We start from the raw sequence: 72,089 nt of genomic DNA on the forward strand, positions 1-72,089 counted from the left end.
CAAATCTTGTTTCTTCTTTAATTTACTACCCCTAGCCTAGATTCTGTTTAGATTCTTCGCTAATTGGACACCCAAAACCTAAGTTTCTTTGTCCTGTCAATTCCTCTCAAATTTATTGTTTCTTTGCCTAAAAAGTATAAAAGCTTCCTGTGTTGGCCACTTCTTAGGTCCCATTTCTATGAGACCTCCATATGCATGAATTAAAATTTCTTTCTTTTTCTCCTGTTAATCTGTCTTGTGTCAATTTTATTATTACTCCAGCCAGGAGAACTCAAGAGGGGGAAATTTCCCCTTCCCTGGTAACATCAAGATTAAATTAAGGATGACTATGCTTGTAATTTCGTATATAATATATTGTAGAAGAGTAGATTGAATAATTTACTATTTATTTCCCATAATATTCCCCAAAATTATTTAAAGAGACACACAAAAATTACATGTGTTACAGGATAAGTCTGAAAAGTTGGGGGACTCATTAGAGTTCATCAAAGTTCCAGGAATAGGGCAGTGGGTGAGCTTTCTGGAAGAAGTTCAGACAAGGAAGATTTTCAGAGATTCTCACTTATGTAAATAGTTGGTGTCCCTCATTGGAAGACTATAGAAGATGGTATTTTGTGGTGCTGGATAGTGGGTATAACTTCAGTATGATTGAGTAATAGTTGAATTAGGGTCTTCATAAAATATTTGTAACATCCTAAGATATTGCCATTATGACTCTTCATGGACTTCAATATTCCTGGGACAGCAACTTCTTCCTTAAAGAACCAAAAGATTGGAAAAGACAGGTCTAATTTCTCTTCTGTCACCCTAAGACATTCCCTGAAGATATGCCCAAAATTGCATGATTGTGGAAACAGGCCTTTCTTTCTTACAGTTGACCAGATTCTAGATTAACTCAGGTTATCTAGTAACAGTATTCATAAATTAATATAGCTTTCAGCAGAGACGGAGATTATATTCCCTCCTCCCCCAAATTTCTAAGCCAGTTTTTCCTTTGTCCTCACAAGGAGGATATAGGGTCTAGGGGAGCCTGTACACACTGGTAAAGGTATACTAATTGTTTAATCCGGCAGCTCTTCCGATAGTCCAGTACCCAAGCCCGATTTATTGATGCCTGTGCTGTACTGCTTGTTAAATATTTTGAATATCACCTTTGCTATGACCCTGATGAGAAGTGAGGTTAACCAAACCGGAAATATATTAGAAGCAGGTCAGTGTATTGCTATGTTCCATAAATATCTCTTTGACATATAACATTATATATTTTCTTTTAAAGGTTAGGCCTGAGCTCACATTTGTTCAAGGAATAAATAAATTGGAGGCCATGCATCTCGTAGTAACACAGTCCTCATATAAAGCCTAGATGGTTTGAGATTTTAAGTATGTAGTACTGTTCCATTGCTATATGTACAGAGAGCAAAGTAATTGTCCTGGAGAAGGTTAACTTGTGGGTGTCCATAAACCTTGGTGAAGTTTTCGATAAATAATCTTTAAAAGGCTAGGCTGTTCATTCTGGGAGCCAGAGAAATAGTTTCCGAGGTAGTTTAGAGGAAAAAGTAGAAAATTCTTTCCTATTTATCATGTGGGCTATACCCACGAATCCTACTTCTATGTTCCCACTTTCTATTTATTATAAAATCAAATCATAATGGGGATAAATTAATATAGTAAAATGAAAGCAAAATGATATATTATTAAAATAAAATAAATGAGTTAATCTAAAAAAAGAATAAATGGGAAATTTAAAATATTTAAGTTAAAAAAGTAGTATATTAAAAAGGAACTTTAAGGCCCAGTGAAGATAAAAGTCAAAACAGTTGAAATAATAAAATAATAAAATTTCAGATAAAGGATATAGGTCAGATAACAAGATAAAAATTATAAAAGAAAATAAAGAATTAGAATAAAGTGAACAAATTTAAAACATGTGATTGAAAATCAAGAATAAGAAGACAGGACTAAAAGCTAAGAGTAAGAATAATTTTAAAAAACAACTTTAAAACAGTAAATTTAAATACTTTTATTAAATTGGGATTAACATGTACACACTGCTATATTTAAAATAAAATGCCTTTCCATGAAAAAAAAAAATAAGGCAATAAGAGCAGAGATTAAATAATAGGATCCCGTTAAACTTTCACCTGTCACTTAGCAGCTTACAAGTCCTTATAATGAATGGGCTTTTAAAAATTATTATTATTATTAGCAGGTCAGGAACTCTATAATTGCAAGAGCTGGAAAGCTAAAAGGTGTAACAAGCAGTAGGCAGCCAAGCCTCTTTTACCCTCCAGGAAAAACAAAAAACTGAAATAACAAGCCAAGAAATTTTACCAGATATGTATAATTATTTTAAATATGCAGATATTAAGGATGAGTTTGCTCTTCATATTTCTTCAATACTAACTGTAAAAGTTTAGGAAAGTTTATTAGATGCTTTTCCTTTGTTGAATGGTACAACTTTGCGAAACAAAAAAAAATGTGTATCATAAAAATAGTTCTTTTGTTAGCAGTATGACAGATAGTTTGAAGCACCTGATAGCAACTTGGCATCTAACTGTGTTCTTAATTCTTGCAAATTTAAGATAATTAATACCTTTGAGGTACCATATGTGCCTTTTGAAAAGAATGGTTTTTATTTTCACATTAGAAAGTCTAGAAAATAATTGTAGCATGCTCAAAAGTTTGGATCTTCTTATCTTCTAACCATCCGAAGAAATATTTTATTAAATCATACTTTATTCTTACTTTGTGTTTTTTATAGTGCAGATACGGAATTTATTAAGCTCTGGAATGCTCGCTAAAGAATTTTATCATGAACACGTGGCAGATTCTAATGTAGGATGGCTCAATTTTTAAAGGTAAGGGATAAACTTAACTGGTTAATATATTTGCTGGTATATTTGAGATACATCCCTTATTTGCCTCCCCCCAAAAAATAATCTGTGATTTTGTTTGGTTGTGACTCCATCGTTCACTGTTCTAGTTACAGGTATTCATTTCAGCACAACTGATGAATATCTTGTATATATAAATGCATATGATCATATACATTCTTTTATTAAAAAGTCAATATTTCTAGTATGTTGCTAGGAATGAATACTGAAATGAATAAACTGCTTGTGATCAGTCTATAGGTTTGCAGTATCAGAGAGGAAGCCCAGTCTGTCAGTAGCAAGGGAGTATAAAATAATGTTGCCCACCATCCAGTTCTACAAGGATCAAGTCATTAGCCACTGCAGTCGCCGACTGACAGTATACCCTGAAAGGAATCCAGGACAAAAAACAGGCCCCTTAGATAGAGATATCTCAGGAAAAAATTTTAATGAACCCAGATTCATGCATCTTCCTATACATACAAAAGCACTAGAATCATTAACTGAGATATCTCATCCTTGTGACTAGCAGTCACCTTTTACCAAGATGTATGCTTAACTGCACGAATTCCCTTGCCAAAAATCATATATTGAATATATATACTGGCTTCTTCCCTACCTCTTTGGAGCAGTCGCCTCAGAGCTACTGAGAGGCTGTTTCCTGGGCTATAGTCCTCAGTAAGGTCCCCGAATAAAACTTAAAATCCACAATTCTCCCAGTCCACAGGAGAACAGGCAGTTTAGACTTAAACGAAGAAAAGAGGAAACTATTATACTATTTACTTACAACACTCTCCCAGTTATAGAATTCTTTGTATAATGTTTTTGTTTGTGGAAGTTATTTGAGAAACAGAGTTGTGTTTTATTTTGGTGATTGATTGGGGTGATTGAGGAAAGAGAGGAGGGCAATTTGAAGAGTAATTGCCTTTTGCTGGGATGATTTAAAGTTATGTAATTATCTTGGATGTCTCTGTTTTACCTTTAAGGCAAACTACACAAAATAAAGGTAATGACAATAACTATAATTTATTGAACATATATTATGTGGGCTGCCTTGCTAGGTATTTTGCATACAATAAATTTGCAATGCATTCTCTGCATTTAACAAATGAAGAAACTGAGAGGAAATTGCTTAAGTAACTTTCCCAAGGCACATAGGAGACAGAATTCAGTTTAGTTCAGTTTGACCTGAAGCTCCTGCTGTTTCTACTGTTTCATGCTACCTCTCTCAAAATCTCATTTTAAGCAACTCTTAATCCATGCTGCTGAATAATAAAGAAAGTATGTCTTAGCAAACTGGCTTTTTAAAAAAGAAACATTTTTAAAAGAATGGTATAGGATAGTTAAAAGTAAATCCCACTACTCAGTCAATCTTATTTTTCTTAGCTCAAACAAAATTCTTCAGCAATTTGATTCTAATCACATGCAAAGCCAAGTACAAGTGGAGAGCCGCCCTTTGTCATTTAAACTCCCCAAACGGCCTGAGAAAAATGTCCAGTTTCACCTTCCCCTCACTAGGATGTATTTAGAACCCTGTCAGAAAACTCATCAGATAGTCTCTGAGTTTATTTTTAACTTGCATTCATTTGAGAACAAGATCAGAAAAGTTGTTATTTTCTGTCTGTCACAGACACAGATATAGCTATTAAGTCTCTATTTTCACTTGCCACTTTAAAAATCAGAACTAAAGTGGCTATAGATATGCGCCTCTCAAACAATACAGATGGATTGGGCTGATGATTCCATTTTTGGAAACACGAATAAAATATTACCTATTCATACTCACCCAATCTCCTATTTTTTGTTGCATTTCAATCTTGATCTTTTATTTTAAAGATTATGTTAAAATCTACTTCTTACTCTGTCAGTTTTGCAATGGCCTTTGATAAAAAGCAGTAAAATTCAGACCTAAGACATAAGAATTAAGTTCTTTAGTATCATGAAAAGAAAAATTCACCAACAATATGTTATTAAGATCTTACTAGCTTTATTCAGTGATTCATGAATCAGGCAGCATCCAGTCCAGGAAATAAAAAGGAGCTCCAAAGAGCTATACAAATCAAAGGTGTTTTATAGACGGAGGCACACAGGAATGAGGAAGCTCTACTGGGGAAATCTGATTTGATTGGCTAATACAAGGTTATTTCCCTTATTTGGTGTACAAAGGAACCTTGGAGCCTGGTTGTGTAATTTAAGTTGAGCAGACAGGTTCTGATTGGTCAATTTAAGTTACATTTAGAGTCAGCATGCTCAAGAAAAGGAAGCTCAGTTTTGGCTTGTCACTCCGTGGAGTGGGGCAGGGGGTGGCTTAGCATGAGTAACTCCATCTTGGGCCTAGCATAATTATTTAAAACTTAACAGTATAAGAGTAGACTTTGCATGGATAGTGACCCTATACAGTGCATTTGCTGTGAAGAGTTTTAGCTCTGTTTATCTGGGCTGTAAGAATTTCTTTCAGACAAAAATTTCTCAAATCTTATTGAATTTTCCAAATGGGCCAAATTTTAGATATCAGAATAAGTTTGATCACCTTCTTGGTAATTATATTTATTTGAATACAATTTGTAGAACTTAGTTATAAAAAAATTCCACCTAATGCACTTTTAATTGCTTCATGTAGTAGTTATTTTCATATAGAGAAAATGTGTTAATTTGTTAATCGTTTATTAAAGGTATATTTATTATGTACCTACTATGTGCATAGTATGCAACTAATCAGATAGGGATCCTGCCCCTCATGGATTTTAGAGTATTGTGGGTAAGATAAGATTGGTTTTTGCCTGTATCGACCTTTATAGCTATAATTAACTTATAGCAACACCAAATGTACATGTCATATAGTGATTTTTAATTCAACTAAAACAAATACTTTAACCACATGGTATAAATTTGGTGGAATGGAAAAAGTCACTTAACACGTGATTGAGCCTAGTTAGCTGCTCAGCAACTGAAATTTGTTCTCAACTTGACATCGGGCGGTCTACTTTTCACAAAGTACTGTCTTTGGGAATAAAATGTCTCTCTAGAGAAAGCTAGAGTAGTAACTCCAGACTTTCTGTATAGGAGTGGTTTAAGGAGAAGCACTCTGTCTCAAAGGGGAGGTAAGGTGCTTGTTTTGCCAGGGCAAGCACACGGCCTCTATTAGATTGTATATTACAGATTTTTTAAATTGATGTTTTAAAATATGTTTTTCTTTATGCTTAACATAATGGTGAGAAACTACCTATCGCCATTATTGTGGAAATAGAGACAAACCAAATGAGAATAAATAAAATATATTTATTCAGAGCTTCTTCAGCAAGAGAGTCAGTCACCATACCTTAGCTTTGCCAGAGACTCAAAGGCAGATAAGAAGTAGGAAAACTATAGTGAAAAAAGGAGAATGCTTCATTTATGCTGTGATTGGAGGCTGTTGGTATCAGGCAGCTGCATATGTGCTTTCCAGAAGTGGAGCATCCTATGTGATTGGTTTGGGGTACACATTTTGCTCTCTCTGGTTGGTCCTGAATTGAAAGAAGGCAAAATTAGGAAAGCTGGCCATCACTGACCAAGTCCTGATCTTTCTGAATTGACTGCTACAGAGGTTGTAGCTCACAGTTTTATTTTTATATATGGTCTAGCTGTTGTCTGTTTGTATATTCAATCTCTCATTATCAAATATTAGTATCATTCATTAGTTTAATACTTTTTTGAGTACCTACTATGTGCCAGGCAGTGTTCTAGGTGCCAGTGGCAAACAGTAAATAACACAGGACAAAACAAAAAATCCCTGCCCTGAGAGAAGTTACATTCAAGATAGGAAAGAGATAACATTCAAGATTGATTGCAGTTTTAAATAGAGCAGACAAAGGAGATCATACTGAAAAAGTTGGCATTGATAAAAGAAGTTGAGGGAAAAAGCATTCCTGGAGAAAAACATTCCAGGCAGAAGGAACAGTAAGAGATCCAGAGGCTGTGACATGTCTAGTGTATTATATGAATAACATGAAGGCCATATGGCTTGAATAGAACAAATAAAGGAGGAGAGTGGAAAGAAATACCATCAGAGAGGCAAATGGACCAGATCAAATAGGGCAGAGTAACCATCATAACAAATTTAGCTTCAGCTCAGAGAGAGATGGGAAGCCACTGAAAAGTTTTGAGTAGAAGTATGGTAAGAAATGTGTTTTAACAGGATCACTCTGACTGTTGTCTAGAATATAGACTTCAGGGGTACCAAAAGTCCTAGCTAAGGAGCTCAATTAGGAGGCTATTGCAATAATTGAGGGTGGCAGTGCCATTCTATGTCTTTTGATTGGAGAATTTAATCCATATACATTTAAAGTAATTATTGCTTTGTAAGGACTTATTATTTCCATTTTAGCAATCAATTCTTTTTTTTTTATTTTTTATTTTTTGGCTTAACCAGTCAAGATTTATTGGCCCTCAGAACCCATACAGTCTCAAGGAATGGTAGTTTCATGGTTGATGGATCCAGCTTCTCAGTCATATCTTCAAAGGCCCAATTTCTTTTCATCTTTCTGTTCAGCAATCCTCAACCTGAGTTCCATCTTAATACCTACTGTCCTAGTTGTAGCAGGATAAGTGCCTGACAAAGTCAGAGATAATCATCCTTGCTCAAGTCCAGTAGGAGAGAGCAATCAATTCTTAATGTTTTCAAATAATTTTATCACCCAGGTGTGCATCTCTAGGTACTAGAGCCTTGTTTTGCATACTCATGGTAAAGTCATCATGTTACTGTGTCCTTTGACTTTCTTGTAAATTGGCAGCTGGATCTGGAGACTGTATCAGACTTAGACTTTTATCACTTTTGCAAGTGAATAGATAGTGCATGGCAAGAATATAGGAGGCACAAAATGTCTGGTTGTCTTTCTTTTTGTAATGTTAGCAGTCATTGATACTTAATGCCTATATCTGTTCATTCATTGTGGCTTGAAAAATAGAAATAGTCTAATGTTATTCCTTATTCAACTTTTGGATACTTTTTTAAAGAGATAACTCCCGTCATTTGCTATTTGTTTACCCAGTGCTATAGTACCTAAAGGAAATGCTTGATTCTTTCCCTTTATTTACCAGTTTTTAAGCTAATGAGTTGTTTCCCTATCATCTTCTAAAAGTGACTGATTTTTAAAAAAAAAATCAGTATAACTCACGGATTTAAACATATTTTATGGGGTTCAACCCTTTGTAAGTATTATTATTACCAAAGTTTGTGTTATCCCCTCTTTGGCCAATGGGAGTCTTTTCAAGTGGGTTCCTATGTCCATCTGACCTATGCCTATTTGGTAGCTTCCTTACTGTCATTACAAGAATTTCCAGGCTTATTTTGTGTATATATTTTTTAGCCTAAACATGGAATCAGCCATTTCTCCAAGAAGCCCTGGTTTTGGGTAGTGGTAAATGATATTTCAAGACTACCATCTGGACAATAGGCTTGCTCGTTGTTACTGAGTTGGGATTGTACCTAGATCTTTTAGTCAACTAACCTAGAAGATTCTTTATTTAAAAATTATTTTCTTCTAGTTTTATTGAGATATAATTGACATACAGCACTGTATAAGTTTAGGGTGTACAGTATAATGATGTGACTTACATACATAATGAAATGATGACCACAATAAGTTTAGTGAACATCTGTTACCTCATATAGATACAATATTAAAGAAATTTTTAAAAATTTCCTTGTGATGAGAACTCTTACGATTTACTCTCTTAACAACTTTCATATATAACACACAGCAGTGTTCATTATATTTATCATGTTGTATGTTACATCCCTAGTACTTATTTATCTTATTACTGGAAGTCTGTACCTTTTGACTACCTTCATCGAATTCCCCCTCTCCCCAAGCCCCACCTCTGGTAACCACAAATCTGATCCCTTTTTCTATGAGTTGTTTGTTTTGTTTTTGAAGTATAATTGACTTACAGCACTATATTATTTCCTGGTACACAGCATAGTGATTTGATATTTCTATACTTTCAAAATGCTCACCACAGTTAAGTCTAGTTACTGTACAAAAATATTGCATAATTATTGACTATATTCCCCACATGGTACATTTCATACCTGTGACTCATTTATTTTGTAACTGAAAATTCGTGCCTCTTAATCTCCCTCACCTATTCCTCTCCTTTCCCCTCACTCCCTTTCTCTCTGGCAACCACCTGTTTGTTCTCTGTATCTATGACTCTGTTTCTATTTACTTATGTCTGTTCATTTGTTTTTTAGATTCCACATATAAGTGCATACAGAATTTGTCTTTCTGTGTGTGACTTATTTCACTTATCATAATACTCTCTAGGTCCATCTCAGTCGTTGCAAATGGCAAGATTACATTCCTTTTTATTGTTGAGTAATATCCCATTGCATATATATACCACATCTTCTTTATCCACTCATATATTGATGGACACTTGGGTTGCTTCCATAGCTTGGCTGTTGTAAATTATGCTACTATGAACATTAGGGTGCATATGTCTTTTCAGATTAGTGTTTTCGTTTTCTTTGGATATATATCCAGGAGTGGAATTGGTGGATCATGTGGTAGTTCTATTTTTAAGTTTTTGAAGACTCTCCATACTGTTTTCCATAGTGGTGGCACCAATTTACATTCCCACCAACAGTGCACAAGGGTTACCTTTTCTTCGCATCCTCACCAACACTTGTTACTTGTTGTCTTTTTCATAATAGCCATTCTGACAAGTGTGAGGTGATATCTTATTGGGGTTTTAGTTTGCATTTCCCTGATGATTAGTGATGTTGAGCATCTTTTCACATGTATGTTGGCCATCTGTATATCTTCTTTGGAAAAATGTCTATTCAGGTCCTCTGCCCTTATTTTAATTGAGTTGTTGTATTTTTGATGTTGAGTTGTATGAGTTCTTTATGTATTTTGAATGTAAACCCCTAGGTGAATATATCGTAGGCAAGTATCTTCTCCCATTCAGTAGGTGGCCTTTTCATTTTGTTGAAGTTTCCTTCCTTGTGCAAAGGCATTTTAGTTTGATGTAATCGCATTTGTTTATTTTTTATCTTGTTTCCCTTGCCTGAGGAGACATATCCAAAAAAATATTGCTAAGACCTATGACAAAGAGGATACTGCCTAGAAATTTTATGGTTTCAGGTCTTACATTTAAGTCTTTAATCCACTTTGAATTAATTATTGTATATGGTGTGAGAAAGTAGTCCCATTTGATTCTTTTGCATGTAGCTGTCCAGTTCTCCCAACACCATTTATTGAAGGGGCTGTCTTTTCCCCATTGTATATTCTTGCCTCCTTTGTTGTAGATTAATTGCGCATATAAGCGTGGGCTCATTTCTGGACTCTGTATCCTGTTTCATTGACCTACATGTCTGTTTTTGTACCCATACCATACAGTTTTGATGACTGTAGCTTTCTAGTACAGTTTGAAGTCAGGGAGCATGATACTTTCAGTTTTGTACTTCTTTCTTGATATTGTTTTGGCTATGTGTGGTCTTCTGTGTTTCCATAAAAACTTTAGAATTATTTATTGTACTTCTATGAAAAATGTCATTGGTATTTTGATAAGGATTGTATTGAATCTATAGATTGCCTTAAGTTATAGGTCATTTTAACAATATTAATTCTTCCAATCCATGAACACGGTATATCTGTCCATTTATTTGTGTCATCTTCAGTTTCTTTTATCAGTGTCTTGTAGTTTCTGAGTATAGGTCTTTTGCCTCCTTGGTTAGATTTATTCCCAGGTATTTTATTCTTTTTGATGTGATTGCAAATGGGATTGTTTTCTTTATTTCTCTTTCTGATAGTGTGTTCTTTGTGTAGAGAAACATCATAGATTTTTTTTAACATCTTTATTGGAGTATAATTGCTTTACAATGGTGTGTTAGTCTCTGCTTCATGACAAAGTGAATCAGCCACACACATACATACATCCCCACATCTCCTCCCTTCTGCATCTGCCTCCCACCCTCCCCATCCCACCCCTCTGGGCAGTCACAAAGCACCGAGCTGATCTCCCTGCACCACGTGGCTGCTTCCCACCAGCCATCTACCCTACACCCAGTAGTATATATAAGTCCATGCCACCCCCTCACTTTGTCCCAGGCCATCCCCCTCCCCATGTCCTCAAGTCCATTCTGTACCCCTGTGTCTTGATTCCTGTGCTGCCCCTACATTCTTCATAACCTCTTTTTTTTTTTTTTTTAGATTCCATATATATGTGTTAGCATACGGTATTTGTTTTTCTTTCTGACTTACTTCACTCTGTATGACAGACTCTAGGTCCATCCACCTCACTACAAATAGCTCAATTTCGTTTCTTTTTATGGCTGAGTAATATTCCATTGTATATATGTGCCACATCTTCTTTATCCATTCATCCAATGATGGACACTTAGGTTGCTTCCATGTCCTGGCTATTGTAAATAGAGCTGCAATGAACACTGTGGTACATAACTCTTTGAATTATGGTTTTCTCAGGGTATATGCCCAGTAGTGGGATTGCTGGGCCGTAACACCATAGATTTCTGTATATTAATTTTGTATCCTGCAACTTTACTGAATTAATAGATGATTTCCAATAGTTTTTTGGTGGTGTCTTTAGGATTTTCTGTGTATAGTATCTGCTACTAGTGACAGTTTTACTTCTTCTTTTCCAGCTTGGATTTCTTTCATTTCTTTTTCTTGTCTGATTACTATGGCTAGGACTTCTGGTACTATGTTGAATAAAAGTGGTGAGAGTGAGCATCCTTATCTTGTTCCTGATCTTAGAGAAAATGCTTTTAGCTTTTCACTGTTAAGTATGATGTTGGCTGTGAGCTTGTCATATATGGCCTTTATTATGTTAAGGTATGTTCTCTCTATATGCACTTTGTTGAGAGTTTGTATCATAAATGGGTGTTGAATTTTGTCAGAATCTTTTTCTGCATCTATTGAGATGATCTTGTGATTTTTCTTCTTCAATTTGTTAATATGGTGTATGATGTTGATTGATTTGTAGATATTGAAACATCCTTGCATCCCTGGGATAAATTCCACTTGTTCATGCTGTATGATCCTTTTAATATCTTGTTGAGTTCAGTTTGCTAATTTTTTTTTGAGAATTTTTGCATCTATATTCTTCAGTGATATTGGCCTATAATTTTCTTTATTTGTCATCTTTGTCTGGTTTTGGTGTTAGTGTGATGCTGGCCTTATAGAATGAGTTCAGAAGTGTTCCTTCCTCTGCAATTTTTTGGGATAGTTTGAGAAGGATAGGTATTAACTCTTCTTTAAATGTTTAGTAGAATTTACCTGTGAAGCCATCCAGTTCTGGACTTTTGTTTGTTGGTAGCTTTTTGATTACTGATTCAAGTTCATTACTGATAATTAGTCTGTTCATATTTTCTATTTCTTCCTGATTCAGTCTTGGAAGATTGTACATTTCTAGGAATTTGTCCATTTCTTCTAGGTTGTCCACTTTATTGGTGCATAATTGTTCATAGTATTCTCTTATGATTCTTTGTATTTCTGTGGTGTTGGTTGTAACTTCTATTTCAGTTTGTTTATTTGGGCCCTCAATCTTTTTTTCTTGATGAGTCTGGCTAAAGGTTTATCAATTTTGTTTATCTTTTCAAAGAACCAGCTCTTAGTTTCATTGATCTTTCCTATTTTTTTTTAGTCTCTATATCTGTGCCCACTCACCAGTGGGCAGAGCCAGGTACTGGGGTCTCTTTCTGTGGTGCCCATGGGTCCTGAATCTAGTGTCAGCCTGCTGGTGGGCAGCCTCAGTATGTCCTGGGCCTGATGCCATCCCTGGTTGGTAAAGCCAGATTCCAAGGGTAGTACCAACTCACTGGTAGATGGAGCTGTGTCCCGAGGTCTCTGACTGTAGTGCCCTGGGGATCTGGGGTTGGTGTCGGCCCACAGATGGGTGGGGCTGGGGAACAAGAGGTCCTGGTGCTGGTGCTCACCCCCTTGCAGGTGAGGCTGGGTACTAGGGCTAGTGCTGGCCTGTTGGTGAGTAGGGCTACGTCCTGGGCCCTCTGCTGCACTGAGCCAGGCCCTGGGGTAACTGGGGGCTCAGGTGGTCCTTCAGCAGCCAGTCTGCTGGTGGGTGTGGCTGTGTCCTCACCCAGCTAGCTGCTTGGCCTGGGACATCACAGGACTGGTGCTGACCATCTGAAGGGCAGGGCTGGGTCTAGCACTAATAAGCTAGAGGGAGGATTCTAAAATGGTACTTGCCAGCACCAGCATCCGCCTGGTAGGATGAGTTCCCCAAAAGGCTGCTGCCATCATCTGTGTCCCCAGGGTGAGTCCCAAATGCCTCCTGCCTCTCTGGGTGGCTTGCCAAGATCAGCCAGTGGGTCTGACCCAGGCTTCTTTCAAATTACTGCTTCTGCCCTCAACCCCGGAGCATATGAGAATTTGTATGTCCCCTTTAAGAGTGGAGTCTCTATTTCCTACAGCCCTCTGGCTCTCCTGAAAGTAAGCCCCACTGGCCTTCAATGCCAAACATTCTGGGGGCTCGTCTTCTTGGTGCAGGATGCCTAGGCTGGGGAGCCCGATGTGGGGCTTGGACCCCTTGCTTCTTGGGGGGAACCTCTGCAACTGTAATCATTCTGCAGTTTGTCAGTCACCCACCCAGGAGTATGGGTCTTGATTATACTGCATCTCTGCCTCGCCAGCCGTCTCATTGTGGTTCCTTCTTTATATCTTTAGTTGTAGAAAAGCTTTTGTGCTAGTCTTTAGGTAATTCTCATTGATAGTTACTCTGTAATTAATTATAATTTTGGTGTGCCCATGGGAGGAGGTGAGTTCAGGGTTTTCCTACTCTCCCATCTTGGCCACTTTCAAGATTCTTAAGCATGTATACATCTGTATCCATGAATGTGATAGGAGAATCAATATGGATTCTTAAGGAGAATGTATATTAATATATATATATAATGTATATATATATCCTATTTACATTCAAGTTTACAGTTTTAATTAACTTCCTTTCTGTAAAATTTATATCTCCTTTCTTCTACACTGAAAATTCTGCTCCTTAAGGGCATAGCATGGGGATGACAAAATTAGAATATGCTATAACTACTCACTTTTAAAATCTCTAATTCCATACACATTAATCTCAGAATAACAATACTATTATTACCTCCAATATGATTACTGAAATATTAAAATATTTTTACATGTACTCTATTTTTCATCTATTTTTAAAATGGTTGTATTGTATCTTTATTGTCAAAACATATAACCATCATATAATATCCTCTCTCCCTCTTAGTACCTCATTTACCCTTAATTCTGCAGGTAACTAAATATTTAATGCTTACAAGCTATTCTTATATTAAGGTCTCTCTAGTCATTTTGTGTGTGAAGCTTGTTCGCTATTAGATTCCTCAGGAAGGATTCATGGGCACAATACTAGCTGAATTCTTGTATTTTGATAAAAGCTTATGCACTTTAAAGCTGAAAGTTAGTTTTGCTGAATATAAAAACCATTTGCACACATTTCTTTCCTTGAGTATTTTAAAATGTTACTAGTTTGATCTGGCATAAATCATTGCTGTCAAAAAAGTCTGATGGTAATTTAATTTTCCTTCCTTTATAGTACTTTTCTTTCTAGTTGCAAAAAGGATATTATTTTCTTTTAAATCCTGTAATTTTAATAAAATATATCATGGTGATTGTACTTCTGTGTCAGTATTCTCATGTACATAGTATGCTCTTTCATTATGCAGTTTCAAATCTTTTATTAATTTTTTGAGGGACATTTGATTGAATTAGGTTTTTTTAGTTTTTGTTGTTTCCTTACTTTGCTTTTCTTCATCAAGGATAATATCTGTATGTCCATTCTCTCTATTTTTATTATTTTTTACTTTCTTTCAAATCTTTATCTTTATTTTAAAAATTTACTTTTTTTCTTTTATTTTTCTTAAGAAATTAACTGTTTTATTTATTCACTCTTGTGCAACTTGTGAATATAGTTTCATTTTGATATGATATGAAATGATTTTGATAATTTTCTCTTGCTTACTTTTATTTGTAGTTAGTTTTCTTGATTTTTTTTTTTTTAAACAGGCAGGATTTAGGAAAGTTCTTATAAACTTAACAGGTTTCCTTCTCCTGTTGTTTTTTTCATAGTGTTCCAAAATATTACTGTTTGCTGTCTGAGACTTCCTAGCTCTATTTTCTTCCCCCACCTTGAATAGCTTCTCTTTCTCTATTGTCCCTATCTTGCTCAATTTTTATTCTACTCCCAAAAGTTTCTCCTCACCATAGGGTCTGTTCTAGACGTGAGCTAGAGTGTTCTAGAGTGGGGCATATGTGAATGTTCATAGGAGTTAGACTAATATTGCTGCTTCAATTCTTCTTACTATGGGCTTCTTACATTCATCTGCTATTGGAGAGGGAAAAATCCCTTCCATTTTCAGCTGCTGTTATCACATTGGCCCACTGTACTTTCTAATGAATATCTCAACTATTTCTTAGCTATTTCAGATTCTCCATTCTCAAGTTCATTGGATACCACCCTTATTGCTTTCTTGATACCATACAGATCTGGTATCAGCTAATTTTTATCACCTGCTTATATTCTGTTGTAAGTGTGGTTCATAGGTATTTAGTTCTGTTATCTAGTTCTTCTCTCTCTTTTTATAGAGTATATGGAGAGACTGAAATATGTTGTTGCTATTGCTTCTTCTTCTTAGCATCTGATAAATAAATTTTAATTCCAGTTTTATTTTTATTAAAGGAAGGGCTTTACAAATGCTTGGCATTGGAACTTTTTTTCAAATTAAATGTTACAATGATCCAAAAAATAATATATATATATATATATATATATATATATATATATATATATATAGTTAAGAACATAAATATAAAGAAAATGTGAAAACACATACATATATTAGTATATAATTATTATAACATTAATTATAAATACATTTGGTGAGAACAATTAGGCTGTTTTCATGCCTCAGCGTCTAATTTACCTCTGTCTCTGTTTTGGTTAAAAACAGAAAATTCTGATTTACTCATCTAAGAAGATGAAATGATAACAGCTTTTTTTTTTTAAACAACTTGTCTTGCAGTCTTAAGTATCAATTTCAGCTGATTTGATTTCTTGCATAAGTATTTAAATTGGACAAGAAAGCAATAACATTTTCAATAAGTACTAAAACCAATATGATGTCATAGTTTTTTTCCTTTTTGACTACAGAAATTACTAATGAATCAAATGTGCTGAGCAGATGTTTCTATGCCTTGCTGGGCATTTAACTGAGTGTGGTTTGGATACACTATAGTCAGATTGGCCTATACAATTTACTTTCATAATCATGGATTGGGTATTTTTTAAAGACCAGTTTAGCCCTGTAAACTTAATCAATGGCATACCTAAAAGATTCTCAAGTATGTTCTAGAAATGTCAGGAGCTGTTTTATTCCCAGGTCTACAGAAAAATGTGGTAATTTGATAGCATGAGTTAATGGGATAGGGGTCTCAGCAAGAAGTTAAAATGTGTTGTGTTACATATTAGAGTGTGCATTTTCTATTAAGTGGTAAATTCATTAAGACAAATAAAGACAAATAAAATTTAGGTCAAATATTTCTGGAACTTCTAGGCACTGTCCATCACAGTTTGAAACCTAGATAGAATTAGATAGAATATGTACTCATGAAAATGTTATGTTTTGTCTTTGAATTGGAATATATAAACCAATAAATGATTTTAGCTTAAATATTAACTTTCACCTGAGTATAATCAATATAGTAACAGGAAAGGGGGTTTAAATTCAATTGTTATTTTGAAGGTCCTCAACCTCCTAGGTCTACTTTCGTAACCTGGGAAGAAAGTGATTCTCCTTGTTAGGATACTATTTATCTATAATAGAAAATAAAACTGAGAGAGTCTGTCAACCAAAGCTTGCAACTTGTTAATTAATTTTGTTTCTTTCTTTTTCCTATATCAGAATGATTTTATCTGTCTATGAAGATATCCTTTAAATTACTTGTGAGGCATTACTTTGCTAAGTACACAGTTTAGGTAATCAGTGATGAACCGTAGTCTTCTATGGTTATTTTTTTCCTTCTTTTTCTTCTTTTGCTAAATTATTTTGTTTGTTGTGTTTGTGTATGTGTGTGTGTGTGTGTGTGTGTGTGTGTGTGTGCGTGTGTAGGAGCACAACTAGCCGGTCTGGCTTTTTTATCGATGTAGTAATAGAATGTGCACTAAGTGACCATCCTCAAGTTAAATATGTTTTGCTCACTGTCCATACCCTTCATTTATATAAAAGTAAAGAAAGAACAATAGTTAAATAAGTCATTTTATCAACATTAGTATTTCACTTTCAATCAATACACTAAAGTATGGTTTTCAAAGTACCTTTGAAATAGAATCTCAACAATGCCTATTGAAAAACTATTATTAAAAGGAGATAGGCACTAATTACCTAAATAACGCTAGAAAGAAGCCAAATGGGGACAGTAGCAGAGGAAAATAATTAACCTGAAACTAAAATGAAAGATTTCAAATCCATTCAGATTTGTCAGTGTTTCATAGGCTTTGAAACTTTGGTCAGTCATATCCTATTGCAGTAGATTGATTCATCCTTGTGGATAATGATTAAAAGGGAATATAAAGTAGCAGTGGTGTTAACACAATAGTGTGATAATTGTTATTATTGAAATGGGTGGGTTTTGCACTCTATGCCCCCTAGAAGATGATTCTTTCATCTTTGAACACTATGACCACAGGTCTGGAAATTGCTGCCAGTTAGGAGTTTGAATAGAAACTAATCTCTCAGAGATTTGAAATTTAGTCTTACCAATTAGACTTTTTCTCTGAGACGTATAACTATGCTTAATAAGACGTGAGATGTCAGAGAAAGACAAATTTTATATGATCTCACTTGTATGTAGAATCTAAAAAAAACCAAACTTGTAAAAGCAGAGAGTAGAATGGTAGTTACCAGGGTCTGGGGTTGGGGGGATGAGAAGGATGTTTAAGGGTACACAACTGCGACTAGTAGATAAATAAGTTCTGGGCATCTAATGCATAGCATAGTGATTATAGGCAACAGTGCATACTGTATTATAAACATCAAACTTGCTAAGAGACTAGATCTTAATTATTCCCACCACAAAAAAGAAATGATAATTATGTAACATAATAGAGGTGTTAGCCAACACTACAATGGCAATCATACTGCAGTATATAAATGTATCAAATCAACATGTTGTACACTTTAGGCTTGCACAATGTTATATGTCAAATATATTTAAATTTAAAAAGTAGATAAGCACAGATACGTAACAAATTTCAAAGAAAGAGAATGCCTATGCACAGACATGGGCCTTCTGAAAATAAAACTATTATCAATGAGATATTCTGAGGAAATTATCCAATTTCGAAAATGTTTCTCCACAGTCACACATATGCATTAAACATCAGTCCTAACATTCTTTCTTTTATATTAATTGAGTTGCTGCCTTCTCTTTACATAGTCAAGAACTTGGTTAGCTCAACCTGGCCTTCTCCAATTAGATTTTACAATATCACTTGGCTTCCTTCTATACATAGAAAACATATTCAGTGGCATGGCCTATATATAGAAAGAAGCCAAGTGACATTGTATATATGAATGAAGCCAAGGTAAACACATATATATCTTCCACTGTCAGAACAGAAAACAACACGAAAAATCAGTTTTCCTGTGACTACTACCTACTGTAGAAAGTTCCAGTTCTCCTCCCATCAGCAATTATGTTACAACTTATTTAATAGTTGACAGTATTTTAGTGGTTGATTTTAATGAGGCCTAATCTTTTTCTAAGTCGCACATTAAGAGGCAATATAGTTTAGTAGTTTTAGAACATGGGGTCTAAAGTCAGTTTTGCCTTGATTATAGCCTGACTCGGACACTTACAGACTATGTGATCCTAGGAAAACTGAATAACTTTTCTATGTCTCACATTCCTTGTCTGTGATAAGAGAATGATTATAGAACTATTGTGAGAACTAGAAGAGCTAACATATGTGCAGTGCTTGACATACTAAACACTACATGTAAGTAGTAAATCTTAGTATTGTTTCACACATAGTTTCAATAGAACACTTTTTATAATAATTGTTTGTTTGTTTCATTTTAAAAGAGTAAGTTAGACCTATGTGTCAAAGGTATTTTCGACATAGATATTGAAAGTCTTTAGAGTTCTTGAGTGGAGGCCCTTTCTTGCATTCAGCTATGTGAAGAATGATCTCTGTTGAGGTCTTTGCTTAAACATCTTCAGAGTCATGACCTTATGACCTGAGGAGGTAGAACCTAGGTTTCACACTTCCCAATACAGGACTCCTTCTTACATGCTACAAGGAAAGTGGGTGTAACCTGAGTTGCCATTAAACTCTCATCTGGGAAACAATCCTGCAGATTCGAGGTACAGCTAGAGTAATAAAAATGGCAGATTTGTCATTTTATTTGCATAATCATTAGAGATGATCATTCAAGCATAAAAGTAAGTTTTCTGCTTCTACAACAGTTTTGGTTTCTGTTTTCATCATAAAACTAATTAGTAATGGCAAAGGGCTGAACCAAGTTTTTTAGGCGGGAGGTGAGAAAGATAAAGTTTGGTTCTTTTCACTACCTAGAAGTTCTGGAACATTCTCTATTCTATGTTATTGTCAACTAATTGACAAATATTTTAAACATTATATCTAAACTGAAGTGGTAAGCTCTACTGAAATAGACAGCTTCCTCTTTAATATCGTTTCTCCTCTAATTCCTTAGTACTTTCTAAAACCATTCATTATTTTCTTTCATTATCAGACCTGTAATACTGCTTCAGTGACATTAAAAAAAAAAGAATATGTAACTAAGACCATGCCATAAAGCTTCTTTAAAAAAAGGTCCAACATTGCAAAGGATAGCCTTTACTCTTCTGAAAAGCAGTACATAGAGGAACTTTCTGAAATATCCATCCTTTGAGATAAATCTAACCAGATACTCTAATGGACTCTATTAAATTTAGAGGTCTGTTTTCAGCAAAGGACTTCTCCTTGATGGCCATCCTTTTGGTTTGACTCTGTGTAACTCAGGGCAGATCCTAGACAACACAATACAGTAGGTGATTGTTCATCTTTATTCTTTTACTTTCCTTTCTGAGCCCTATTGACTTTTTTTTTTTTCAACTACTTCACTAGAGTGTCATGATCCTGACATGGGAAAAAAAAAGGTGAAATACACCTCAATCAATTAAGCTTTATTATATTATATGTGTTCTCTCTTCAGAGCACATGCTGTATGTATATGTGGCATATGTCGATAGCAATACTTAACTGAAGATCCAAGATTTTCAAGTGATAGAGTTTAGGGTCTTATGATATAAGTGCAACTAAATATGCCATTATTTTTGGGTTTGTAGATTAAGAAGATGCCATAGACATAATGAATCAGGATTTCAGCTACATTTTGAAGAAAAATTCACATACTATCCTGGTATAATATCCTGGCCATCATATTGTTTTGCAAATAATAGTTGTTTATTACATAGAAATTGAATGGAATTACAATGCAGAGAAGTGTGGAGTTAAAGAGATGTGAGTTAGGAGACTTCATAATATACATGAAGAGTATTGGTTCATAGATGGGATCTGTATCTGGAGGGTTTGTCCCTAGTGGAGAATTATAGCGCTTGGATATTGAACTTAATCATTTCCATTTTTATCAAAAAATTTAATTAAGACAAAGAACATAGATAAGCTTATCAAATTTGTGGATGACATAGCTTGACAGAATACTAATAAAGAACCAAGATTTAATAGAAAAAAATCTGACAGGCTGAAATGAGAAGTCAAAGCTACAGTGATGAATTCTACTAGATAGTAAAAATTTACTGCAAAGTGTAGGAGAAGGGTAAAACTCCTTAAGAGCTGCTTATGTTAAACAGATGCTTCTGTTGACTCAGAGTGAATGTGAGAGATGTATTGTTGCTATGAAAATTGTGAACTAGTCTGCATTCACCTAGGTGTAAGGTCCACAAAAAAGGAGTTTACTTTCTTCCAATGGTCAGACCACATTGTGAATGTTGGGTTCACTTGTTGGAGAAATGCCTTTTAAGAGTGATGTGGTCTTTTGACAGGAGAGGGGATGAGGAAGTAAAAGATCTGTAAACTATATGGTAAGGGTGGTAGAGGAAACCAGGGAATTTTTGCACAGAGAAAGGAGATGTAAGGGAAGCATCATAACTAAGTCCACATATGTGAAGAGCTCTCAGGCCTTTAAATATAGATGTTTTTCATTCATGTTTTCATTCTTTCATTCAACAAATATGTGACTGCTCTATATATCCCAGATCCTGTTGTAAACTCTGTAGATACAGGAGTGAACAAGTCAATGTTCCTATCTCATGGAACTTACTTTCTAATTTCCTTCATACTGTATGCTTGTGCCATTCTATGCATAATATTTAGGCAATTCCATCCACCCTCATGGCTTTGTTTGGTCAAACTCCTATCAGTAATTATGTTAATACCTTATACAACTCTGCCTTTAGGCAGAGCTCTCCTCTAAAGCCAAGCTCAGACTTAGTCATTTAAGAATCATTTATCACACCATTGTAAAGCAATTATACTCTAATAAAGATGTTTAAAAAATAAAAATAAAAAAATAAAAAAGTAAAACACAAAACAAAACAAAAAGAATCATTTATCTTCATCAGGCACTGTTCTATGCTCTGGGGATATAGCAGAAAAGAATACAGATGCATTACCTTTGTTCTCATGGATTCTACCATTTCCTGGAAGAGATGAATGTTAAATATTGATACAGATAAATATAAATGAAGAATTAGGAGTTCTAGGAGTGAAAATTACAGAATGCTGTGATAGCAAATAAATGAGCACTTAAACTCTTTGAGCAATAATATTTAAGATAAGACCTAAAAGATAAAGAAGAATTAACCAAACCAAGAGATTAAGAATTAATGTTCAGGGGACTTCCCTGGTGGTCCAGTGGTAAGACTCTGCACTTCCACTGCAGGGGGTGCGGGTTCGACCCCTGGTCAGGGAACTAAGATCCCACAGGCCACTTGGCACAGCCAAAAAAAAAAAAAAATTAATGTTCAGGGTGAGGAAACAGCATATGTGAAAACATTGAGATATTATCTCCCTACAGGCTCTCTCCTTACAAAGGGCTCACAATCAAATTACACATGTCTAAAAGTGAACTCGTTGTCTCCCCAAACTGCACCTTCTCCTTATAATCATCCTAATTCTCCCTTTTTCTCACATCCTACGTACAGTCAATCCATCCCTTCTGTTCTTCCTTCTATGTATCTCAACTCTGCCCCCTCTTCACCATCTCCAGTGCAGTGATCTTGGTTTCACACTCTTAGCATCTTTCAGCAATGTTCTTGAAACACTCTCATAACTGATTTTCCTACCAAAAGTTTTTACTTACCTTACCTTTCCCCTCACAGTTGACAGAATAAAAATGTTCAAAAATATTAAATTCTTCACTAGCTCTATATCACCTATAGGATAAAATAGAAACCCCTGTAGAGAGTACCTAAGGTCCTCCTTGATCTGCCCCTGCCTATTTCTCCAGCTTCATTTCTTATCACTCTTCCTTTTATACCCTTAGATACAGTCAAGTGAAAATACTTGTAGCTTCCTATTGTAACATATTTCATTTTCTTTAAGCCTTCTAGAATTCCATTTTTTTCTCCTCTGTATTTTTCTATTGCCTCGAATAATACTGGGTCCTCAGTAAATGTTGGAAGGAAGGGATATAGGAATAGCAAAAGAATAGAAGGAAGGAAGGAAGGAAAGAAGGGAGGGAGGGAAGGAGGGAGGAAGGAAAGAAGAAAAGAAGGAAAGAAGGAAGGAAGGAAAAAAAGAAAGGAAATAAATTCAAGGTGGTTTAGAAAGAATATCAAATGATAGATTCATTATAGGCTATTAATGGAAAAATAATGATATTTAAGATAACACGTGTTGGTGTTCTTATCTGGCTGTATGGGAGAAGCATGTCTCTTTGGCACTGTAGAGATTTATTACAGAGATTCTTGATTTGATTCAGCACGTCATTCTTTACATTCTACTGATTCTTTGGATTTGCATAGTGTTTTCTTGAGAGGAAGGCAAACAACAATAATAATTTTATTTCATGTCTCCTTATAACTACACTCTAAATTTTTTGAAACCTTGACAATTTTGTATTGTCAAGGTTTCAAAAATAGAGAAACTGAGAAACAGAAAGTACATGATTTTTCCCAGGGTCACATAGTTATATGGCATCAGCGTTAGCACAAAAAGCCAGATCTATTTATTAAAGTCTTGCATTTTTTCAACAAATCAGTGGGCCAACATGGTTCCCTTCTCTTAAACATCATTTGCAATTATTTTTTTTTCAGTTATTGAGGAAGTTTTTTCTATTACAATGAATATTTTCACCTGCTTTCAAGAAGAATCGAGCAATCACATGGACGGCTAAAGTCTGGAAATTTAATGCTAAGGAAATTACATATTCTCTTAGTGACAGATATTTCATCTATAGGAAGGGTGAGATACTGGGGAAGAGAGAGATGAAGAAATCTTTTCCTTTTAGTAAGCATTGCTATGATCTCTTAGTATACAGCTTAGTAAATAACTATTTTATGAAGCTACAATTATCCTTTACACTGAATGACCATTTGAGACTGTATATTATAGTTGTAGATAGTTGGGCTTGCTTTCAATTCAGGGAGTTCAATAAAGGAGGGAATCCATGTTTCTTTACCAGTTAAGAGGAGAAGATTTATTTTTCAAAATAAATGAAGACCTAGCATGCATATTTTACAGAGCATAGAAGAGGTGTTTTTTCTTTCTGTGGAAGTTCTTTCCTAATCAGCAAGGTCCAGGTACACTTTTGACACCTTTTGAAAAAGGAAATAACCCACAGAAACATTATTTCTGCAAGAACATTCCAATCCATTCACTTGGAATTTTCTGTATTTTCTGTTCACAATGATTCTGGAATAATGGGGAGCTGCTTATCAGGCATTTTTTTCTCCTTCATGCTATACCATTGATTTCAAACGCTAATGTCTTAGCTCCAGCCAAGATTCAAAATTGGCAAGGGTGGTTTCATCTTTCTCTATTCCCATGGGGATATCATTGCCAGGACTTTTGTAATTCTCCATAAAATTCCAAATGGAGCCATGGGAAGTGCTCACGGTTGATTAAAGTGAAAGCCTGCTGCTATTCCTTAGGAGGTACCTGCCCTACTTTCTGGGAAAATGTAAAATTAACTTTTAATCAATTGGTCTGCAGAAGAGCTTTGGTGTACTTAGTGCCTCAATAAAAATTAGATTTAAATTGTCCTGAAGATAATCCCTACTGAAAACAATGAGAACAACAACAAAACAACACAAAACCAAACAACAACAACAAAATAGTAGAAATCCTGTTATCAGGCTCCAGAACTGTATTTTTAAAATATTTCTCACTTATATTGCATCTATCAGGCCAATTCTTCCCTAGGTGCCTTACAATATAAAAATGCAATTTAAAACTAACAGCTAAAGTAAAAAGTCCTCAGAACTGTGATTATATCACCCCTTTCAGAATTCTCAGACTTCCCCCTAACTCTCCAGCCAGAGAAAAACAATGGAAAACATTTTCCCACTCAAAACACAGACATATTTTGCAACAAGCTTTGAATATTAGAATTTATGGCAGTAAAGGAGTCATTTAAAATTGCCAGTTTCTCTCCAACGTAGGGAGTAAGACTTTGAATCTAGTAAAGCCAAATAAATATTTAACCATCTCATTCTTTGAATTAGGAGAGGAAAAATTGTTGTGCTTTTACTTATAGTTGATCATTTTTCGTGAACAAATAATAATTAATTGAATTCTGACTCTATGTTAGCCCTCAGGGCACACAGATGAATGAGATGCCTGCCTTAAAGGTATATAAGGCAAGCAAATGCAATTTACAAAAGAGTATAAATGCTGTGACTAGAGTAGCACAGGACACCAAGAGAGCACTAAGGAGGTTTTCTAACTCCTATTTGGGAGGAGTCATATTTTTTAAAATTTAGATAGATTTCAAGTTGAGACCTTGGCTCAAAATAGTTGGTATTATGCCAGTATCATCCTTAGACTTAGGCAAAAGGAGCCGCCTGCCCTGGATTCAGGACCCTGCTCTGGCCCTACTCTAGCTGCGCCTCTTTCCATGGGGTGGGAGGTCTGCAGAACCAACTGTGTATTCACTTGGAATATGTACCGTCTCTTTCTAGACTGTTCAGGTTACTCAAGACCCTAGAATTCCTTGCTCCAATGGTACTCAATCCACTTTCATAATCTAATCAGGCCTCTTTTCTTGGGTCTTTCTGAGGCCCAAGCAGCGGCTACAAGGCCACTGTTTGTGGGAGGTATAGGTAAAGCTTTGTTTTGCAGGCTGGAGTGTCCTCACTCATACACACATGTGAAAATAAATGAAGATAACTCAAGTGAGAACGGAGGCTGTTTATTCAGCACCTGCTATAGCAAGGGCATCACCTACCTTCACTAATGTTTGGCAGTAACTTAAAGACAGGCAAAGAAGTGGCAATGCTTTATCTCTGAAAAAAAGGAAGATTTCAGGTGTGCTCTGATGGGAGGTTATTGGTATGAGAAAGTGTTAGATGTGTTAATTAGAAGCAGGGCATCCAATGTGATTGGCTTGGGGAGCATATTTGGCTTTCTCTAACTGGTCCTGAATAAGAAGTGGAGACAAAACTTAGGAAAGCTGGCAGTTATTAATCAAGTACTGACCATTCTGGGCTGACTGCTGCAGAGGCTGTGGATTAGTGTTCTACTGCCATGTATGGTCTGGCCATTGTCTGTTTGTCTATTTAGACTGTCACGTGTGAGGACCCTTAAGTGCTGGATATAGCTGGTGGTGGGAAGATGAACATGAAAATTTTTCACCCACACTGGCACATTCTTACATGGAACTCCAAGGAGTCCAAAAATTCTGTTTGAGCCTGTTCTTCCAGATCTTTATGCAGGTGTATTTGTCAACATAGGGGAGTACAACATACTTTATTTAATATTTGATATTTTAGTATCTTGATTTATATATTTTAAATATCTAAGTATATGTTATATGTGCTTCCACCTTTACTTTTACTCTGGGCCTCACAAACATTAGGGGCAGGACCGGCAAACAGACTAGATGACTCTTCCATTGGCTCCCTCCATAGGTTTCCTACTTACATGAATCCTAGCACTTACTACAGTCTACAGAAGATAATGTGAAAGGTAGTGCAGAAGGTGCTGGTTAAAGATACTCTTGAGGTGTAGCATTCAGCAATGAATAATAGGGCATAGTTGCCTGTAGCTGGGAAACCACAGCTATAAACCACCCATGCAGGTTTGACCAAGCTTGATAACATTACATTGTTCCACCAGCCTGGATACATTCATTTTATTAATTTGGTTTTTATTAGGTAGTGTAAGATAAATCATATCTCTTTCTTTTCTGAAAAATACCTGCTAAGTTTCCTATGCCCATGTAGGGGAGCAAAATTTGCCACCCCAAAATGTCTCTTTGGCCTGTGGATTATTTTGAGCTGAAAACAATCAAGGCCCAAAATACTCAGGAAGAACCTTTGACCTTCCCCCTAACTGCCTCAAAGAATGTAGATAGAGGACCTGTTCCAGAAAGGGAGCTATCACCATAGGTAACTATACTATGAACTAGGTGTGGTAGACAAGGAGGAGCCTAGCAAAGTCTGTTTGTTAAAATTCCCCTATGTCCCATTGTCTCTGCATGGCCCAGCAAACGTTTGTTAGTCTTGTGACATGACATCAAAGAAAATTTTGTACAAAAAGATTATACTAATTCTCTATGACCATTAATAGATCAGTCTCAAGATTATAGGAATGCTAAAATCCCCTCTTCTTGACATAATATGAATCTATCATCTGTAGATATATTAAAAGCTCAATGAAAATATTGTAGACTGTTCAAAATGTTTAATACCTAAAAAAAGTAGTTTCATAGTCTTTAATTTCTTCCTCTACCCTTCATATTCCTTCAAAGTTAACCCCTGAAGACACAGTTCTGGTCACACCCCTCTCCTGAATATGCTCATTGTTTCCCAACCTTGTCTTTTCTAAAGATATGCCATTTGCTTGGGAAACCACTCCCTGAAATCCCTGCCTATACTTTAAGGCTCAGCACAAATGTCAACTCCTTTCTAAAGCTCTCTCAGATTTGCCAAACCAGAATTAATCAAATCCACTTACCTGGAGTCAGTGTGCTAACATATTCACTGCCTAAAATATAATTAGCCACTCAATAAAAGATTGCTATACCAACAACCCAAACCATTTCCTCTGTAGTCGCAAGCTTTTATGGTCAGTCCAGGGACAATGCAAAATATTGGAGACAGAGGTCTTATTACCTCTAAAAAGCTTTTGTTTACTTTTGTGGAAGTTTTGTACCCATAATCAACCCAACCTATGATTTGTGAGCTATGCAGGTTTGTTACTTATTTGCATGTTATTGTCCCCTTTGGAAGAGAAAGCCTCCAAAGTAGGAATTACTGCTTTGACCCTCACCACACATGTGCTGTTGTTCACTTGTGTGACCATCTTGTCATATTAATGTCAGTTCTCTTTTCTGACCTTGATGATCAGTCATTGTTCCCAAGCACAGCTAGCTAATTTGTGGTTGGTATCCACTGCTTTGAACAAATTGGGAGGCTTGAACTGATTCCTTTTTATTAATTTATCTAGTGTGCAGCATAAAGGTATACAAATTTAGGATTAGAATCTTAGTGAAAAACTTAGGTCCTATAATAACCTAAACCCATGTCTTCTAAAACCCAAGTGTCTGAGGAAGTAAAAAAGGGCTGAGTTGCATGCTCTGAGATTTGGTGACTATGCCATGTTCCCTCTTACCATGGCTTTCAAATATATGAGACTGTCTTCTCTGTTGTTTTACACATCACAGCATGGTCATGAAGATGATACTATCATAATAGACTGATGTACCTCAAACCTCTTGGTGTGATCATTATTCAAATATACCAACTCAACCACTGACATTAGTAATTTTTATCTATTCAGAAAGCACAGTAAAGTGTGGCTTCTGCTTCACAAGTGGAATGGATTTTGGAATATCTAATAAGCATCACACAGAAAAGTATGTGCCCTGGCAACATTGCTCAATCCATGAATCAGTTTGAGTAATCAAGTTATACAGTAGTCCTATTCTCAGCTTCCGCAAGACATCAGTCTTATCAAATGCATGAACAAGTTGCCTGAGATATTGCAATGTTACCTTCCTTTGAATTTTCATCTCCCCCTAATCCCAAAGCATTTCACTTCTCAACAGACCAACTGAAAAATGCCCTGTGTGTGTGTGTGTGTGTGTGTGTGTGTACGCATTTATATGTGTTTCAGATCTTCCATAATTCTGGAGAAGCTTACAGAAATGGCCACATTGGGTAGCTGTAATAAAGTGTAGTTGTTCAGCTTTTAATCATATCTCTGTACCTCTTCATTCATGACAAGAAAATATTTCTATGTAAAATATTCTCTTTAACTTGAATAGGTATAAATGATGAGGATATTAGACTGCCTGGCTTTTCAGGGGTAGATAGCCATCAGCATAGTAATTTCTACAGTTTGTTTAAAAATACAGAATCTTGATTCTTCAGTTATCATCAGCATAAATGGAAATGCACAGGGTTCATGGAAAGTGTAGCTCAACTCAACAAAAAGTAGGACCTTGAGGGCATTATGCTAAGTGAGATTAAGTCAGAGAGAGAAAGACAAATACTGTATGACATCACTTACACATGGAATCTAAAAAAGCCAAACTTGTAAAAACATTCTATGGTGGTTACCAGTGACTGGTGGGTGGGGGGATTGGTGAGATTTTGTTTAAGGTTACAAACTTGCAACCAGTAGATAAGTAAGACCTGGAGATCTAATGTACTGCCTAGTGATTATAGTCAACAATACTGTATTATAAGCCTCGAAGTTGTTAAGAAACTAGATCTTAATTGTTCTGACCACAAAGGTGCCAAGAGTGGCAAAAAGGAGCGTTTTTCCAGGTAATTGTGTTGGGAAAATGGCATATCCACATGCAAAAGCATGAAGTTGAACCTTACCTTGCACCATACACAAAAATTAACTCAAAATGTGTCAAATACCTAAATATAAGGGCTCAAACTATAACACTCTTAGAAGAATACAGGGAAAGCTTTATGACATTGGATTTGGCAATGATTTCTTGGATCTGCCACCAAAGGCACTGGCAGTAAGACAAAAAATAAAATTGGACTATGTATAAATTTAAAATGTGCATCAAAGGACTGTTCTTTTAATATATATTCTTGTGTGTATGTATGTGTGTATGAATTGAAAATATTACCCTATCTCAATACCTGAAGATATTTATTCCTGTTATCTTCCAGAAGTTTCTTGTTTGCCTTTCACATTTAGATATACAATCCATTTGGTATTGAGTTTTGTCTACAGTTTGAGATTTGGATGTTAAATTTCATTTTTTCCTTATGAATATCTTATTAACATAGCACCACTTGTTTAAAAGATTTCCTTTTATCAATAGTGTCAGTTTTGTCATAAATCAATTGTCCATATATATTCAGGTCTAGTTTTAGGCTCTACTCTGTTCCATTGGCCTATTTGTCTATACTTGCAACAATACCACAAAATTGTAATTGATGCAGCTTTCAGTAAATCTCATTATCCTGCAGTGCAAATTCTTCAAACTTGGTCTTCTTTTTTGATTGGTCTTTGGCTGTTCTTGGTCTTTTACATATCCATTTGAATTTTAGAAACATGTTAATTTCCACAGTCTCCCTATTGAGATTTTCTTTGCAAGTGTAATGAATCTATAGATCAATACAGGAAGAATTGACATCTTTGAAATATTGCATCTTCCAATTCATGAGCACATGATATCCCTCCATATATTTAGGTTTTCTTTGATTTATCTTCATAACACTTTATGGATTTCTGCATAGAAGTCTTCCACAGTTTTCAATGGTTCTTTTCCCCAAGATATTTGATCTTTTTTGATGTGATGGTAAATCATCTCTCTCATATCTCTATACAAAGTTTTCTGTTTTGTGGTTCTATGTAGAATTAAATTTTTAAAAATTGCACTGTATGCAGAAACCATAAGTGTGCTTCCAATGACTAATTTGTGGATTATTTTGCATTTACCACATATTCATTGTTAGCATAGAGCATGAGAGTTTTATTTCTTCCTTTCTGGTTACTTAATATTATTTCTTTTCCTTTCCTTATTGCATTGGTTAGGACCTTCAATTTGCTGTTCAAGATTAGTTGACTAAGGGAATGCTCTGGGAGCAGAGTCCTTAATATCTTAGTACAATTAAAAATGTGTCTATTTACTTTAACTTCATATATTTTGGAATGTCCATCTTAAAAAAAAAAAGCATTAGTAGTTGTTACAGGTATGCTTGTATTTTCTAGATCACAAAGGTAAACATTAATCATCTCAGTATTAAGTATAATGTTTGCTCTAAGTTTTGGAAGCTTCCCTTTATAAGATTAAAGAAGTTCTATTCAATTCCTGGTTCAAGAATTTTTTAAAACCACAAATAAGTGTAATATTTTGTTAAATATTTTCAGCATTCATTAAGATGTTCATGTGATTTTCTCCTTTAAAGTGTTATTGTGGTATATTACATTGGTTTTTAAATGATTAATCAATCTTAGATTCCTGGAAGAAAACAATTTGGTTATAAGGTATTATACTTTTTATATATTACTGAATTCATTTTGTTAAATGTTGTTTAGAATCTTTGCATTAATGTTTCTGAGAGACAGAGGTATATAATTCATCCTTACTTGTGATTTGCTTGTCATATTTTGTTATCAAGATGATGCTGGCATAATATAACAAGTTGGGAGAGAGGTTCTTCATTTTTTATTCCCCATAAGAATTTGTGTAAGATCAAAATAATTTCTTCCTTAAATATCTGATAAATTTCATCATGTCATTCATCTAGGCCTGGAATTTTCTTTGTGGGAAAGGTTTCAAGTTATATAACAATTCTGTCAATATGTATTACAATATTTGTAATTTCTATTTATTCTTGCATCCATTTTATAATGTATTTGCCTGATACTTAGTCCACCTCATCAAAACGTTTTAAGTACTGGCATGAAGTTGTTCACAATATTACATTATGATTTTTTAATAACTACGAGATTTGTAGTAAAGTCCCCTTTTGTATTTGTTATATTGTTTATGTGTGCCTTCTCCATATTAGTCTTGATTAGTCTCATCAGATCCTATACACTTTAATAGCTTTAAAAAAAAAACAAAAAACCTTTGACTATGTTGATCTCAATTTTAAATTTCTTTCCTCTTTTTATTTTTGGTGTAATCTTTATTTTTTTCTTATACTTTCATTGAGTTTAATTTGTTGTTATTTTTTAATTATTGAGATCACCTCTTAGGTTTTTTATTTTCTAAAATATTATTTTAAATTAAATATTTCAGTTTGAGCATGTATTTAACTGGATCTCACATGTTTTATTCTATATTATTTTAATTTTCATTTAGCTGGAAGTATTATCTAATATTCAGTATGATTTATTCTTTGACCTATGTGTTATTTTGATATGCATTTTGTAATTCTCACACATATAAGAATTTCTGAGCATTGTTTTCTTCTTGACCTCTAGCCTAATTTTTGCTATGGTCAGACAACAAACTCTGTTGAAAATTGAAATTTGCCAATGGCCTAATGCATGTTCAATTTTGATATCTATTCTATGGGTGCTAGAAATGGGCATGCATTCTGCAGTTGTTGAGTACGATGATCTATAATAACATTAACATGAAGTTTATTAACCATGTTGCTCAAAACTTCTATATCCTGTCTAAATTTTTTTTGTATATTTTGCTATCTAAAATATAATTAGATTACACTCTCCTATGGAAATTGTGGATTGATCTATTTCTCCTTTCTGTTCTGTCGCCATTTGCTTAATATATTTTAAGGAAGATTTGTCATTTGTTGCATACAAATTTAGAATTATTATATCTTCCTGTAGAGTGATCCTGTTTTACAAAGTGGCTCTACCATTTTGCATTCTCATGAACAATGCATGAGAGTTCTATTCATTCTACATATTTACCAATATTTAGTTTTGTCAGTCTTTAAGACTTTAGCCAGGGGCTTCCCTGGTGGTGCAGAGGTTAAGAATCCACCTGCCAATGCAGGGGACACGGATTCGAACCCTGGTCCGGAAAGATCCCACATGCCACGGAGCAACTAAGCCCGTGTGCCACAACTACTGAGCCTGCGCTTTAGAGCCCACAAGCTACAATTACTGAAGCCTGTGCGCCTAGAGCCTGTGCTCCACAACAAGAGAAGCCACGGCAACGAGAAGTCTGTGTACTGCAACGAAGAGTAGCCCCCGCTCGCCGCAACTAGAGAAAGCCCACACACAGCAACGAAGACCCAATGCAGCCAATAAATAAATAAATAAATAAATAAAAAGACTTTATCCATTCTAGAGTGTGATTGCTCAAAGTGAATTTTAATTTATATTTCTCTATGACTAAAGAATGGTGTTGAGCATTTTTATGTATTTATTTTTTGTGTTTATCACTTACTCTGAAAAGGATTATAGAAGGAAAAGAAGTATGGTTTCCCAACTCATCATTCTTTTCCCTTTAGGGTCTTTTTACTCATCAGTAAGTTGAAGGTAGAGTGTTGGTAGAGCATGCACATGGCAATAAGTATAATGAAAATTCTTAATTTAGGCAGCGTTTCTACTATTCTGATAAGAACAAATATTTATACATGTATAAGCTATAAAATATCAATGATTTCATATAAAAAAGTAATGCTCTTATGTTTGCATTTAAAACTGGCATTGCATAATATAAAATGAATGATGAATGATAAAATTTGTTCTTATAATTTAAGAATTTAATTTGTTCTACTTAGAACCACAATTGTCCCTATTATATTTAATAAGTAATAAAATATTTTTTACAGGAATAAACTTTATATATTTGTACCTTTAATCACATATTTCTCTTGCTTTTTGATTAAGGGCTCCACATTTCCATTTTGCACTTGGACCCACATATTATGTTGCCAGTCCTGCCTGGATACAAGTCCTTTATCAGACATGTTTTGCAAATATTTTCTCCCAATCTGTGGCTTGCCTTTTCATTTTTTTAAAGTGTCTTTTGAAGAACAAAAGCTTAAAATTTTAATGAAATCCAGTTTATTTTTTAAAATGTTTGTTGTTTATGCTTTAGTGTCTTATATACTATTTTCCTAACCTAAAGTCACAAGGGTATTCTCTTTAATTTACTTCTAGAAGTTTTATATTTCTGGCTCTTATGTTTGGGTCTACCATCCATTTTGAGTTAATATTTGTTCATGATGCAAGATAAAGGTTGATGTCCATTTTTTTCTGATGTGATAAACAATTGTTCTAGCATCATTTGTTGAAAAGATTGTCCTTCCCCCTTTGAGTTATCTAGCACTTTTGTCAAAATTCAATTGATAATATAGAGTAGGTCTATTTCTGGACTCTGTATTCTGTTCCATTGATCTGCATGTCTATATTTACACCAGTTCTACACTGTCTTGATTCCTGAAGCTTGGTAATAAGTCTTGAAATCAGAAAGTGTAAATTCTCTTTGCTCTTTTTCAGAATTGCATTTGGCTCTTCCAGGTCCTTTACATTTCCATATAAATTGTAGAATATGTTCACCATGTATTCTAATTTTCATTACTATTGTTTTAAACCTATAGATTTAACTTGAGAATGACTGATATCTTAATAACCTTGAATCTTTTGATTCATAAACACAGTATATTCCTCCATTTATTTAGGTCTACTTTAATTTCTGTTAGCAATAATTTATATCGTCTAGTGTAGAGGTTTTGCACTTATTGTGTTAAATTCATTCCCAATATTGTATGTTTTTTCAATGGTATTATAAATGGTGTATTTTAAACATTCACTTCCTAATTGTTTGTTGCTAGTATATAGAAATATTATAGAATTCATTTTTGCATGCTTTTTATCCTGTGACTGTGCTAAGCTCATTAATTTTTCCTAGTAGCATTGTCATAGATTCCTTAATGTTTCTTTGTGGGTTTGTTGAGTGGAAATGGAGAGTTTTGTACCTTTTCCAATCTGAATGTTTTAGTATTTTTTTTCCTGTTCAACGGGATAGGACAGACAATATAATGTTGTAAAGAGGTGATAAGATCAGATATCCTTCTCTTGTTCTCACTCTAAACTTAGAGTGAAAGCATTAATTCTTTCCACAACATACATGTAGCCTGTACATTTTTCATAATTGTCTTTTATGGCATTGAGAAAAGTCTCTTGTATTCCCAATTTGCTGAAAAAAATTTAAATCGTGTATTGGTGTCGAAATTTTCAAATAACTTTTCTCCATATACTTTGATGAGCATATGATTTTCTCCTCAATTCTTTTAACTTGGAGAATTGATTAAAATTTGAAAGTTAACCTTGAATTTGTGACATAATTTCTAATGAGTCATGATGTGTTACCTCCTTTATATAATGGTAGATTCAGTCTATTAGTTTCATTAAATAATTTTGAATCTGTATTCAAAAGAGATATTGTTTATAGCTTCTTTTCTTGTAATGCAATACCTAGTTTTAGGTTATTTCTGGCTTCATAAAATGAGTTGAGATGTTTTCTATCCTCTTGTATTTTCTGGAAGACTTTGTGTAGAATAGGTATTATTTCTTCCTTAAATGTTCAATAGATCACCAGTGTAGCATAATACCCTGGAGTATAATTTGTGGAAAGTTATTTTTTATGATGTATTCTATTAATTTTATACATATAAATTCAGGTTTTCTATTTTATCTGAATGACCTTTTAATTTGTGTATTTCAAGGAATTTGTCTATTTCACCTAAGTCATTGTATTTACTGTTATAAATTTTTCCTTATATTCCCTAATTTTCCTTTTGATCTCTACAGTGTCTATATTAATATCCCCTCTTTCAACCAGATTTTGGTGATTTGTATTTCTTTCCTTCATAATTCTGGCTAGAAGTTTATCAAATTTATTGATCTTGTCAAGGAATCAGTTCTTTGATTCATTGATTTCCTCTATTGTATGTCCATTTACTATTTCATTTATTTCTGCCTTTATTATATTTTTTTTCTTCACATCTGCTTTATTTGGCTTCAGTTTCTTTTCTCCTTCTAGTTTCTTAAGGTGAAAGCTTTGGTAATTGATTTATTACTTTATTCTTGCTTGATAGGAGCTGTTAATGCTACTAATTTATTTCTGAGTACTGCATCTCAGAAATTTTGATAAGCTGTGTTTTCATTTTCATTCAGTTCAAAATATTTTCTAATTTCCCTAGTTATTTCTTCTTTGATTCAGAGACTATATGGAAGTGTGTTGTTTAAATTCCAAATATTTAGGAATTTTCCTTCTGTTGTTATTTCCTTATTTTGTCCAAGTGTGGTCAGGGAATATTATTTATATGATTTTAATTCTTTTAAAGTCAAGTTAACTTTAATGTTCCAGAATATGGCCTGTCTTGCAGAATATTCTATTTGTACTTGAAAACAATATGTATTCTGCTGTTGTTGAGTGAAATATTCTATAAATATCAATTAGATAAATCTTTTGGTAGTGTTGTTCAAGTCTTCTAATTTTTCTATCAAATACTAATATTGACATGGTAAAATTTTTAACTATAATTGAGGATATTTCTATTTACCATTTCAGTTATATGTTTTCATGTATTTGGAGGCATTTTTACTATCTACATATTATTTTAGTATTGATAGGTACTTATTGTTTTGATCAAATTTCCATTTACTATTATTTTCCTTCTGCTTGAAGAATTTTCTTTAATAATTCTTATAATGGCATCTATTGGCAATTAATTCTGTCAGCTTTTGTTTGTCTGAAAAGTCTATATTTTACCTTCATAGTTTTAAGATATATTTTTGATAAGTATATAAATTTAGGTTGATTTTTTTCTTTCAGTATTTTGATAATGTTTCTCCATTGTCTTCTGGCTTGCAAAGTTTTTTATGAGAAGTTTGCTGTTATTCTTATTGTTGTTACCCTCCATGTAATTTTTTAAAAATTAGCTGCCTTTAAGATTTTTTTTTTTCTGAGATATACATTTTAAAGTAATAACTAGGATTATTACATATAACATTATACCAGAACATATAAGATTTTTAGAAATTTCATGTAATGTCTGAAACATTTATATTAACATATTGCTTCATTTTTAGCAATTTAATTATCAAATGTATTGGTATGATTTTCTTTATATTTAGTCTATATGAGGTTCTTTAAGAAACTTGGATTTGGAGCTTATTATTTTAATCATATTTGGAAAAAAAGTATTTCTTCAATTTTTTTTTTCTGCAACCTTCTTTCGCATGCACATCTCTTCCTGAGGCTCCAATTACATGAATGTTAAACCATCTGTTATCATCCCACAAGTTACTGATGCTCTGCTTGCTTTTTCCTTTTTGTATCTTTTTGTATCTGTCTTTTTCTATCTCTATGCTTCTTTAAATATAGGTTATATATATTGTTGTCTTCAACAAGTTTGGTAATCTTTACTTTTATGTAATTTACTGCTAATCCCACCCAGTATATTTATTTTATTTCAGATACTGCATTTAAAAGTTTCATTTTGGTCTTTTTAAAAGCTTACATTTCTTTATTCATCATGTTTGCATTTTCTTCTACATTCTTGGATGTATGAAGCATATTTGCAATGGCTTTTTGTCTGCTACATTTATCATTTCTCTCATTTCTGGCACTTTTTATTGATTGTTCTTTGGATTATACTTTCTCTTTTCTTGAATGCCTGGCATTTTTTGAATTGGATACCAAATGTGATTTTTACATTGTTGGTTGTGGATTTTGTTAAATTCCTCTATAGAGCATAGGGTTTTATTCTGGCAGGCAGTTATATTTGTCAGGAAGTTTTATATTTTCAAGGCTTATTTGTATACTATTTTAGGGAATACCCAGGGTTACCTTTAGTATAGCGCTAATTTATCCCCAATCTAAGGCAATAACTTTCTGAGAACTCTACCTGATGCCCTGTGTATGAGGCCTCGCTACTCTGGCTTGTGGGAACACAAACTACTTCCAGGCTTTGTATGAGCTTCAGAAAATGTTCAGCCTACACTTCACTGATTGTTTCTTCATCCTTATGGAGATCCAACACGTACAAGCCTAGACCAGTATTCAGCCAAAGATTTGAGGGAACCCCTCTGTATATCTTGAGAACTCTCTTCTTCTCTCTGAGGAACTCCCTCTTCTAAAATGTGCTTCAGAAATTCTGTCTTGCAATCCTCCATGTTTTGATCTCAGTCTTTTCAACTCAGCAAGACTTCAGGGCCCTGTTTTGGTTTCAGCTCCCTGCACTTCAACTTGGAAATTGCCTCCAGGAAGTTACTCAGGGAAATTATAGTGCTGTACTCCTTTGTTTCCCTTCTTCTAGAGGTCACTGTTTGTGCTCCCTATGGTCAAATGTCAAAAACAGATTTTTCATGTATTTTACCTAAGTCCCACATTGTTTACAGTTGGAAGACAATTCCTGTAAAAGTCCTTCATATGTGGAATTAAATATCTCCATCTTTTTACTTTTAACCTGTTTCATCTTTATATTAAAATATTTCTTTTTTAAACAGCATATAGTTGTTTTTAAAATTCAGTCAGATAATTGGTGTTTAGCTCATTTATATTCAGTTCAATTATTATTATAATTATATTTACATCTGCCATCTTGCTATTCCTTTGTAAATTTCCCATCTACTCTTAGTCCCTTTGTTTCAATTTGCCTACATTTTTTTTTGTTTGTTTTGTTTCTTTTATTTGTTTTTTTTTTACCACAGTTAAAAATTTGATGAAAGTTCATAATAATGCAGTTGACAAGAAAATTAGTTCTTTCTGAGATATACATTTTAAGGTAATAACTAGGATTATGATTTATAACATTATACCAGAACATATAAGATTTTTACAAATTTCATGTAATGTCTGAAACATTTATATTAACATATTTCCATACAAATAACCCAATGAAAGTTTAGTATTAGTTGTTTTGTTTGTTTGTTTGTTTATACTGCAGGTTCTTATTAGGCATCAATTTTATACACATCAGTGTATACATGTCAATCCCAATCGCCCAATTCAGCACAACACCATCCCCACCCCACCGCAGTTTTCCCCATTTGGTGTCCATATGTCCGTTCTCTACATCTGTGTCTCAACCTCTGCCCTGCAAACTGGCTCATCTGTACCATTTTTCTAGGTTCCACATACATGCGTTAATATACGATATTTGTTTTTCTCTTTCTGACTTACTTCACTCTATATGACAGTCTCTAGATCCATCCACGTCTCAACAAATGACTCAATTTCGTTCCTTTTTATGGCTGAGTAATATTCCATTGTATATATGTGCCACATCTTCTTTATCCATTCGTCTGTTGATGGGCATTTAGGTTGCTTCCATGACCTGGCTATTGTAAATAGTGCTGCAATGAACATTCGGGTGCATGTGTCTTTTTGAATTACGGTGTTCTCTGGGTATATGCCCAGTAGTGGGATTGCTGGGTCATATGGTAATTCTATTTTTAGTTTTTTAAGGAACCTCCATATCGTTCTCCATAGTGGCTGTATCAATTTACATTCCCACCAACAGTGCAAGAGGGTTCCCTTTTCTCCACACCCTCTCCAGCATTTGTTGTTTGTAGATTTTCTGATGATGCCCATTCTAACAGGAGTGAGGTGATACCTCATTGTAGTTTTGATTTGCATTTCTCTAATATTTAGTGATGTTGAGCATCCTTTCATGTGCTTCGTGGCCGTCTGTATGTCTTCTTTGGAGAAATGTCTATTTAGGTCTTCTGCCCATTTTTGGATTGGGGTGTTTGTTTCTTTAATATTGAGCTGAATGAGCTGTTTATATATTTTGGAGATTAATCCTTTGTCCGTTGATTCGTTTGCAAATATTTTCTCCCATTCTGAGGGTTGTCTTTTCGTCTTGTTTATGGTTTCCTTTGCTGTGCAAAAGCTTTGAAGTTTCATTAGGTCCCATTTGTTTATTTTTGTTTTTATTTCCATTACTCTAGGAGGTGGATCAAAAAATATCTTGCTGTGATTTATGTCAAAGAGTGTTCTTCCTATGTTTTCCTCTAAGAGTTTTATAGTGTCCAGTCTTACATTTAGGTCTCGAATCCATTTTGAGTTTATTTTTGTGTATGGTGTTAGGGAGTATTCTAATTTCATTCTTTTACATGTAGCTGTCCAGTTTTCCCAGCACCACTTATTGAAGAGACTGTCTTTTCTCCATTGTATATCTTTGCCTCCTTTGTCATAGATTAGTTGACCATAGGTGCGTGGGTTTATCTCTGGGCTTTCTATCTTGTTCCATTGATCTATGTTTCTCTTTTTGTGCCAGTACCATATTGTCTTGATTACTGTAGCTTTGTAGTATAGTCTGAAGTCAGGGAGTCTGATTCCTCCAGCTCCATTTTTTTGCCTCAAGACTGCTTTGGCTATTCGGGGTCTTTTGTGTCTCCATACAAATTTTAAGATGATTTGTTCTAGCTCCGTAAAAAATGCCATTGGTAATTTGATAGGGATTGCATTGAATCTGTAGATTGCTTTGGGTAGTATAGTCATTTTCACAATGTTGATTCTTCCAATCCAAGAACATGGTATATCTCTCCATCTGTTGGTATCATCTTTAATTTCTTTCATCAGTGTCTTATAGTTTTCTGCATACAGGTCCTTTGTCTCCCTAGGTAGGTTTATTCCTAGGTATTTTATTCTTTTTGTTTCAGTGGTAAATGGGAGTGTTTCCATAATTTCTCTTTCAGATTTTTCATCATTAGTGTATAGGAATGCAAGAGATTTCTGTGTATTAATTTTGTATCCTGCAACTTTACCATATTCATTAATTAGCTCTAGCAGTTTTCTGGTGGCAGTTTTAGGATTCTTTATGTATAATATCATGTCATCCACAAACAGTGACAGTTTTACTTCTTCTTTTCCAATTTGTATTCCTTTTATTTCTTTTTCTTCTCTGATTGCCATGGCTAAGACTTCCAGAACTATGTTGAATAATAGTGGCGAGAGTGGACATCCTTGTCTCGTTCCTGATCTTAGAGGAAATGCTTTCAGTTTTTCACCATTGAGAATGATGTTTGCTGTGGGTTTGTCATATATGGCCTTTATTATGTTGAGGTAGGTTCCCTCTATGCCCACTTTCTGGAGAGTTTCTATCATAAATGGGTGTTGAATTTTGTCAAAAGCTTTTTCTGCATCTATTGAGATGATCATATGGTTTTTCTTCTTCAATTTGTTAATATGGTGTATCTCATTGATTGATTTGTGTATATTGAAGAATCCTTGCATCCCTGCGATAAATCCCACTTGATCGTGGTGTATGATCCTTTTAATGTGTTGTTGGATTCTGTTTGCTAGTATTTTGTTGAGGATTTTTGCATCTATATTCATCAGTGATATTGGTCTGTAATTTTCTTTTTTTTTTGTAGTATCTTTGTCTGGTTTTGGTATCAGGGTGATGGTGGCCTCGTAGAATGAGTTTGGGAGTGTTCCTTCCTGTGCAATTTTTTGCAAGAGTTTGAGAAGGATGGGTGTTAGCCCTTCTCTAACTGTTTGACAGAATTCACCTGTGAAGCCATCTGGTCCTGGACTTTTGTTTGTTGGAAGATTTTTAATCACAGTTTCAATTTCATTGCTTGTGATTGGTCTGTTCATATTTTCTGTTTCTTCCTGGTTCAGTCTTGGAAGGTTATACCTTTCTAAGAATTTGTCCATTTCTTCCAGGTTGTCCATTTTATTGGCATAAAGTTCCTTGTAGTAGTCTCTTAGGATGCTTTGTATTTCTGCAGTTTCTGTTGTAACTCCTCCTTTTTCATTTCTACTTTTATTGATTTGAGTCCTCTCCCTCTTTTTCTTGATGAGTCTGGCTAATGGCTTATCAATTTTGTTTATCTTCTCAAAGAACCAGCTTTTAGTTTTAATGATATTGGCTATTGTTTTCTTTGCTTCTATTTCATTTATTTCTGCTCTGATCTTTATGAGTTCTTTCCTTCTGTTAACTTTGGGTTTTGTTTGTTCTTCTTTCTCTAGTTCCTTTAGGTGTAAGGTTAGATTGTTTACTTGAGATTTTTCGTGTTTCTTTAGGTAGGCTTGTATAGCTATAAACTTCCCTCTTAGAACTGCTTTTGCTGCATCCCGTAGGTTTTGGGTCGTCGTGTTTTCATTGTCATTTGTCTCTAGGTATTTTTTGATTTCTTCTTTGATTACTTCAGTAATCTCTTGGTTATTTAGTAACGTATTGTTTAGCCTCCATGTGTTTGTCTTTTTTACGTTTTTTTCCCTGTAATTCATTTCTAATCTCATAGCATTGTGGTCAGAAAAGATGCTTGATATGATTTCAATTTTCTTAAATTTACTGAGGCTTGATTTGTGACCCAAGATGTGATCTATCCTGGAGAATGTTCCGTGCGCACTTGAGAAGAACGTGTAATCTGCTGTTTTTGGATGGAATGTCCTACATATATCAATTAAATCTATCTGGTCTATTGTGTCATTTAAAGCTTCTGTTTCCTTATTTATTTTCATTTTGGATGATCTGTCCATTGGTGTAAGTGAGGTGTTAAAGTCCCCCACTATTATTGTGTTACTGTCAATTTCCTCTTTTATGGCTGTTAGCAGTTGCCTTATGTATTGAGGTGCTCCTATGTTGGGTGCATATATATTTATAATTGTTATATCTTCTTCTTGGATTGATCCCTTGATCATTATGTAGTGTCCTTCTTTGTCTCTTGTAACATTCTTTACTTTAAAGTCTATTTTATCTGATATGAGTATAGCTACTCCAGCTTTCTTTTGATTTCCATTTGCATGGAATATCTTTTTCCATCCCCTCACTTTCAGTCTGTATGTGTCCCTAGGTCTAAAGTTGGTCTCTTGTAGACAGCATATATATGGGTCTTGTTTTTGTATCCATTCAGCAAGCCTGTGTCTTTTGGTTGGAGCATTTAATCCATTCACGTTTAAGGCAATTATCGATATGTATGTTCCTATGACCATTTTCTCAATTGTTTTGGGTTTGTTTTTGTAGGTCCTTTTCTTCTCTTGTGTTTCCCACTTAGAGAAGTTCCTTTAGCATTTGTTGTAGAGCTGGTTTGGTGGTGCTGAATTCTCTTAGCTTTTGCTTCTCTGTAAAGCTTTTGATTTCTCCGTCAAATCTAAATGAGATCCTTGCCAGGTAGAGTAATCTTGGTTGTAGGTTCTTCCCTTTCATCACTTTAAGTATATCACGCCACTCCCTTCTGGCTTGTAGAGTTTCTGCTGAGAAATCAGCTGTTACCCTTATGGGAGTTCCCTTGTATGTTATTTGTCGTTTTTCCCTTGCTGCTTTCAATAATTTTTCTTTGTCTTTAATTTTTGCCATTTTGATTACTATGTGTCTCGGCGTGTTTCTCCTTGGGTTTATCCTGTATGGGACTCTCTGCGCTTCCTGGACTGGGGTGGCTATTTCCTTTCCCATGTTAGGGAAGTTTTCAACTATAATCTCTTCAAATATTTTCTCTGGCCCTTTCTCTCTCTCTTCTCCTTCTTTGACCCCTATAATGCGAATGTTGTTGTGTTTAATGTTGTCCCAGAGGTCTCTTAGGCTGTCTTCGTTTCTTTTCATTCTTTTTTCTTTAGTCTGTTCCACAGCAGTGAATTCCACCATTCTGTCTTCCAGGTCACTTATCGGTTCTTCTGCCTCAGTTATTCTGCTATTGATTCCTTCTAGTGTAGTTTTCATTTCAGTTATTGTATTGGTCATCTCTGTTTGTTTGTTCTTTAATTCTTCTAGGTCTTTGTTAATCATTTCTTGCATCTTCTCAATCTTTGCCTCCATTCTTGTTCCGAGGTCCTGGATCATCTTCACTATCATTATTCTGAATTCTTTTTCTGGAAGGTTGCCTATCTCCACTTCATTTAGTTGTTTTTCTGGGGTTTTTTCTTGTTCCTTCATCTGATATATAGCCCTCTGCCTTTTCATCTTGTCTATCTTTCTGTAACTGTGGGTTTTGGTCCACAGGCTGCAGGATTGTAGTTTTTCTTGCTTCTGCTGTCTGTCCTCTGGTGGTTGAGGCTATCCATGAGGCTTGATGGGAGGCTCTGGTGGTGGGTAGAACTGACTGTTGCTGTGGCAGACAGAGCTCCATAACACTTTAATCCACTTGACTGTTGATGTGTGGGGCTGGGTTCCCTCCCTGTTGGTTATTTTGCCTGAGGCAACCCAACACTGGAGCCTACCTGGGCTCTTTGATGGGGTTAATGGCAGACTCTGGGAGGGCTCATGCCAAGGAGCACTTCCCAGAACCTCCGCTGCCAGTGTCCTTGTCCCCACGGTGAAACAGAGCCACCCCCTGCCTCTGAAGGAGACCCCCCAACACCAGCAGGTAGGTCTGGTTCAGTCTCCCCCAGGGTTACTGCTCCTTTCCCTGGGTCCCGATGCGCACACTACTTTGTGTGTGCCCTCCAAGAGTGGGGTCTCTGTTTCCCCCAGTCCTGTCAAAGTCCTGCAATCAATTCCCACTAGGCTTCAAAGTCTGATTCTCTAGGAATTCCTCCTCCCGTTGCCGGACCCCCAGGTTGGGAAGCCTGACGTGGGGCTCAGAAGCTTCACTCCAGTGGGTGGACTTCTGTGGTATAAGTGTTTGCCAGTCTGTGAGTCACCCACCCAGCAGTTATGGGATTTGATTTTACTCTGATTGCACCCCTCCTACCATCTCACTGTGGCTTCTCCTCTGTCCTTGGACGTGGGGTATCCTCCTTGGTGAGTTCCAGGGTCTTCCTGTTGATGATTGTCCAGCAGCCAGTTGTGATTCTGGTGCTCTCACAAGAGGGAGTGAGAGCACGTCTTTCTAGTCCGCCATCTTGGTTAATCCTCCTACTTTTTTTTAAATTACTCAATTATTTTAATTTATTCCATTTTACCTTCTCTATTAGATTTTTAGCTATATAACTTTTAAAAATAGTTTTAGTGGTTAATCTAGAGATGACAATATGCATGCTTAACTTATTGTAGCCTACCTTAAATGATTACCTCTTAATGAACAATGCAAGAAACTTAAAACAGTTTGGCTCCATTCAGTACTCATTGTGCTATTGTTGTTATATAGTTTTCTTCTATGTATGTTATAAACCCCACAAGGCATTGTTGATTTTGTCACTTTCAGTGGTCTATGGAATTTTTATACTACGTATTTATTCTTTTTTGGTACTTTATGTTCTTTTCTGTAGTTCACTGATTCCATCTGGGATTATTTTCCCTCAAACAGAGAGCACATTCATTTGCAAGGTAAATATTTATGTATGTGACATTAAATATATCTTATTATTTCTTTTTTCATTTATCCTATTTTTGTGCTATTTTTCTATTATTTTTCCTTTAATGGAATTATCATTATTTTTATTCTGTTATTTCTCTTCCTTTAGCTTGTTCTTTCCTCTATGCTTTACACTGGTGCCTTTTTTGCTACTAAAACTTCCAAGGCTCCTATATGGGTTGATGATGCCCAGTATTTGTTTTGTTTTGTGCAAACAAAAGAAGAAAGAAAGAGGAATAAATGAGAGTGATCATAAATGCAAAACCTATATGAAGGTATATGTAGAAAAGATCCAAAATAATTTAAATTAGTATTGTGTTTCCACTTCTATCTCACATTTTTTAGGGTAACATTAAGGAATATATGATGCAATTCATTAAATTGTAGCAAAACAAACACAGTTCTCTTATTTAGTTCCAATTACCCTATCTTTGACAGCGCAGTTACTAGCTTTGTTTAGGGAATTATTTTTATTGATATTGTTGGGTGGTACACAGAAAGCTACATATTTAAAGTGGTGGACAATTTTTAATTAAAAAGTGTAAATAAAGAATCAAATATTTCATTTTGCTCTGGCATCATAAGATTCATTAGCTTTTTAATTTTAAAAATGTAGTTGATTGGCAATTATTTAGCTTGAGTAACTCAAAATACTCTGCAAATATCCTCTTCCATGAATGTTAATTTAACATTTGAAAGTGTATTTGAGGATATTCACATAATTCTTTGATTTGTAATAGTGAGACAAATGTTGAGAGGAAGACACTAGGAAGCAGGAAGTTTAAGTTCACTTTCTTGATATCTGATGATTGTTACAGGGTTTATCCAAGAGTTGCTCTATTCCATTTCTAATATAGCTAATATATCATGCAACAGTCAAAATAATCATACTGATATTTTTACATGAGAAAATATTTACCAGGAAGATTGACATTTACAAAAGAATCTTAAGGATTATTGTGCCTAAGGGCATTTTCAACTTAAGTTGATATGGCACTTTCAGTGACAAAACTCAAAATTATCATCACTGTACATTTTCCTTAGAAAATTTTGTGTCATAATAATGTTGATTACCTTAAATTATTAAAATATAGTATCCCGCATTTTAATCCCCTTACACATTTTTTGTATTTTGTTTTCATCTATTGTTTAATCTTTTTTCCCCTTTGAAGTAATTATTGGTTTGGCCAAAAAGTTCGTTCGGGTTTTCTGTAGGCTGGTACAGAAAACCTGAACGAATTTTTTGGTCAACCCAAGATCTTATTTCACTCAAGTTCTTGGTGTAGAACCACCAAATTCCTTATATTCTAGCTAAACATTACTAATGCTCACCATTATTTCCACTTCTCTGAGCTTACTAGTCATATAGCAGACTATATTTCCCAGCCTTGAAAATTGGATGGGGCCACGTGACTAATGCTGGTTAATTGACTGTGACTGGTGGTAATATGTATCACTTCAGGGCTGACACACTTAAGAGCCAGTGTGTCATGCTCTCTTCACCTGCCAAAATGGACCCTGAAGCATCATGTTGAAACGGTTGTGCCGTAAAATAGAAAGAAGCAACCTGAAATACTTAGCCACCACAGGGAGAATATTGCCCTGAAAAGTCATGGGGACCTGCAGCAGAATTTGCATGAGTAAGAAATAAACTAGTTTAGTGTTAAAGAACTGAGATTTTGGTATTGCTGTTACAACATAACCTAGTGTATCCTGACTGCTACACATCTTAAAGAACTAAGGTGTAGACATGAGCTGGGGTGGGAATGGGGAGAGCTTTTTGAAATGTGACTCTGCTTCACTCATTATATCTAATATCTTGTCAAATCATACCAATTTTGTTTTTATAATGTGATTTTCCTTTTCCATTTCTACATCTACTTCCAAACCCTCTAAATTTTACCTCACATTAGGTATAAAAGTATAAATGTATTCCTGTGACCAGCCCAGGGCAACACATATTGTTTTAGGGACAACAAAGCTCTCAAGCCCATATTGTTTCATGCTTTTAATTATTATTTATTTTCTATAGAGGTAAAAATATAAAAAATAAATATATATGATATGCAGTCATGCGTACTATAAAATCTTCACTCTTTAGGAATTATAAGCTAGTGAAACTCACATGTATTCTGGGAAATCAAGACAGTAGTAACCACTTGGTTGCTTATCTTGACCCGTTAATAGGGTCATCTGAATTCTACTTCTGTAAAGAACCATTGTTAAATGAGTAAAATGTCACTATTCTCATTTAAAGATAAAAATAGAAAACATGGAAGAAAATCAAGTTTACGTGGTTTACAAAGAGTATTTAGTATGTATTTAGAAGTGTTGTATGCTTTCAGTTCCTCATGCTTGTCTCTTTGTCATTCAGCCAACTGATGTTCTCATTCCATAAGTACCAGGACAGAGAAAAAACAGAGGTGCTGGTTATTGAAAAGAAATTATCATGTTGCAAGTCTGTACTATTATATGGAAGGAAGAGACTGACAATCCGATAGATTAAATGGAGGGGATACATTTTTCTCAATACCTCATATCTTCCTTAATGTCATCACAGATATATTTGCATAAACATATCCATTTAACTTTTTTACGGAAAGTCTCTTTGCTTTCTACTTCTTTTAATTATACTAATAATGATTTTATGTGCATTTTTAATTAAACACTATCACACATCTTATTTCTTGAGTAGACATCCCAGGCAAGGAATGAATATACAGAATAAAAGTTAATTGAATCTCACACCTCTATGTAAATAATCTTACATTTGAGATTTTAAAAAACCTCACTACCATTTCCAAAAGTATTTGTTTTATTAGACACATGAAGCAATCTAGTGTCTCTGACCTCTAAAAACTTGTAATTTAAAACAGGCAAAATGGCTATACACATCCATTTGAGGCCTTATATAAAACTGTTAAGACACTAAACAGGTATGTGATTCTGTCTCTTCATTCCCAAACAACTATGATGGCCACACTTGTATGATATTTACCATATTGATCTTTATTTTCTAGTTATTTGTGTGCTTTATATTATATCTTCTACTAATCTTTGTGCTCCTGAGAGGTTGTATCTAATATACCTAGGACTACAATAAATAGCAAATAGGAATTCAATAAACAGTAAATATTAGTTAGGTATGAGGAAAATATTTTATGTCTCTGTGTAAAATGTAAACCAAAATGTTAGAATGGCTAGGATTTTTTTATTCATTCAAATTTGGCATAGTCATAATTATTGACCCCAAGTATGTATTATTTGCAAACAGCCATTTTAATGTATATTCATATTTTAGAATGATTTATTGGCTAGTTCTATAAATTTTAATTAAATGAGAGTTTGTAAATTCAATCAATCAAGATTTTTCAGGATTTCAAAACAGCTCCATACACTCGAACCAATGATCCCACTATGCCTACTAGACCAGAGAAATCTGAACCTTTTTATATTGCTTGTGAAATTCTGTGTACATCGATTTTCCTTCCTTGGGAGAAAAGCTCTACAAGTTTCATAAAATTCTCAAAGGGATCTGTGAGTCCCCAAATATGCTAAAGCTAGAAACATGATAGTCAGCCTTGACCTCTTCCTTACCTTTACCTCTCACATTCCCATTTACCGTCATCAATTTATACTTCTAAATATCAGTTAAAATTGTCTCCTCTCTGACCTTACTGCCTTAGTTCAGACCGTCATCTTATCTCTTAACTGGCTTCTCCACCTCCAGTCTTATACCCCTCCAAGGGAAGAAGCACTCGAAAGTTGGCAAGATTAAAGAGAGTAGATGAGAGAAAAAAGGTTTAATTTGTTAAATTATTATCAGGAACAACAGAGAAATGAAACCTGATAGGAGTAGCTAGTTGCAAAGTTTCCAAAATAAGTAAATATCCACCCCCTTCTCACACCTTGCCCACGATAGAAATAGTTACTGTTCCTATTGCTACTGTACTATGGGCATATCATAATTATAACAATTTCTAAACTGCATGAAAATTCTTTCTTATTCATCTATTTCTTCCACTAGACTGTGGTCTCTTCCAGAATATCAATCATTTTATTCACTTGTCTTATTACTTCCTCCCCCCCTTTTCTTACTAGCATATAAGCACTGTGAAGAATTCAACAGATGGGAGTAAGGGGGAGGATAGACTTGAAGGTTGGACATTGTCATGGCCTTCTGAATTTCTATTGTGTGGATATTGTTAAAAGTGAGACACGTAACAAATTTTAGTTATATTTAGAATGCACCAGTCTAACCTGGATCCCCATTCCTAGGTGATATCAGAAGAAGATACAGAGTGATTTTCTGGGATAGCTAAAGATTGCTTAAAGTGTTAATACTGTATTAGCTAGTTCTGTAGAGACATTAGCAGGAAGAGGATAATGATTAGTGAACTTTCTCAAAAAACATTGCTCTTGATTAACTGATAATTATAAACACCATTGTAACCTAGAGATTTCTCTAATGAGAAATTAAATTCCCTAAGGAGAGTTAAAAACTCCTGTTACTGATGAGGAAAATTTTAGGTGAGAAGAGGGTATCATTCAAACTAGTGTTTTCTAGTAAATTTAATCCAAGGGATAATGAATTCGAATTACTTTAGGTAATTTTTAGGCATTTTTTTCCAATTTTATCTTGTAATTATATTAAAAAATTTTGGCTAGAACATAAGCTCTACTGCATATCATTTGTAGCTTCTTCTTATCTTAGTATAATATCAAATTCCAATAAATATGTGTTAACTGACATCAGATTTGTTTTTTATACTTTTTTACTCAGGTATAGCATACATTTATTAGGTAAAGTATACTAATTTTAATAGGAAAGCTTTGTTATTTTTTTCATATGTATACAACCATGAATCCACCACCCAAATCAAGTTATAGAACATCCCCAGCACTCCAGAAAGTTTCCTCAGGGCTCTTCAGATTCAGTACCCTACTAGATGTATACAATATTCTGACTTTTATCACATTGATAATTATCACATTGATAGTAAGCTTAAATTAGCCATTTTTAAAGTATCCTTTAATAGGGATTATATTTATTATGTGAGTTCATTCAGTAAACCTCCAACTTTGTTCTTGTTTTGTCTAGGCCTTTTGCTTTTCCATATATACTTGATAACTAATTTGCCGATTTCCACCAAAAAAATCTCCTTGTATTTTTTTTTTTGATAGTTTATGTGTTTTAGTGAACAGGTCTCATCAGTTAACACACATATATAACAGAACACAAGTTATGTATGTACACCTTGATGCGTTATTATAAAATGAACACATTCGTATAACCAGATAAAAGGAAGAGAATATCACTGGACACCCTCCTTGTATTTTAATTCAGATTGTGTTATATAAAGAGATCAATTTGGGAAGAGGTGAAATCTTTTTTTTTTTTTTTTTTTTAATTTTTATTTATTTATTTATTTATTCATTCATTCATTTATGGCTGTGTTGGGTCTTCGTTTCTGTGCGAGGGCTTTCTCTAGTTGTGGCAAGCGGGGGCCACTCTTCATCGCCGTGCGTGGGCCTCTCACTATCACGGCCTCTCTTGTTGCGGAGCACAGGCTCCAGACGCGCAGGCTCAGCAACTGTGGCTCACGGGCCTAGTTGCTCCGCGGCATGTGGGATCTTCCCAGACCAGGGCTCGAACCCGTGTCCCCTGCATTGGCAGGCAGATTCCCAACCACTGCGCCACCAGGGAAGCCCCGAGGTGAAATCTTAAAGTACAGAGTTTAGTATACATGAAAAAGGTTAGCTTTTCTATTTTTCTGGTTTGCTTTAATTTTATCTCATCAATAAACTGTTGATATCAGTATGGAGATTTTGCTCATATCTAATTAGATTTATTTCTGGGATTTGATTTTTTTAAATGCTACTATAAATAGTGGGTTTTTTTCAAATTTTATTTTTCCATTTTTGGCTTCAGGTATATAGAAATACAACTAATACCGTGTATTGACTGTTTACCAGCAACTTTACTAGATCCATTTCTTAATTCTCATTATTTGTATACATATGAAATCATAGTATCTATGAATAAAGACAGTTTTATTCCATTCCTTTTAATCTTCACCCCTTTATTTCTTTCCCTGGCCTTCCTTACTGCCATGGCTATGAACTTGAGTACAATGTTGCATAGAAGTGACGTTGATGGAAAACATTTTTTAAAATATTTTTAAGCTGCTTTTCATCCCTTTCAAAATTACTTCCAACTTCAATCATTTTTCTTCAGCCTGAAAAACTGCCTTTAGTTTATCAGGTAATGCAGTTTTTCTGATTCTAGTATTTCAGCTTTTGTTTGTCTTTATTTTGCTCTTATTTTTGAAGTAAATTTTATATGGATAAAGAATTCTAGGTTGGAATTTTAAGAAATCTTTTAGCAACTTAGATATACAATCCCATTGTCTTCTGACTCTACAGTTTCTTTTAAAAAAGTCAGTCATCAGTCCTATTATTGCTTCTTTGAAGGTAATTAATTGTTCTTATTTATGCCTGCTTTTAACATTAGCTCTTTGTGGTTTCCAGCACTTTAAAATTGGTGTCATTTTCTGTGAATTCATCTTTCTTTGGGTCCGTGGAGTTTCTGGAATTTGTGTGTTGATATCTTTAATTAGTTTGGCAAATTTTCAACCATTATGTCTCTCCATATTGCTTCTGGCCCAGGCTCTCTCTCCTCCCATTCTGTCACTCTAATTACATGCACATTACACCATTAATGGTGTCCCACCTATTTCTTATGCTCTGTTCTGTCTACTTGTTTTTCTGTATATACTTTAGTTGGGATACATTCTATTCACCTTTCTTTGGGATAATGAATTCTGTTTTTATCTATGTCCAGTCTGCTGTTAAACTCATCTGAGTTTTTAATTAACAATATTACTTTGTTAACTTCTAAAATGTCCATTTGACTTTTTTTAGATCCCAGTATCTAATGATAATGTTCATATTTTCATCCATTTTGTTAATCTTTCCTTTATTATCTTTGACATATGAATGATTACTTTAGTCCTTGTCTGTTAATTTCAATATCTGAATCAACTGTAGGATTTAAAAATTTTATTTTCCACCCTTTATCCTGGGTATTTGCTGCATTTCCTACACTCAAACTTCTCATAATTTTTCATTATATGCTTGTGTGTATAAAAGAACTGTAGAGACTGGAGGTCTCCCAGAGGGTTCACCCTTTCATTTGTTAAGCAAAAAAACTGAGATGCAGATCACGTCAATGAAATCAAGGACTGATCTGGGTAAAGACTGGATTGCAGCTTTAATTAGACTCAATCCACCTCAGGTTTCAATAATCTCAGTGGTGATATCCAATGTATGATGTATCTTTGCAAGCTTCTACTTCCAAAGGGACTCTATCTTCCAAGCACTTCAAGACTGTTTGAGATACCCTCTGCTTTTTCAGTGACACCCCTCACCTAACTTCCTATGCTGCTGTAACACTCAAAAATGACCCAGTGGTTAAATATTAAATATTTTAAAATTGAATATTTTAAGGTTTTGTCCTTCTCTTGATTTTACATTGTCTTGCTAGCTCTTACAGCTACCCAAAGTTCTTCTGGGTTTTCTTCCTCCCAGGAAGACAGTTGTGCCTAGGATAAATCATATTATAAGCCCCAAACTTAGCTCACCTAGGAAGCATTCTACGATATTTGAACTGAGACCTGCCCCTTTCCTCCCCCTCCTCAGTGTTTTGAGATGAAAACTTCACTCCAGATTAGTGCAGCCAAGAACACAGGGCTCCTTCTACCCTTCATTCCCAGAGGGCTACCTTCCCAGGAAGGGTAGGGAGTCAGCATTTCTCACCCTGCCCCCAGATACCTGTGGCTCAGGCTAAGTATTGGTGAGTGTGGTTGAGAGATAGGAGCTCCCTTCTTTAACTCAGCCCCCATTTATGCATTGGAAGCTCTTCAGCAACACCACTGGAAATACTGGGAATACAAGATCATCCCTGACTCAGCTCCTGCTACTGCCACTCTCCAACTAGTGCTCTTAATTTGGGGGTGTCACTCAGAGACACATTATCCCCAAACTCATCTCCAGAGCCAATTAAGAGATTTTGTCTGGGGAAGCAGATGGCCATAAGGACAGAGAGCTTCAGTCTTCTCCCAAAGGAAATGACTTCATTTGCAACAGAATGTGGAGAAGCTTGAAGGACATTCTCAAAAACAGTGTTGGTTTTAGTGAAAGGTAATTGGAAGGATGTTGGTAGTTGCATTGGAAATATAGGCTAAACTATAGGCCAACTAGATTGCAGGAGAAAACCTAGGAGACAGCTGGCAAGAGCCATCCAGGGGTCAGAACATATCTCAGACACTGACTTAAGGAATTGTCACTTCCAGAGAGATTGAATTTGAATTGATGGGTCTGCTCAGCAATTTATGCCCCAGGGTATTGTTGAAAACAATAGTGAAATCAGCCAGCCTTAATATCTGGGTATGGTCACAGAAAGGGACAATCAAAGAGAGCCCAAGGAAATCCACTGTTATTCAGCTTGACTGCTCACACCCAAGGCTGAGGAACAAAAGACCTCACACTGAAGGGAAATTGATTTCACAGAAATAGTCTATCCAAGTCAAAAAAACAATTAAGCAAACCAAAAAAAATTTTTTTGAAAAAAGACCCATAGTGGGGGATGGGGGTGGGGGGCGGGGCATGGAATCAGTATACAGAATTACTACAGCATATTACCTTGTATGTCCATGCTTAAAAATTATGAGACATGAAAGGAAATAAGAATATGTGATCCATATATACGGAGAAGAAAGCAAGTGACAAAAACTGTCGATGTGAGGAATGTGATGTCAGATTTAACAAATACTTTAAAGTACCACTGTAAGTATACCCAAAGAACTAAAGAAAATTTCTTTAAAAAATAAAGTTATGAAGTCAGAGTCTCATCTAATTTAAGATATCAATAATAAAATAGAAATTATTTTTAAAAAAGAACCAAAAGAAAATTCTACATTTGAAAAATCACAGTAACTAAAAGGAAAAATACATTAGACAGGTTCATCTACAATTGTAATTGGCAGAAGAATGGGAGAACTTGAAGACAGATCAGTAGGTATTATGCAATCCAAAGAACAGAGAGAAAATTAAAGAAAAATTTACACTAGAAAATATTTGTTTGATACAAGAGAAAGCAATAAAAGAGGAATAGATAAACAAAAAATAAGAGATAATGCATATAGAAAAATACATTAAAATGAAAGATGTAAATCAAACTATATCATTAATAATATTAATATGAATAGTTCAAACAATTCAGTAAAAGACAGGTAGTAAGAGTGGATACCAAAACAAGAACTGACTGTATGTTGTGTACAGGACAAAATAACCCACAAAATGGGAGAAAATATTTGTAATTCATATGTCTCTGATAAGGGCCAAGTATCTTGAATACAAAAACAACATTTTTAACTCCATAACAAAAGATAAACAGCCAAAACAATTGAAAATATGTATTCAAACAAATGCTTAGATATGAATACTCTTTGCAGCACTATTCACAATAACCAAAGGTAAAAAACAACCCAATGTCCATCAATGGATGAATGTATAAACAAAAGTGATATATTTATGCAGTGGTATATTATTCAATAATAAAAAGGAATGAAATACTGATACATGTTACAATATGCATAAACTTTGTAAAAATTGACAAAATGATTGTAAATTCATATGGAACTGCAAGGGATCAAAATAGGTAAACAAGCCTGAAAAAGAGTAAAGTTGGAAGACACACTTCCCGATTTCAACACATGCTACAAAGAAACAGTAATCAAGACAATGTGGTGCTGGTATAAACATAGACATAAAGATTAATGGAAAAGAATTGACAGTCCAGTATTAAAATCATGTGTCTGCGTTAACTTTCTTTTTTTTTTTTAACATCTTTATTGGAGTATAATTGCTTTACAATGGTGTGTTACCAACTGTCTTTCAACAAAGGTGCCAAGACCATTCAGTGAAGAAAGAGTAGAATTTTCAGCAAATGGTACTTTGAGAAGCGAATGACCATATCGTAAAGATTGAATTTGGACCATGACATCACACCACTTACAAAATTTAACTAAAAGTGGACAGAGACCTAAATATTGTGGACAAAGAGGGTCACCTGCTATTTCAGTAAACAAAGGATACTGTGGCTATCAAGCCACCAGCCACTGCAGCTGCCCCTGATGATGCACCCTGAGGGGAATTCCGGATGGAGGAAAAAAGGTTGCCTACCACCAAGCTGTCAGCCTCCGCAGCCACCAATGGTGTACCCTGAGGGGATTCAGAATGGAAAAAAAACAACAAAAAAAACCCAGGGTACTGGCTCTAGATAGTTAAGGTGTAATATCAAAGGAATAATTTCAGTAAACCCAGACTCTTGCGTCTTCCTATACATAGAAAAGCACTAAATTCATTAACTTGAGATGTCTGGTTTTCTTTAATTAACAGTAGTCTTTTGGTGTTCTGGCCCCCTGGGTTTTTCTTCTTTTCTTTTTTTTTTTTTTTTTTTTTTACTAATCTCCTGTATATCTTGGCTCCTCCGTTACCTCTTCGGAACAGTCCCTCAGAACTATCTGATAGTCTCTAACCCAGGCTTAAGTCTCGAGTAAGTCCACCAAATAAAATATGATTATCAACTTTTAGGTTGTGCCTTTTTTTTTCAGTCAACAATATGAAACCTAAAACTATAAAATTCTTAGAAGAAAACATACAATAAGTCTTCAAGATCTCAGATTTGGCAATGGATTCTTAAATATGACACCAAGTGCATGAATAACAAAGGAAAAATAATAGATGTATTAGTCAGGGTTCTCCAGAGAAACAGAAACAATAGGATATAAAAGGAGATTTATAATGAGGAATTGGCTCACACAATTATGGAGTTTGAGAAATCCCATGATCTGTCACCTGCAAGCTGAAGACCCAGGAAAGCCAGTGGTTTAATTCAGTCCTAGTCCAAAGCCTAAGAACCAGGGAGCTAATGATGTAGATCCCAGAGGGCAGGAGAAGATGAGGTGAGATGTCCCAGCCTGTGATAGTTAATTTTATGTGTCAACTTGCCTGGACTAAGGGACTCCCAGAAAGCTGATAAAACTTTATTTCTGAGTGTGTCCATGAGGATGTTTCTGGAAGAGATTGTCATTTGAATCAGTAGTCTGAATAAAGAAGATTTCCCTCAGCAATGAGTGTGGGCATCATGCAATCTGTTGATGATCTGAATAGAATAGAAAAGTGGAGGAAGGCAAATTTGCTGTCTTTGAATATATATATATGTTGTTTTTCGGAAGACAGTATATATATATAATCAAAGGATAGATAGATGATAGATAGATAGATAGATAGATAGATAGATAGATAGATAGATATCCCCCTCAGTGTCCCTGGGGGATTGGTTCCAAGACCCACCATGGATATAAAAATCTGCAGGGACCCTGAGGGTCCCATAGTCGGCCCTCTGTATCCGCAGTTTCACATCCACAGATTCAGTCAACCACAGATTGGGTAGTACTGTATTTACTATTGAAAAAAATCCATGTATAAGTGGATCTGTGCAATTGAAAGCTGTATTGTTCAAGGATCAACTATATATATTATATATCCTATTGGTTCTGTTCCTCTAGAGAACCCTGACAAACAGATTTTGGTACAAAAACTGGTTCTGGAACAGAATTTTAAGGATGAGTTTCTCTGATTTGGTTTCTGGAATTGGGTCTCTAATCTGATTAGATTGAAAAACACTAATGAGTCTGTTTCCGGTAGAAAAGAGAACACTGATAGTCCATGGAGTGCACTGTTTATAGAATTCACAATCTATCTTCATTGGATACTCCTAATCAACCAAAGAAGCAAAGAGCTAAGTGACTCTATATATGATACTTTTGAACATTTTTGGAAAAACAAGGAATATAATGACATTGGTTGGTTGCTCCTAATGTCTCTGGACAAAGTGGTGAAGGAAAAGAATGAGCTCAGGGATTCTAATTCTCAGCTCAAATGCTACATAAATGATCTAAGAGCATCTATGTGTGCCCTGAAGAAGACCCTTATCTCCTGTAGCTTGCTGGGCTGAAATTGCTGAAGATGAAATGCAGAAACTCATCCTGTGACTGAATTAAATGCAAGTTGAACTCAGTCCTGCAAAGTGTCTACTGTTAAAGGGAAAACATTGATTGGCAAAGAATGAGATCCTATTAATTGAGATGGGGAAGTGTGGGAAGAGCCTGATGGAGCTGGAGACATTGAGCCCCTAAATTCTGATGAGTCTTCTTTGCCAGTGGAAGTATCCTCCCTACCTGAAATGGCAGTGGCATCTCCAGCCCCAGTGATAGTGGCCTCCCCACCCACAGTGGTATGGCCTTTCTACTTCCCTCTGAGAGGGTTAAACCTGCATTTCCTGAGGAAATGTTAATGGCCTCCTCTAAGGCAGTTGCCATGCAAGACAATACTGGTTCTTCTCAGGATCTACCCCCACCATCCCTCTTTGCTTCTGAACTTATAATTAGACTCAAGTTCCAGAAGGTCCCTAATGGTTAGGAACATAGTGTGACCCATGAGTGATACCTTCCAAAAGAAATACTTGAATTTTCTAATTTATACAGAAAGAAATCCAGGAACATGTGTGGGAAGGGATATCCTACACTAAGGGTGTAGGATAGTGTTGGAAGGAACATAAAGTTGGATCAGGCTGAATTTACTGACATGGGATCACTAAGCAGAGATTTTTGCATTTAATGTTGCAGCTCCAGGAGTTAGAAAGGGCTCTGTATGTTTGGTTGGTTGGCTGAATCATGGATCAAAAGATGGCCTATGAGTGAATTGGAAATGCCTGACCTCCTTCGGTTTAATGTAGAGGAAGAGATTCAGAGACTTAAGAGTCTTTTAATACATCTTTGTTGGTTGATATGTAGACAGCTTGGTGCTAACAGTTGATGAGTAAAGCTAACCACAGAGAATAATTCAAATTCAAATTCTCCTCTCCTCCTGAAATAAATTATATATTGCATGAGGTAAAATATAAGTGGTTGTATAAATGGGCAATTTATTTCACCTTATTGCATCATAACAACTTCTTTCAACTCCTTGTAACTGTTTATGTACAGGTATGATTTTTCAAATGCTCTCCTTTTGGGCATGGACTATATTGTGACTTTATTTGTAATCATAGTGCATAGAAAAGTGTTTTTCACATGGTAGATGCTTAATAAATATTTGTTTAGTAAAATAACTGAATACTGTAACTTCAGAAATGGTACGCACATTTCAAGTTTAACTGAAGTTTTTTACAAATATTTTGTGTAAATATTTATCTTTAAGCAAAGTGAATTAATAAAAAATCCAGCTTTTCCAAATCTCTGGGGAGATGTTGAAAATGTTTTCTATTTTTTCAACGTGTAAATTAAGTTTTCTTTAGATTGAAGTTTTTTGACCAAGGCTAAATATTACTTCATAACAGAAAGCAAAGAATGACTAAGCACCTTAATAATTTAACCACATATTCAAGGCTTCTTAACATTTACAGTTATAGATCTCTTGAATAAAGCACCCAACTTCTTCTACATATTATATCTGCTCAATAGGGCAACATAATTGGAACTCATGTATACTTATTTGAAGAACTCTAAGCCAGGAAGGAATTAGATTGTGGCAGTAGAGGTTGTTTACTATAAACCAATGGCTTAATCCCTTGTCCTTAAATGAGTATCCTAAAGTTTTTTGGTTTTGGGGTTTTTTTTTTTTGCATATGAAGAGGTAACAATTCCATAAATTTGCAGCAGTGCATCAATCTTTCTGCCACACTTTCTTGTTGTCAATGTTTAATGCGTGATCCACCCAAACATCAATCCTCTACTGCACTTCCATGCCTAATGTGCATGTACATCTCTGCCTGAGCTCTTCACTCTTCTACTTTCAAAAACATTTTACTGCACTCTCTGGAAATGGCACTTCATAATCATCAAATTCTTCTGTATTCTTAACAGAATTTGGAATGTTTTCTTCAACTAGGCCCTATGTCTCAAAAAACTCCTTTCTCTTTCTTGACATCATGTCTGTCCATTTTTATTTATTTATTTTTCTTTTTCTCCCATAAATCTGACTGCTCCTTCTCAGTCTCCTTTCTAGGCTCCATAATCTTTTTCTGATCATTTGATATCAGAGAATTCCAAACTTCTCATCTGAGTTTGACTCATTTATCCATCTATCTATCCATCCATCCATATAAATAATTTGATATATTTTTCCAGATTTAGATCCCCGATATGAGCTTAAGATTCATATATCCAGTCATCTGACAGATATATCCAATTGGCTAGCTCAGTAGAAGCTCAAACTCAACATGTCCAAGGTAAAACTCATTATTTTCCTCAATAAATGTGTTCTTTCAGTGTTCCACCCAGTTGCACAGACCAGAAAACTAGGAATCATCCTTAATACCTCCCATTCACTCATATCCCATACTTAATCCATCATCAAATTCAACAGATTTTACCCATCCACTCTTCTCCATGCCCTGCATTCTGGTCCAATATACCATCTTCTCTAGCCTACAATACTGTAATAGTTAAATAAATGATCTATTTTCTTTCCATTCTGCTCCCTCCCACCCCCCCCCCCAAACAGTTCTCTGCACTGCAGCCAGACTGATATTTCAAAACACACATCTAATCATATAATCCTTGGACAGGCACTATAGAAAGCCTTGGACAGATTTTACTAACCAAAAGCCATTCTTTCTTCCTTCTAGGTGGACCCCAACATTGTCCACCCTTCTCTAAGAGATCATTTCCTTCAGGGAAGGTTTGGCCCCTTTCCAGATAGAGTGGGTGAATCTTGATTACTCTAACTCAGTTATCGTGGTTTTATTTCCGTGGTCAAGTAACTGTTTTAGGAATGGGAATGTGATGCATTTCTGTGCAATGAGATATGAGAGAACACATGCTGAGCATCTTCTGAGAAGGTTTTACTCTTACAAAAGATGCTGAGACAAGAATGTTCACTGTTCTTCCTCTGAATACTGACATTAGCAAATGCTGCCTAGAACTATATCAGTAATTTATGACCATTGGAGTATTTAGTCTAGGAAGACAAGCCATCAAACATTGGAGGGGTGAAAAACAAAAGGAATCTCTCTTCTTGATTAGTTTGTTAAGTCAGTGAATTAACTAACTCTGAAATCCCTCTATCTCTGGACTTCTTATGAATAAATATCTTTACAGCTTAGTATATGTCTGGTTGGATTTCCTGCTAGCTATAGCTAAAAGCATCCTAACTGGTATACAGATATTTGCTTAAAAACTATCAGTAGCTTCTAAATTACTCTGAGGACAAAATCAAAATCCTTAATGTGGCCTATAATGGCCTGCATAGTCCAGCTACTTCTTTATTCCACAGATTCATCTAAGGTAACTCTGTTTCAGTATGGTTTCTTGTCTTCTTCGAATTTGTCACATTTTCTGTGTTTTCCTGCCATACAGCCTGTATTAGTTTGCTTGGGCTGTCATAACAAAATACCACAGACTGGGTAGCTTAAAAAACAGAAATTTATTTCTCTTAATTCTGGAGACTGGAGGTCCAAGATCAAGGTGTCAGCAATTTTGGTTTCCCCTGAGAACCTTCTCCTTGGCTTGTGGATGCCTTCTCACTGTGTCCTCACATGGTCTTTCCTTTGTGCGCACACGCCCCTGGTGTCTCTCATGTTTCCTAATCTCCTCTTCTTATAAGAACACCAGTTGGACTGGATTAGGGCACACCCTGGCAGGGAGAGCTCATTTTAATTTAATCACCTCTATCTTCAAATACATTTAATTTAATCACCTCTATCTTCAAATACACTCACATTCTGAAGTATTTAGTTTAGGACTTCTATATATGGATCTGAGGGAAATATTTCCATTCATAACAAGGCCATTGTAATTGTTAATTCCTCTGTCTGGAATACTTTTTCTATCTCCACACTCCCCACCTCCTCACATCTCCCCACACTCAAATTTTCTAGTTTTCTAGTTGAGTCCCACTCATGCTTTATATGCTAGATTAAATAATTTTCTATGAGAATCTTTTCCTAACACCAGATTTCCAAGTCCAGTTTATATTTATAGATTCATTCGTATAATGATTTGTTATTATATGTATATGCTACTTCATAATCAGTAACATGAAAGCAAGGGCCATGTTCATTTTGGCTCATCAAAGTGTTTGTAGTTCTTAACATAATAAATGGAATACAATACATGCGCAAAAAATAATTTTGAATGAATGTATGCTGAATGAATACTATATCACATAATCAGAAAATATAAATACTATTTTCCAGTGTTAGTTTCTTATTATATCTGTATCCTCATTATCCAGTACAGTGAGTAGAACATAATAGGTGTTGAATTCATGTTTTCTCTGAAGGAATGAATGAATGAGTGAACGGCTGTCTGTCTTGTGCTTTAGGTAAATATAATGCAGCTTGATGACATGATAGAAACAGTATAACAAAATTGGGATTCAAATGTAGTCTCCAGATTTATTTAGGCCTTCTTCTCACTTGTTTTCTACAGTACTTACTGCTCTTATGCACAGCACTGGTTTCAACTTTTCTATCTCCACACCATTTCAACTTCATATCATGACTCTTGTTCCCTACCTAGATCCTGAATTTGATACGTCTATTTGGTACTGACCACACATTGATGTTCAGTAGTCCTCAAAGACACACTTCTTATTTTCCTATGTCTGATTTCATGTACCACAGGTAAGATGTAAGATGGTTTCACACCCATCATATGTAACCTTCTATAACCTCAGAGGCTCATAAAGGCCACATTTTTCCTCAGATTTGATCATTTCTCACATAGAAAGAGGATTGAACAAAATGAAGGTACTTCATTACCCAAAACATATAAAAAGTAAGCATAACATTTATTTATTTACATGAATAAAAGAGCTGTCTTAGCTTTTCAGAAAAAAAGAATTGTGTGTGTGTGTGTGTATGTGTGTGTGTGGAGAGAGAGGGAGAGAGAGAGTGCTCTATCTCCAGTAAATATCTTTAATAATGAAATTCTTCTGATGTGTTTGAAATATAAAAAAGAGTACAATTACATATGCTACCTTAAATTAAACCAAAAGTTTTAACATCCTCTCTTATGAACAATTATATAGATAAATGGGAGGAAATAATGAAAAAATGGCTCTACAAATTAATAATGAATAATTGACAGAAATGACTGAATGAACACATTTTAAGAGTTCTGCTATACGTATATCAAAAAGATAAAGACAAACGATGGGCATATTTAATTCAGCAAATGTCAGCCTGAAATTATATCTGTATTATTCAGAGAAAAGTTTAAATCATATAAATAAACCCTTCAAAGTGAATCAGTGGAAAATAGATATAAAGGAAGAGATCATCATTTCATCTAAAAGTCTAAAGGAGTGATTAGTGCAGATTTCTGCATTGTTTCCTGGCATAAGGTCAGTGCTTTCAATCATGTCTCTTTCTGATTTGTTATACAATACAAATGTCCTTCAAGTGAGAGGGAATATATACTTTTAGACCAGAGACTCACTGATTATCATTCCCATGTTAAGTTCCTAATGATGCTGGTACAATCTAACCCAAAGATTTATGACATAGGAATTTGGAACTTTAGGTCATAGCTTAAGATGGTTTTTTTCATATATGTGGTCTAATTTATGCATTTACATTTGAGTTTGTCTGTATAGCATTTCCTCAATTCATTTGTTTCCTAGTCATAAAAATATAATTCCGAATACACACATTCAAGTTTAACTAAAAAAGATTCAACATAGGATGAAGGGAGTAAATAAATAACACTGTATTCATTATCTGTTGCTGCAATACCCCAAAATTTAGTGGCTTAAAACAGCATTTATTCTCTCTCAGTTTTTTGTGGCTCAGGCATAGCTTAGCTGGTTCGTGCAGCTCAGGGCTGCTCACACAGCTTTAATCGGGGCCTCTGCTGTGGCTGCAGTCATGGCTGTCGGCAGGCCTCAGGTCCTTGCACTCTGTTGACCAGAGATATCAGTTCCTGGCCAGTTTTTATATGGCTACACACCACATGGCAGCTTGCTTCTGAGAGAGACCAACAGAAGGAGAGAGAGAGAGAGAAAGTCTGAAGCTATATTCCTTTCCTAACCAAATCTCAGAAGTGACATCTCATTGCTTCTGCCGTATTATTTTTATTACAAGCTATTCAATAAGTCCAGCCAACATTCAAGGGAAGGAAATTGCACAAGTGTGTAAATTTCTGGATGTAAGGAGCACTGGGACCCACCTTAGAGATCATCTACCACAGATACCACAGAAAAGCAGAACAGGAGAAGACTGGGGTAAAAGGTTGAATTATAGAACTAGCTATATCACTTTAGATAAAGCATCTTTTTGGTTTCAAAATATAAAATATGGTCATAAAAACCTCTGCACAATTATTTGACTTCTGACCAGTATTCAGAAAATTATATCAACAGTGACTGGATAGCTATTCTTCTTTGTCAAGGGTCAGGAAGCTATGGCCTTCAGCCCTGATTTTGGAAATAAAATTTTATTGGAATAGCATCATGCCTATTTACATATTGCCTATGGCTGGTTTTGGAATGCAACAACAGAGATGAGCAGTTGCTACTATGACCTATGACTTGCAAAGACTGAAATGTTTACTATCTGGTCCTTTAAGAAAATGTTGCAGGACCATGTCAATGATAATAATTATAGGTCTCTACAAAAAGCCAAGATTTTGTGGAGGGATTTTTCCTTATAGTACAGGCTCAGTTCTCACCATTTCACATCTAGTAAGCAATTATCTAGATAAGTCAATCTCAATTAGATATTACCCAATGCAGGAAGCTTTTCCTAACCACTAAGCATGAGTTAGATGGCTTTCTCTGTGCTGCTGTGGTACTATGTGCATATATCTGAATATTGCATACTATACTGTATCTTTTTTTATTGAGATAAAATTCACCATTTTCACCAATTTAAAGTGTACAGTTCAGTGATTTTAAGTACACTCACAATGTTATACAACCATCACCAGTACCTAATTCTAGAACTTTTTCATAACCACAAAAAGAAATCCAGTAGCCATTAAGTAGTCATTCCCCATTCTCCTCTCCTCACAACCTCTGGCAATCTCCTTTCTATCTTTATGGATTTGCCTCTTCTGCACATTTCATATAAACGTAATCATACAATATATGGTGGGGAATGCTTTCACCTCTCAACCAGGCAGTTTAAAACTCTTCCCTTGATGGGACTTCCCTGGCAGTCCAGAGGTTAAGACACCTCACTTCCATTGCAGGGAGCTCAGGTTCAAGCCCTGGTCAGGGAACTAGGATGCCACATGCCACGTGGCAAGGCCAAAAAAAAAAAACTCTGCCCTTGAAATATATACATATATAAAATCACTACATTCATTGTACATCTTAAATTTACAAAATTTTATGTCAATTATATCTTAATAAAGCTGAAAAAAACCCTCTGCCTTAGCCTTCACTTCCTGCTTGTGCTGACCCTAAAGATCATCCAGAGGTGAGAGCTTAGGCCTTTCTTAGGTTTACTCTGAGCATGTGCCCAGCCCTGTTCATGAGTGTTACCTTCTAGATTTTCATCTCATTCTCCATTCTCTTTTCCCAAGCCTTTTGGTTTGTCCATTGTTTGCCCCAACTATTATACTTTACCACTGTTGTCTGTGGCTCAGGCATTTGCCTTGAAATGCTTTTGACAAATGCCCCTTGGAAAACTACCTCCATCCTGGGAGAGTTCTTAGTTAGTAAAATAAAGGCAAGGTTTTAAATTTAGCCCTTCAGAGAGCTACAGACAGATCAAAACATGAAGCCACAAATTTTTGAGAATAAAGTCCATTTTGTGCTGTGTGATACTAGGAATCTATACTGGTAATGTGGGCTGTTGCCTTCAAAGCTGCCAGGGAGTAGGGGATGCAGTCAGGATAAATAGAAATGTCGTAAAATCTCTCTTATTAATATTCAGGTGTTTTTTGTTTGTTTGTTTTACTCAACTAAAGCATTCACCTGATTGCTGTAAATTAGTTTCTGGAGTTTTCATAAAGTTGTTTCTCAGATTTTTGCCAGTTTATTCACTGTGTTTGTGGAGAGGTGGACTTTTGAGTTCCCTACAACATCACTTTTCCTGACTGAATATATTTAATCTTAATTATTTGTTTCAATCTCTTTCTTGGGCTTCAATGCCATGAGTCCCTAGAGAACAGAGACTATATCTTGGCCACTTCTGTCTCTCCAGATACTAACAGAGCTTAGATACATAGAAAGCACTATTAAGTATCTGAATGAATAAATTAATATTTGAGTTGAAAATATATCCTATTGTATAGACAATTGCATAAATCTTCCAATTCTGGCAAAACCATTGAGGAAATGGGGGCAGGTATCACTGCTAATGCTTTTGTATGTGTGGATATCAAAGACAGAAATATGGACTCTTTCTGTGCAGCTATTTTGCATCAATGAATTAGGCTACTTATTTTTTTTTCACATCTTTATTGGAGTATAATTGCTTTACATTGCTGTGTTAGTTTCTGCTGTACAACAAAGTGAATCAGCTATATGTATACATATATCCCCATATCCCCTCCCTCTTGAGCTTCCCTCCCACCCTCCCTATCCCACCCCTCTAGGTGGTCACAAAGCACCGAGCTGATCTCCCTGTGCTATGCAGCTGCTTCCCACTAGCTATTTTACATTTGGTAGTGTATATATGTCCATGCCACTCTCTCACTTCGTCCCAGCTTACCCTTCCGCCTCCCTGTGTCCTCAAGTCCATTCTCTACGTCTGCGTCTTTATTCGTGTCCTGTCCCTAGGTTCTTAATAATCATTTTTTTTTTTTTAGATTCCATATATATGTGTTAGCATACTGTATTTGTTTTTCTTTTTCTGACTTACTTCACTCTGTATGAAAGACTCTAGGTCCATCCACCTCACCACAAATAACTCAATTTCGTTTCTTTTTATGGCTGAGTAATATTCCATTGTATATATGTGCCACATCTTCTTTATCCATTCCTCTGTCGATGGACATCTAGGTTGCTTCCATGTCCTGGCTATTGTAAATAGAGCTGCAATGAACATTGTGGTACATGACTCTTTGAATTATGGTTTTCTCAGGGTGTATTAGGCTACTTATTCTGATCAGATTACTAAATTGGTGGATTAGAGGAAGGTTGCAGACATAGCATGTTAGTATTTAGTTATACAATAGAGTCTCATAATTTGTGCCGTGTATTAAATGTAGAAATATTAACTGAAGGTAAGTACACTTAGGTAGACTTATAACTGTTGAATATCTTACAATGTATGTGTCCTTATTAAATATCAATATTAAAACTAGGGTGAGGTCACTAGTGGTGTACCACAGGTCACTATCTTCTGCATTAAAGCAAAATGTAAGGAAATCCATAAACTAGCTATTACTAGATGCTCATCAATCCTATTTTCACTTCCTGAAAAAAAATAGGAAGACTATATTTTTTTCAGTCTCCCTTGCAACTGGTTTCAGTATGTCCAAATGTGTTTTGGCCAATGAAATGTGAACATGTATGATATATATGCTGGGCCTACCTCCTCACCATCATTATTCATGCTCTCTCTCTTCCCCTTTGGCACTTTCTAAGAAGGAAGTAAATGGGATTCATGCCTCAGATTGTAGTTGAATTGAATTATCTGTGGGGGACCTTCTTATATCTGATAGTCTATGATTTTAGGGAATGTAACCGGTAGTGTGGAGGAGCTGAGTAGTTGAGTAAGAGAGCTGACAATATTAGTCAGATTAAGCTATGAGAAACGCCCTAAAAATTTCACTGCCTTACAAAAGCAAATATTTATTTATTTCTCACTCGCCTTACATATCCTTTATAGGTAAGTTTTGGCTCTGCTCTAGGACCTTGTCATTCAAAGTCTCAGGTTGAAAGAACAGCCCTCATCTGAGGCATGTATGTCTTGTCACTTCTACTTGGATGGGCCATATATCCCTTCCACTCACATTCTGTTAGCCTAAGCAAGTCACATGAATAAGCTTGACAGCAGTATAGTAGAAATGATAATCTTCCCACCAGAACAGGCCTCAGGGAGATAGTGGTAGACCTGAATAGAGAGGCAGGGAATAATTTGAACAAATAATACAATATACCACAGTAACATACGATTATTCCACCCAGGACTGATTATTTTATATGTATAGTAGGCCCATGTGGTATGCTTTTATAGAGTCAGCCCTCTTTCTATTTAAATATCTCCTCTCAGTGTATCAGTGATTCCACCCTCAAGTGAATTAATTTGAATTCCTCTGCAACAGCAATGGCACAGAAGAAATGGCAATTTTGATTGAGGAAAGCTCTCAGTTTCCATTTTCAATCCCAGATCCATAGAGTGAGAATACTTTAAGTATACTTTAAGGCAAATTCCTATCCCTGAGCCATCACAAAAGGAGAACCTCGTTTCAGATAATTAGATTTTTGATTTGCCAAACAGCTTTGTTACTGCTTAACAACTTCAAGTCCCTTTTTTTCTGGTTTAAACTAAGCTTCATACTACAGTTTTTGTTCTGTTCAATCTTGGTCTTTGTCCTATGGCTGGCTGGCTCTTTATCCAGTTCTGGCTCCTTTAACATTTGATTTTCTTTCTGTCATGTCACTAATACTCTTTACTTAATATATATTCCTAGTGTAGCTTTATTGCTTATATAGCCTGACCTGGCTTTTGCTTTTGTCTTCAGTTCCTCAGTTCCTACTTCATTCTGACTGAATAACTCACTCACCTGGTGACCCAACAGAACCCCCTTATTTCTCAGCTACTAGTTTAGACACTAGGTGGTGCTATGCCTTTGTTGCTGGTCTAGGTTTAATTTCCTGGAATTATATCCCTGATTCTGGCAAATGGGATGATTCTGGAGAGTATAGACTGTCAGGAGAAGGGGAAAGTCTTGGAAACCAGGGAGTAGCTGAAAATAACTTGAATATACAGGTGAAAGTGGGCATTGTAATAGAAGTAGGGCCTGGAAGAGATTAAGGGTGACGGAACTCACTGTAAATGTTGAAGTGTCATCCTTAGAGAGAATAAATGAAAACTCTAAAAGAAGGAATGAGAAAGGAATGGGTGCTCTTATAAGCAAGTATAAGATGTACGGTATAACAACTGAAGGACTCCATCATGATAGCCTTACTTTTCTCTGTGAAGAAGCCTGAGAGTGAGGGATAGGTGAAGGATAAATGATTTAGCTAAATGAATATTATTTGGAATAGCAACTTTAGGAATTGCTTAAGGTGCTGTCTTAAGCCAGACATATATTAGGAATATAGAGCATTAACCAGTGATTAAGTCATATTTTAGGATGAAGAAATAAATCACAGAAAGCAGAAAGTCTCCACCATCAATGTATACATTTTTTGTACGATGAAACCTAAATTAGGGCAGTGGGTTTATTTTGTGTATTTAAAGTTTACCTAATGTTAATCCTATAATATTCCCTGGTTTGTCTATTTATTTTTAAACCCTGGCTGTGCAAGGAAATGGAAATCTGAGAACAATTTCCATGGCATTTTTAACATCCTGAAGCAAAAGACAACCATTTAAATGAATGGAAGGTGTACAACTTCACAGCTGGAAACTGGATTTGACAGTGAGTACCAGTGATAGACTATTTCCTGTGGAGGATATCACAAAGTAATACAGTAACAGTCGAAACAACACTCTTTCTAACACATTGTACTGGCTTCATTTATCTGTTCAATGAATAGGAAATCTACTTAATCCACAGTGCCAAGAAATGCTATTTCTTTCACCTCAAATGCATTTTTTCACATTGCCTTCGTGATAATGGAGAAAAAAGTGTTATAAACAAAAAGAATGTCTTTTATTCCACAGAATGCTTAATTCATGCAGTGAAGCTACTAGCCGAGGTTTCTGTTTGGTTTTTAAGAAATGCAATAATTTAAAATTCATGTCAACAATGGGGCATTTAGAAAACAGATTTATAATCTCAATGATTAAATCTATACACTAGATAGTTTTATATGAAATATGAAAGTGTAGGGAAATATGGAAAATGGTGTAGTAAAATCATAATAAGTAAGGTACTTTCATGTGATGACAAACATTATAATGAATTTTTTCTGTTCCTCCCAGATTTAGGATGTTAGTAGAACCTTTTGTGTGAAGTGCAAAGTTTTATTTCATTTTCAAATTTCTATTGTCCTCTGCAAAGCCATTGGTACAGTATTCTCTAAAGCTGTTTGATGTCAAAAGTAAGAAAAGTAATAAGCTAGAATGATGTAAAAACTGGGACTATAATAATACAAAGAAGTGCTAATCTGGATCCTTGGTTTGAGAGAGAGTGATAAGGGGATAAGCATTGTTACAGTTTTAATGTCACCATAATGTCTCATCATCACACCACATAGCATGGTTATCCATGTTTTGTCAGATACATTACACGATCCAACCATTTGTGTGCATCAAGATTATATAGGACATTAAGTAAAAGAGCAGAAGTGGATGATAACATTTTCATAGTGAATTCAGCATTATATATACTCTTTTCAAAATCAAGGGCAACTCATAATCTAAGAGATGCACCAAACATTTTAAAAGACGGAAGGTCATGGATGCAACTAGAAGCTATCGATTTTCACTGGAACTGATAAAATTTTTATTCACTTGGTGCTTTTACAAACTACTAGGCAATACACATAAATTAGTAGAAAAACATGCTAGTTCTATAAAAGTAACTATCCCTCATGTCCAGAAAAGAGAAATAATTTACTTGTAGTAAAGTGTGGTCATGGGGCTAGATCTACACTGGAAATTTCTCCCTGACATATTTGTCTTTGATTGATGGTTGTGGAATGCCAACCTATTTAAACACATATGCACCTACACACTCAATCAAAATTTTGGACATGAATTGATTATTCTTTGACTTTGCTACTTTACTCAGAGGATAAGGTGGTTATCAGAACACTTGCTCACAACTCCCGGATTACTGATATTAGCATTTTGAAAGTTTAGGCAAAAATATATTGTATAGTTTAGATATTTACAAAATAGAGAATTATCTGTCGCCTATAAAAGTCTCAACTAGGGAAAAGACAGATGATACATATATGAAAGGTAGTTAGTAGGAAAGCCTTTAGTAAATTATAAGAACAATAACAATTTTATAGGTGGACTCCTTTCAAGTACAGATGTGCTCTGGAAAAGTGCTTAAAAACACTTTTTAAAAATCTCACAGGATTCCTATTGGAAATTAAGAGGTAAAGAGGGATTGGACAGATTATTATCTAAGGAAACTGTGTGGTAAGGTATTTTGACAGTGAGTTAACCCATTGGAATGTGAAATATTACCCTTTTTAAATGAAGCCTTAGATTTTTTTTTCACCAACTAGTAATGTTTGGGACTGTCATAATGGTAACATTTGAAAAGGGCTTTGTTCAAAAGGGAAGAAAATTAACAAGGCTTTGATGGTAAATATCCACAGTTCTCTATGTAGATTAGATTATTAGCAATAACATGCCACTCATGTTTTTGCCTCACAAACTTTGCACTCACTCTTCCCACTGCTAGAAATAGTCTTCCCTCAAATATCTATATGAAGCTCCCTCTAATTTTATTCATGTCTCTGCTCAAATGTCCCGTTATGAGAGAAAACTTCTCAGACAGCATATATGTGTGTGTGTATATATATATATATATATATATATACATACATATACATAAATATATACTATCCTCATCTCTCTACCTGTATTTATAGATATCTTTGACTCTAATTCAGCAACAAAGGATTTATTCTAGCCTTTCATCTTGCTTATTGGATCTTTCTCAGACTCTCATTATCTACAATATATTTGTTTATTTGTACATCCATAGTGTAGTTATAAGAAGTTTCATAATCATATGCTGATACCCCTGTGGGGTGAGGGGGACAGAGGACAACTAAAGTACATTATGTTTACAACTCCTTTTGTCTTTAGCTTTTTCATTATTCAATCAAAACTGAAGAGTCCATCTCTCCTGCAAGTTCCCTTGTGCAACCCTTTGTAATTAACTGCTCTTTCAACCCCAGACCATGGCTGCCACTGATCTGTGCTCCATCAGTATAGGTTTACCTTTAAAAAAATGACATACAAATAGAATCATATAATATGTAACTTTTTGACTGACTTCTTTCACTAAGCAAAATACATATGAGAGTCACTGATGTTGCTGTATCAACAGTTCATTCCTGTTTATTGCTGAGTCATATTCCATTGTATGGATGCCTGACAATATGGACATCTATTCAGAGTTTGAAGGACATTTGAGATGTTTCAAGTTTTTGGCAAATATGAGTAAAATGGCTATATGCAATTACATAAAACCTTCGTGTGAACATAAATTTTCATTTCTCCTGTGTAATTGCTGAGGAGTGGGATGCTTGGGTCATATGGCAAATATATGATTACCTTTATTAGAAACTGCCAAACTAGGATTGGAACCAAGATGGCGGAGTAGAAGGACGTGCTCTCACTCCCTCTTGCGAGAGCACCAGGATCGCAACTAGCTGCTGGACAGTCATCAAGAGGAAGACACTGGAACTCACCAAAAAAGATACCCCACGTCCAAGGACAAAGGAGAAGCCACAGTGAGAAGGTAGGAGGGACGCAATCAGAGTAAAATCAAGTCCCATAACTGCTGGGTGGGTGACTCACAGACTGGAGAACACTTATACCAGAGAAGTTCACCCGCTGGAGTGAAGGTTCTGAGCCCTACGTCAGGCTTCCCAACCTCGGGGTCCAGCAACGAGAGGAGGAATCCCTAGAGAATCAAACTTTGAAGGCCACTGGGATTTGATTGCAGGTCTTTGACAGAACTGGGGGAAACAGAGACTCCACTCTTGGAGGGTACACAAAAAGTGGTGTGCGCATCGGGACCCAGAGGAAGGAGCAGTGACCCCAGGGGAAACTGAACCAGACCTACCTGCTACTGTTGGAGGGTCTCCTGAGGAGGCAGGGGGTGGCTGTGGCTCACCGTGGGGACAAGGACACTGGCAGTGGAAGTTCTGGGAAGTACTCCTTGGCGTGAGCCCTCCCAGAGTCTGCCATTAGCCCCACCAGAGAGCCCAGGTAGGCTCCAGTGTTGGGTTGCCTCAGGCCAAACAACCAACAGGGAGGGAACCCAGCTCCACCCATCAGCAGTCAAGCAGATTAAAGTTTTACTGAGCTCCGCCCACCAGAGCAACAGTCAGCTCTACGCACCACCAGTCGCTCCCATCAGGAAACTTGCATAAGCCTCTTAGATAGCCTCATCCACCAGAGGGCAGACAGAAGAAGGAAGAAGAACTACAATCCTGCAGCCTGTGGAACAAAAACCACATTCACAGAAAGATAGACAAGATGAAAAAGCAGAGGGCAGTGTACCAGATGAAGGAACAAGATAAAATCCCAGAAAAACAACTAAATGAAGTGGAGATAGGCAACCTTCCAGAAAAAGAATTCAGAATAATGATAGTGAAGATGATCCAGGACCTCAGGAAAAGAATGGAGGCAAAGATCGAGAAGATGCAAGAATTGTTTAACAAAGACCTAGAAGAATTAAAGAACAAATAAACAGAGATGAACAATACAATAATTGAAATGAAAACGACACTAGAAGGAATCAATAGCAGAATAACTGAGGCAGAAGAACAAGTAAGTGACCTGGAAGACAGAATGCTGGAATTCACTGCCACAGAACA

This window comes from Balaenoptera acutorostrata, chromosome X (assembly GCF_949987535.1).
Source record: "Balaenoptera acutorostrata chromosome X, mBalAcu1.1, whole genome shotgun sequence".
Taxonomy (NCBI): domain Eukaryota; kingdom Metazoa; phylum Chordata; class Mammalia; order Artiodactyla; family Balaenopteridae; genus Balaenoptera; species Balaenoptera acutorostrata.